Source organism: Schistocerca serialis, chromosome 1 (genome assembly GCF_023864345.2).
Source record: "Schistocerca serialis cubense isolate TAMUIC-IGC-003099 chromosome 1, iqSchSeri2.2, whole genome shotgun sequence".
NCBI classification, from domain to species: Eukaryota; Metazoa; Arthropoda; class Insecta; order Orthoptera; family Acrididae; genus Schistocerca; species Schistocerca serialis.
The window spans coordinates 216020297-216092385 of record NC_064638.1 but is presented as its reverse complement, the minus strand read 5'-3'; positions in this window follow the sequence as shown (position 1 = coordinate 216092385).

Here is a 72089-nt window from a genome sequence, read left to right as displayed (position 1 = left end):
ACATTATTAGTGGGGTACCTATTTGAAATGAGACTCAAGTTTTCTTTGAACTGTTCAGCAACTATATCTTCTGAGTCGGGGGGTCGGTAAAACGATCTAACTAATATTTTTGTCAGATAATCTCTACACACATTCTCTATCTACGTCAGTTTCAATACAAGGTAAACTACTTCTGACAGCAATAAACATTCCATCGAAAACTATATTTAATTTATCCTTCTTGAACACTGTCAGATCGTTTGAAAAAAAATCTCGGTTGAACTTATTCCCGGCTTTAGCCAGCTTTCTGTACCTACAACTATTTGAGCTTCGGAGTTTTCCGTTAGAGTTTGGAGCTCTGGTTCTTTCCCTACACAGATAGGACAATTTACAACTACAATACCGATCGTTTCTACAAGTACCTTATTGTGATGTACCTGCCCCCATTTAGACGGACTTTCTCTTGTTTCCTGGGACCCTCTACCGTAAAAACCTCCCAGTCTTTATCACACAGCCCCCGGTAACCGTGTAGTCACTTCTTGTGTATAGTGGACTCCTGATCTATTAACCCGGAAACCCACCACCCGATAGTGCAAGTCAAGTAATCTGCAGATCCGCCTGAGCCTGTGATTTAGACCCTCCACTCTGCTTTGCATCAAAGGACCACAACTAGTTCTACCGACGATGCTGCAGATTGTGAGCTCCACCTTAATCTCTCAAGCAAGACTGGCAGTCTTTACCATTTCCGCTTGCCACCCGCAACCAGAGAGAATCTCGTCCGATCCAAAGCAACACACGTCATTGGTACCAACATAAGCACCACCTTCAGCTGGCTGCAGCCTGTACTTTTCATGGTATCCGGAAGCACCTTTTTCACATCCGGCATCCTCCCACCGGTATGAACACGGAGTGCATGGTGGCTTCCTACTCCTGCAACATTTTACTAAGAAATTGCTGCATAATTTCCGATCTTGACGGAGGGTAAAAAATGTAAAAAATGTTACACCTGCTTATTAGGTTTCCTTTTCACACTCATTGAAGGATTACTTTAGCAAATGTAATTTAAATAATCAAAAGCTCTTTAAGCTATTTTTATTCTTCTGTTTATTCCTTTTGATGTATATCTTTTTATCGCCTCGAAATCGTCTAGTTTCAGTAACTTATGTACTGCTACTGTGACTTCATAGTTTCTCTACTATTTTCATTTCTAGGTAAATCCGTCTATTCTTTTATTCAATTTACGAACTACATTCAAACTTGATAAATTCTTCCCTTAGATATTTCACTGAAGTTCATTTGCGCTAGAGAAAGGCAGTAAAATAACATCAGGGTAAGGAGAAGGGTTCCTAATTGTTTTGTTAACACGAATTTATTCTAAATACTTCCCATACAGCATCCGAAAATAGGTTAATAATTGTAAACGTCTATCTATGACGCTTCTCTCAATACTGAATTTCTCAGTGTCCAGTTTAAGTCTGATGGAAGCTGTAAAATCAACATCGTTCTTAAAGTCTGTCATTCTAAAATTCGTTAAAACGGTCTGAAGCTGTCTCAAATATTAATTCTGACATTGTGTTAAGCATATTCATGAGTTCGTTCTATGATTTTGCAACCTATCGCTTGAACTTTGTCTCACTGTAGTGCATACTGCTGCCTTACCGGCTGTAAATGTCTGCAGTTCGTGTTCTAGCGGCTAGCTGGCACGATAGTCAGCGTATTCGGCCGAAGGGTTAGCTGCCCTCCGCAATAAAAAACTGAGTGAATGGATCAACGATGAACTTGAGCAAGCGTCATGCGGCATCCACCCCGAACAAATACAACGACCGATGACTAACAAAATGATATTAAAGAAAAGTGTTTATTGTTGCTGCCTCTCGATCGTGGGATGCTCTGTTCGAATCCCGGCCCGGTAAGGGATTTTCTCCGCTCCGGGACTGGGTGTTGGTGTTGTCATGATTTCATCCTTCGAGAAAATGGCGAGGCAGGACAGTAAAAAGATTGGGATTCGTATGGTCGCTGATAACCGCCTCGTTAAGCGCCCCGCAAGCCACACATCATCATCAGATTAGAATGTAAGATTTTATTTCTACGTTTGGTCTACTTCTCCTACATTTCTGATAAGAAGTCTCTGGATTTTTATATCTTGCAGTCATTCTCCCAGCATTATTCTAATTTTGGAAAGATGTCTTTTCCTTCAAGCAATCAGTACATACTGCGGCAAAATATCATATTGTAACTTTTCATCTAGCATTAATAGTATCGAATAAGATGTATTTCAGCTTGTTCCGTCAGAATCGTGTTTTAGCTTCCTTGTAGCTAGCGCCTTCTTTTTAATATGTACATCTTACAACTTGAAATTTTATTTCCTCTTGCTTTCCTGATAATTTCAGGATCATTTCATGATCACATATCTTCGTTAAATAATCGTCCCTACCGCCTATACCAGTACAGCTTTCATTTTCAAAAATAACTGACTTGTTTCTTAAATTTATTGAATCCATATTAATCTTGGTATTTCTACCTTTCACTTCCTGTTCACTTTAATCTTTTTCTACAGATACACGAAAATGTAAACTTCTGTAGGCCTCATTCAACTTAAGCCTAAAAAATTCTCTAACACTAGTTTATGGAAAAAATATTTTGTTCGTAACAGACTAGTCAGAATTATCTGTATTTGTATTCAGTTATTGTTGTGTTGAGATACCACATTATCCGTAATGAGCTTCAATTGAACCTGATCAGCGAAACTGCAATAAATTCCTATACGTCTAGAAACAAATGAGAGGTCTGGACGCTGGATGCGCACTACATGGATTGGAACCGAGATTATTGATGCTGAGATTAGCAAGCTCGACTCACATTATTTGGAGCAGCGGAATTCTGATCATTATTTGAACAACCTGATACAGATCTTCAGCTGTTCCCGAAAGCATCGGAGCAAATTGCAGGATGGTCCGTATGAAGGGACGCTGGGGATTTCCTCTCGCATCCTTGTCAGTTTCGAGCTTCTCGTACGTCACTGAGAAATCGGCGTCAACATAACGTTAAAACATTGCCAACCATTCGTTTACAGCAGCTGTGTATACACAGTCCAGTCATATTAATGCGTCTATCGCCTATGTTCTACATCAGCTTGCAACGACCCCTCACAGACGGCACTAGAATCGAAGAGTATATAAAGCGTGTCGGTGGGACACAGAAATATGTGCAGTCGTTGTCATAATGCGGAAACGGAGTGACTTATCTGGCGTCCAAAAAATGCTCTAAGCACTATGGCACTTAACATCTGAGGTCATCAGTCCGCTAGACGTAGAAGTACTTAAACCTAACTAACCTAACGACATCACACACATGCATATCCGAGGCAGGATTCGAACCTGCGACCGTAGCAGCAGGGCACTTCTGGACTAAAACGCCTAGAAACGCTAGGCCACAGCGGCCGGCATCTGGCGTCCGAAGGGCATGATGACTGGCTTTCGGTCAAATGATTGATTATCCCCGAAACGGTTAATTTGCAAACTGTTCGCGTGCCACTGCGGTTAAAATGTACACTGCATTCCAAACTGTCAACGAGGCAGCTGCAGACCATAGCAGACCCTGGACGGCTGGCTGGACAACAGCTGTGCAGATGTATACAGAGTCTTGAGGAACTGAACAGCCAGATGAACCAAGAGGTTGTCAACTGTGTCTCCTCAACGATAGTGCAGCAAACGTTGCTGCGTAGGATCTCCGCAGCAGGTGCCTTATCAATGAACGCATGCTGACTATAGTTCATCAGCCATGAAGGGTGGAATAGGCACGTCAGTGACGTGACACCAGCTACGTGGCGACGTATTGCTTTTTAAGATGAATCATATTATATGCTCCATCCGAAAGGTGGCCGTTGTCATGTACGGCTTCGAACGTCTGCAAACAAACACCGTGAAACAATTGGCGGAAGGCTCCAGGTCGTCCAAGGGATAATTGTGGCATGGTGAATGTTTTCGTGGCATTCCCTGGGTGGTCTCGTCATTACGGAATGCACAGTGGATTAACACAAGGGTGCACCTATCCTTGGGTACAGAGTCTACTCAGATATGCAGTTTATATTTCCTCGGTGTAGTGCCATCTACTAGCAGGACAATGTGACGTGTTACACAGCTCCCACTGTATGTGCGTGATTCGAAGAGCAGCGGGGTGAGTTGACTGTATTTCTCTGGCCACCAGAGTCACCGTATTGAAAACAAATTGAGAATCCACAGAACCATATCGATTAAGCTGTTTGAGCCATGGGCCATCAACCGAGAAACATAAGGAAACTGGCCACGGCACTGGACTCAGCATGGCTCCGCATCCATGGCGGTACCTTCCAGCAGCTCACTGACTGTCTACGTGCAGGTCTAGCATCGGTTCGTCTTCTCATCCTTTTGACAAGTTGTCACAGTAAAGTGGCAGGACAGTGTATTTTCATCTTACGGATTGGAGCTTCTTTTCAGTAAACAAACTTTCTGTGCTGACAATCATCGTCGTCAGTTTACATAACCAAAACCAAGATTTTTAACATCTCAGACTCGGGTCATAATTTTACATTCACTATCAGTGCTCATGTTTGTCTCCCTATTGGTTTTACCTTCCATTATGTTTACATTTCATTTTTCTATGTTAAATACTTGTTTTTAAAATTGCATATCCTCATAACAGTGGCCCAAGCACATTTTCATCTTAAGATGGTACCTAAGGTTCATAACAGAGAATAATTTCTACACATCATTTTGGTCAGTTCAACTTAATTCGTACTTAAAACGCCATTCTAATCATGTCCTAAGAAAGTTCGCTAAGACGTTTCTTCAATGTCGTAGGACCGTAGTATTAGCATTACTTCAATTTTCGCCTGTGTTATTACATCTGTAACGATCATTCCTATAGTTTGTCCGTCGTTCACCGCCGTTTCCCAAATCTTCTATTTGCAGAATGTCCCGTAAGACTTTCTACGGGTAACCTTTGTCTTTGTCTGGTCATAGTCGTACACGGTTGTTGTTATTTGCTACTGATATCAATTTATTACCTTACTTAATAACGAATTCTTGGTCATGAATCTGAACGATTGCGAAAATAGCGACAATTGCGATCAATATAATTGACTGAAGACATATAATGTGTGCACTTACAATCACGTTTTCGTCCTGAGTCTCGTGTAGTTACATCGTATTACAGTCTGGAAAGCAGTGAAACAACTCACCTATCTCTTGTTCTTATTGGAAGCAGAGTGTTTACCTTAAGGCTGAGTTATTCTTTCTGACCAGTTCCTTGAGCAGAAGAATAAGATAGTTTCCCAAAAGTAAACACTGCTTCACACTTCAGTGGCAAGGTAAATTATGTTTTTCTCTTACTTTATCAAGCAGAATCTTTCCAGAGTAGTTTATCACATCTATTTAGCAATAAAAATTTAATGCCCTGATATGTAGTCATTTCTTCCATACATCTGACCGCAAATAATAATCGAAGTCTTACGTACAGTAATTTTCTTTTTGATACGTCACAAGGAAAACTGAGAAACTTCTTAAACCATATCTCTACTAATTTCAAATTTTCGCGAGGTGCTATAAAATGTGTAAACAAGTATCTGTGGTTTCAATATTTGCTTTACAAACCTCAAATTCGGTTAAGCACAGACGAAGCTCCTTCTCTCTTTTTCACCAAAAAAATTTACCGTGTCTTTAGTATTTCCACTACTTGATCTATGAAACTCTGTTGAAAATAATGAGAAATCACAAACCTGATCACGCACTCGTTCAAAGTTCCATTTAGAACTAATGGATAACAAAACCGTTGGAGATGGTGTGAGTTCACATGCCGTGAAGGACGCTAATGCACCACAAAATGTAAACTCAGGTCTAGAGCATACGTTTTGAGCTGCCGGAGGCAGAACACATTCCACACCAAGACAACCTAACAAAGGTCACCGTTTCAAACACAAACACACCTCCGGCAGGTAAATATAGCTGATCTCGACTTCGCACAGTGCGCTTTCCGCAAAGCAATGAGAGAGGCGTTTCTGGTAGAATGAATACTTGAAGAATAGACCAGGAATCGGTTCAGTGCACAAAGTGAGTCACTGCGGGAAGTGGTAGAAGACAACTCGGAAACGCTACATTGCGTCTAACGACACAGAGTGGGAGGTACTGGTGGCGTAATGGTGTGGCATAAGAATTCTGAATAACTCCCAACACGTGCCTATACAGTATCGGGGCACATCTGCATTTTCTCTCGGTCATCATCAACTACATCTACATTATACTCCGCAAGCCACCTAACGGTGTGTGGCGGAGGGTAATTTCGGTACCACTATCTGATCACCCCCAACCCTGTTCTGCTTCCGAATAGTGCGTGGGAAGAATGATTGTCGGTAAGCCACTGTATGGGCTCTAATTTCTCGAATTCTGTCATCGTGGTCAATACGCGAGATGTATGTGGGGGGAAGTAATAAGTTGTGTGACTCCTCCTGAAGAGTGCTGTACCGAAATTTCAATAGCAAATCTCTCCGTGATGCACAACGCCTCTCTTGTAACGTCTGCCAGTGGAGTTCGTTTAGCATCTCAGTAACGCTCTCTCGCCAGCTAAACGACCCCGTGACGAAAAGCGCTGCTCTTCGTTGGATCTTCTCTATCTCCTCTATCAGTCTTTCGTCATAGGAATCCCACATAACTGAACAACACGCAAGAATCGGGTGTAAAAGCATCTAATAACCCACTTCTTTCGTGGATGAGTTACATTTCCTTAAGATTCTTCCGATAAATCTGAGTCTGGTGTCTGCTTTTCTCACTATCTGTTTTATATGGTTATTCCCCTTAAGGTCGCTCTGCAGAGTTACACCTCGATATCTTACGGCAGACGCTGTCTCCAGCTGTTTGCACGTTAGCTTATTTACGATAAAATTGTTCTTCATCTCTTAACACGTCGTGAAGTAATTTTTATGTGTCTACGATATTATTTTACATATGCACATAAGACAACGGTGCTTATGATAGATGAAGGATAATCCACGTAAAAAACCAAAATGGTAATTTTGGCTTCCTGCGCATAAATCTAAATGTCCGAATTTACAACGTCTGAAACTGTACAATACTTCACACCGTAATGATTTATAAATTATATCTCCACTGAAAAACTGTTGATAGAGATTTATTAAAATGAAATATAGAAAATGCATTAGTTTGTGGTGCATTATACTTTAGTATCAAAACGTACTTCTTTGCTATTTCTGTGTTTTCAGTACATAATTTAGACATCTCCAAACAGTTTCAAGAAAGTTTTACATTTTAGAAACAAATAAAACAATAGTTTAACTCATTTACTGCAGCACCCGTGAAAAATTAAATGCAAAAATTTAGCCCACACACATAATACTTTAGTTCACGAGACAAAATTAATTCTGATCTTTTCATTATTTACGACAGATAAATTTTCGGTGGAAACAACGTATCGTATTTGCTAGAAATGCAGTTGCAGATGTACCACTTGATTCTTTTCTAATCAAACAAGGAATTCCAAAACATTTTTCATAGATTATTTAAAGGGAGTATATTTGCTGAATAATTTGACGTGCGATTTATTAAATTTGTTTGACTGGAAGTATTTTTAAGGGAATTTAATCTAATTAGCTGCAAAGAAATTTTTTAAGATTTAGTAAACCATTGGCCAGCTAAAACCTTATATCTCAAGAACCATAAGGTTTAGAAGGCTGTGGTTTGACTTAATTTGTAGTCGAAAATTTGCTGCGTAAGATGGTAGATCTTGCATGACAGTTACGAGTCTTGTTTGCGTTATGCATGCGATATTGTTGGTGTAACATTTGTGAATGATTCATTCTTATTGATGTTGTGCTAGTGTACTCTTGATGCTGTGAGCTAATTATTAAATTTGACAATGACAAGAACAAATGGAGTTTTCAAGAAAGTATAAAGCCGAGGAAATCAGTGCTACAGAACTCATTCTCGTGTACCAGAGGTTCAAGTGAGGCTGAGAATGGCAGTTCAGTCAATACAGGTACAGCTCCACCCACTGCTACACCCTCAAGCTCCTCTTCCAAAAAGGAACATGCGAAATGTGGTGAAACGTATAAAATAAGAAAAATGTGAATGATAAAGACATCAAGATCATTATAGATTTCAGTATTCTTAATTCCGTGTTCAGTGAATTTATCACTTGTAATTTATGTGAAGGAAAAATAAACGTCACTGAAGACACCTCAAAGTGATATGGGTAAGCTTGTAGCTTGATAGTTTCATGTGAAAATTGTAATCCTCAGAATTAATTTTTTGCCCGCATCTCGTGGTCGTGCGGTAGCGTTCTCACTTCCCACGCCCGGGTTCCCGGGTTCGATTCCCGGCGGGGTCAGGGATTTTCTCTGCCTCGTGATGGCTGGGTGTTGTGTGCTGTCCTTAGGTTAGTTAGGTTTAAGTAGTTCTAAGTTCTGGGGGACTTATGACCACAGCAGTTGAGTCCCATAGTGCTCAGAGCCATTTGAACCAATTAATTTTTTACTTCAGAAAAGAGCAAATATAACGAATTATTTGAGACGAAAGTAAGATATTTTTATGGACTGACGAACATTGGAAAAGAGCTTACTGCTGGGAAAGTATTTTGAGGTATAATGAACCTGCCACGCCCCACTACAAGCATATCTACATCTACATCTACATTGATACTCCGCAATCCACCCAACGGTGTGTGGCGGAGGGCACTTTAAGTGCCACTGTCATTACCTCTCTTTCCTGTTCAGTCGCGTATGGTTCGCGGGAAGAACGACTGTCTGAAAGCCTCCGTGCGCGCTCTAATCTCTCTAATTTTACATTCGTGATCTCCTCGGGAGGTATAAGTAGGGGGAAGCAATATATTCGATACCTCATCCTGAAACGCACCCTCTCGAAACCTGGCGAGCAAGCTACACCGCGATGCAGAGCGCCTCTCTTGCAGAGTCTGCCACTTGAGTTTATTAAACATCTCCGTAACGCTATCACGGTTACCAAATAACCCGGTGACAAAACGCGCCGCTCTTCTTTGGATCTTCTCTATCTCCTCCGTCAACCCGACCTGGTACGGATCCCACACTGATGAGCAATACTCAAGTATAGGTCGAACGAGAGTTTTGTAAGCCACCTCCTTTGTTGATGTACTACGTTTTCTAAGCACTCTCCCAATGAATCTCAACCTAGTACCCGCCTTACCAACAATTAATTTTATATGATCATTCCACTTCAAATCGTTCCGTACGCACACTCCCAGATATTTTACAGAAGTAACTGCTACCAATGTTTGTCCCGCTATCATATAATCATACAATAAAGGATCCTTCTTTCCATGTATTCGCAATACATTACATTTGTCTATGTTAAGGGTCAGTTGCCACTCCCTGCACCAAGTGCCTATCCGCTGCAGATCTTCCTGTATTTCGCTACAATTTTCTAATGCAGCAACTTCTCTGTATACTACAGCATCATCCGCGAAAAGCCGCATGGAACTTCCGACACTATCTACTAGGTCATTTATATATATTGTGAAAAGCAATGGTCCCATAACACTCCCCTGTGGCACGACAGAGGTTACTTTAACGTCTGTAGACGTCTCTCCATTGATAACAACATGCTGTGTTCTGTTTGCTAAAAACTCTTCAATCCAGCCACACAGCTGGTCTGATATTCCGTAGGCTCTTACTTTGTTTATCAGGCGACAGTGCGGAACTGTATCGAACGCCTTCCGGAAGTCAAGAAAAATAGCATCTACCTGGGAGCCTGTATCTAATATTTTCTGGGTCTCATGAACAAATAAGGCGAGTTGGGTCTCACACGATCGCTGTTTCTGGAATCCATGTTGATTCCTACATAGTAGATTCTGGGTTTCCAGAAATGACATGATACGCGAGCAAAAAACATGTTCTAAAATTCTACAAGAGATCGACGTCAGAGATATAGGTCTATAGTTTTGCGCATCTGCTCGACGACCCTTCTTGAAGACTGGGACTATCTGTGCTCTTTTCCAATCATTTGGAACCCTCCGTTCCTCTAGAGACTTGCGGTACAAGGCTGTTAGAAAGGGGGCAAGTTCTTTCGCGTACTCTGTGTAGAATCGAATTGGTATCCCGTCAGGTCCAGTGGACTTTCCTCTATTGAATGATTCCAGTTGCTTTTCTATTCCTTGGACACTTATTTCGATGTCAGCCATTTTTTCGTTTGTGCGAGGATTTAGAGAAGGAACTGCAGTGCGGTCTTCCTCTGTGAAACAGCTTCGGAAAAAGGTGTTTAGTATTTCAGCTTTACGCGTGTCATCCTCTGTTTCAATGCCATCATCATCCCGTAGTGTCTGGATATGCTGTTTCGAGCCACTTACTGATTTAACGTAAGACCAGAACTTCCTAGGATTTTCTGTCAAGTCGGTACATAGAATTTTACTTTCGAATTCAATGAACGCTTCACGCATAGCCCTCCTTACGCTAACTTTGACATCGTTTAGCTTCCGTTTGTCTGAGAGGTTTTGGCTGCGTGTAAACTTGGAGTGGAGCTCTCTTTGCTTTCGCAGTAGTTTCCTAACTTTGTTGTTGTACCACGGTGGATTTTTCCCGTCCCTCACAGTTTTACTCGGCACGTACCTGTCTAAAACGCATTTTACGATTGCCTTGAACTTTTTCCATAAACACTCAACATTGTCAGTGTCGGAACAGAAATTTTCCTTTTGATCTGTTAGGTAGTCTGAAATCTGCCTTCTATTACTCTTGCTAAACAGATAAACCTTCCTCCCTTTTTTTATATTCCTATTAACTTCCATATTCAGGGATGCTGCAACGGCCTTATGATCACTGATTCCCTGTTTTGTACATACAGAGTCGAAAAGTTCGGGTCTGTTTGTTATCAGTAGGTCCAAGATGTTATCTCCACGAGTCGGTTCTCTGTTTAATTGCTCGAGGTAATTTTCGGATAGTGCACTTAGTATAATGTCACTCGATGCTCTGTCCCTACAACCCGTCCTAAACATCTGAGTGTCCCAGTCTATATCTGGTAAATTGAAATCTCCACCTAAGACTATAACATGCTGAGAAAATTTATGTGAAATGTATTCCAAATTTTCTCTCAGTTGTTCTGCCACTAATGCTGCTGAGTCGGGAGGTCGGTAAAAGGAGCCAATTATTAACCTAGTTCGGTTGTTTAGTGTAACCTCCACCCATAATAATTCACAGGAACTATCCACTTCTACTTCACTACAGGATAAACTACTACTAACAGCGACGAACACTCCACCACCGGTTGCATGCAATCTATCCTTTCTAAACACCGTCTGTACCTTTGTAAAAATTTCGGCAGAATTTATCTCTGGCTTAAGCCAGCTTTCTGTACCTATAACGATTTCAGCTTCGGTGCTTTCTATCAGCGCTTGAAGTTCCGGTACTTTGCCAACGCAGCTTCGACAGTTGACAATTACAATACCGATTGCTGCTTGGTCCCCGCATGTCCTGACTTTACCCCGCACCCGTTGAGGCTGTTGCCCTTTCTGTACTTGCCCAAGGCCATCTAACCTAAAAAACCGCCCAGCCCACGCCACACAACCCCTGCTACCCGTGTAGCCGCTTGTTGCGTGTAGTGGACTCCTGACCTATCCAGCGGAACCCGAAACCCCACCACCCTATGGCGCAAGTCGAGGAATCTGCAGCCCACACGGTCGCAGAACCGTCTCAGCCTCTGATTCAGACCCTCCACTCGGCTCTGTACCAAAGGTCCGCAGTCAGTCCTGTCGACGATGCTGCAGATGGTGAGCTCTGCTTTCATCCCGCTAGCGAGACTGGCAGTCTTCACCAAATCAGATAGCCGCCGGAAGCCAGAGAGGATTTCCTCCGATCCATAGCGACACACATCATTGGTGCCGACATGAGCGACCACCAGCAGATGGGTGCACCCTGTACCCTTCATGGCATCCGGAAGGACCCTTTCCACATCTGGAATGACTCCCCCCGGTATGCACACGGAGTGCACATTGGTTTTCTTCCCCTCTCTTGCTGCCATTTCCCTAAGGGGCCCCATTACGCGACTGACGTTGGAGCTCCCAACTACCAGTAAGCCCACCCTCTGCGACTGCCCGGATCTTGCAGACTGAGGGGCAACCTCAAAACACAGAGACATTTTACTAAACAAAGTAGAAAAAGCAGCAGAGGAATCAATGAAAACCGCATCACTGGAGGCAGTTGAGAAACATAGGGAGCGTGAGACACCTAGCATTTGATGTTACTTGGCAGAAGAGGGGCTACCAGTAGCTAAACTCCTGTCACAAGTATTGACACAAGTAAGGTCCTAGATGTAGAAATTTTTTTCAGACATAGCCATGGATGCAATATTGCTAAGTCAAATCTAGACAAAAGGAGACAGCACGAATGAAAGTGCATCAAGAATTAAACAGGCTCTAGTGGAGGAATGCAGAGTGCCTCAGCTGTAAACGTTTTTCAACACCCTGTACAAAATCGAGGGGCTCGCTATGTCCTGTTCACTGGAGATGGTGACTGTAACTCATTCTAATCTATTGCTGAGAGCAGACATTATGGCAACAAGATACGAGAAAAGTTGGAGTGTGTCAACCACGCACAGAAAAGAATGGGCTCACGACTTCGACGGAGGAAACAGCAGTTGTTGAAGACGCCGCTGTCTGATGGCAAGACTATTCGGGGTCGTCTACTAGACAAAACCATCAATCAGGTATAGGAGTACCATGGTCAAGCCATACGAAGCAACCAAAATAACCTAGATGGTATGAAAAAGGCTGTGTGGGCAACCTTTTTCCATAAAATATCAACGGATGACAATCCGATCCACAATCTTTGCTCAGGCGAGTGGTGCAAATATAAAAAAGTTGCAACTTTAGATAAGTATTGTAGTGTTGGCAGATTAGCCAACAGTGTGTGGAGAGAGGAGGCCGAAATGCACGCGTTAAACTCACGCAGGCTGGCGTGAGGTCTGAAACAGGATACGTAATGAATGCTATAAAGAAAAGTACGTAGCTGCTGGAATACTTAACTTTAATCCATAATTGGTGTACATCGCTCTTGACGGTACATGTTATAATATCACTAGAAACTGTTAATGGCGCCTTGCTAGGTCGTAGCCATTGACGAAGCTGAAGGCTATGCTAACTATCTTCTCGGCAAATGAGAGAGTCTTCGTCAGTGTAGCATCGCTCGCTAAGTCGTCTGTCCAACTGGGGCGAGTGCTAGTAAGTCTCTCGAGACCTGCCGTGTGGTGGCGCTCGGTCTGCTATCACTGACAGTGGCGACACGCGGGTCCGACGTGTACTACCGGACTGCGGCCGATTTAAAGGCTACCACCTAGCAAGTGTGGTGTCTGGCAGTGACACCACAAGTATACCCATAAGAACTCTTTACCTGAGGCTGTCATGTTGGTTATAAAGCCACTTTATAGAGATATGGCAAATCCAGATCTATTGAAGAAATGTCTAACAGGGAAAACGCAAATTGTGAATGAGTCAATCACCAATGTAGTGGATAAGAGTATCTATAAATGTATTTGTGGGGTACCATACATTGAAGCTTCGTGTGTTTCATGCTGTTACCACATTTAGTGGTGATAATGATGGTAGACTAAAATTATTAGAGGAACTGGGAGTGAAGACTGGTTGGCATGCGCAAGACATACCAGAGGAACTGGAAAAGCAGCGAGTCAAGAATGCTGAGCTGCTAGTCCAAAACGTGTCCAAGGAGGCAAGGTCTTTGAACAGGAGGAAGAGGATGCATTCTGCTTATGTAGATGAAGATAGAGACTACAGTGCTGGTACATTTTAGCTGTTGATTCTGTTTCAAAGTGAGTTCTATTTAAAAATTATTTCCAATTGCAATTTATAAAAAATAAATTTTTCTAAGACAAATGACCGTTTTTTCAGTAACTGTAAAAGATAGAATCTTTATTTTTTTTGCAGTGAATTTATAATACCCTTTTTGTACTATACCTCTATAATGTTAGAGATAACTTGCACATTTCCGGCAAAATGCACAAAAACGTACAGAAAATTGTTATAAAAGTTTGCAACAGAGAAAAAATTCTGTCTTAACTTATGTAATATATATTTCTATCAAACTGGAGGAGTGGGTACTGAAAGCATGTATAAGTTTCAAAATGTTGCATGAATTAGTTCTTCAGAAAATGGGTCAGGTAGTTAGCAAATTTAACATTAGCGGGATAGGCCATTCATACACCCTTAACATATTTCAAATGGATAAAATTTTAAATCTTTGTGAAGATTTTCTAAACTTATTGCGTCCTTGCTGGTATGTATAGAATACCGCCGATAAATGAAGAATAGTTAAAGTAGTATAGCGTGATTATAGAGTCAACGCTAGCAAAATGTTGGAGAACAAATTACCAAAGTTTACTTACTGTTTTACGTTAACTAAATTCTTTCTTTGAAATAACAAATGATGACTATATTTCAGACAGAATTTGTGGTCTCTGCAGAGCATACCCTGCAATAATTAAAATATTACAATTCATCTCTGTGTATCCGCACCATGACAAGCTAGCTCTTCATGCTGCTAATGAGAAAAACATCATAAACTAAAAATATAAATTTTCTAGTCGCAAAGTAATGGAAAAATTCTCAGATAGATCTAGACAACATTTCAAACCGCGATGCAGTTTATTGAATTTAACTTTCAGCAAAGACGATTGTGATCTTTTGTTAAATTGGCATTTCCTTTGTACATTACATGGAAAATGAGCTGTTATTGGTGATGGCAATATGCTGAGGCATAAAACGTGGCAGTGTGTGGATGATAGACCAGTTTTCCTTATTAAGTTATCGTGTTTTGTATGATATGGAAAGTCCATAACCAATGAAGATTATATAATAAGAAGTCCACAAAGGAGGTAAAAGGCCATGCGCCCTGTTACAGTAGTACTGGAGTGATTTCATATTTCTTCAGAACACTCAAGTCCGTATCGTCCGAATCAGTGAGAAATATATAATTAAAGCAGGTCTTATCTGAGGAAGCTGACACATTTATAAATTCACTCAAATTCGAGTTGCCATGATGAATAATATTCACTGTCTTTTGTTGTATGGGTTACTGTTAAATTAAAATCTTGGGAAAAGCTGTCAGCTAGGAATGTGAAAAGAAACATTTTATTCAATTTCTTGAATGGATCACAGAATAAATTTGTATGGTGAAAAAAGTATGATACTATTGAAGTCAATAAGTGAAATTAAACCTTTTAAACTAAATTTGTTCTCTGTTATCTGAATACTGATGAGTTATACGTAAATATCCCACTACACGATGATTTTAAACTTCGTTATGTATACAATTTCAGTCCTTCACCATAAGTTAAATGGATATATTAACGTCTCTTCTATTAATATGTCACATCCATACCAATTAGCTGTAACCTTTTTTTATTAGTTACTGCAAATTTATTTGATATGTCATACATTTTCATAAGTAATTTTATGGTACTTTGTGTTAATACCACAAGTGTGGGTCTGAAATAAAGAATGTCACAAATAACAGATGACCTAAAAATACACGCTCATCATCTTCCATTTTCGAAGTTATGTGTGTGCCACTACATTTTTCTTTTCGTTTTACGGCAAATGAACTGAGCTTACTTCGTGAAACATTGGCTATGTTTTGTTCATATTAAGGTCTAACAAACGAATATATCGTAGATTTTTCGTTACATTTTCATATTAGTAGTAGTTGTTGTTGTTGTGGTCTTCAGTCCTTGGACTGGTTTGATGCAGCTCTCCACGCTACTCTATCCTGTGCAAGCTTCTTCATCTCCCAGTACCTACTGCAACCTACATCCTTCTGAATCTGCTTAGTGTATTCATCTCTTGGTCTCCCTCTACGATTTTTACCCTCCACACTGCCCTCCAATGCTAAATTTGTGATCCCCTGATGCCTCAAAACATGTCCTACCAACCGATCCCTTCTTCTAGTCAAGTTGTGACACAAACTTCTCTTCTCCCCAATCCTATTCAGTACCTCCTCATTAGTTACGTGATCTACGCACCTTATCTTCAGCATTCTTCTGTAGCACCACATTTCGAAAGCTTCTATTCTCTTCCTGTCCAAACTAGTTATCGTCCATGTTTCACTTCCATACATGGCTACACTCCATACAAATACTTTCAGAAACGACTTCCTGACACTTAAATCTATACTCGATGTTAACAAATTTCTCTTCTTCAGAAACGATTTCCTTGCCATTGACAGTCTACATTTTATATCCTCTCTACTTCGACCATCATCAGTTATTTTACTCCCTAAATAACAAAACTCCTTTACTACTTTAAGTGTCTCATTTCCTAATCTAATTCCCTCAGCATCACCCGATTTAATTTAACTACATTCCATTATCCTCGTTTTGCTTTTGTTGATGTTCATCTTATATCCTCCTTTCAAGACACTGTCCATTCCGTTCAACTGCTCTTCCAAGTCCTTTGCAGTCTCTGACAGAATTACAATGTCATCGGCGAACCTCAAAGTTTTTACTTCTTCCCCATGAATTTTAATACCTACTCCGAATTTTTCTTTCGTTTCCTTTACTGCTTGCTCAATATACAGATTGAATAACATCGGGGAGAGGCCACAACCCTGTCTCACTCCTTTCCCAACCACTGCTTCCCTTTGATGCCCATCGACTCTTATAACTGCCATCTGCTTCCTGTACAAATTGTAAATAGCCTTTCGCTCCCTGTATTTTACCCCTGCCACCTTCAGAATTTGGAAGAGAGTATTCCATTTAACATTGTCAAATGATTTCTCTAAGTCTACAAATGCTAGAAACGTAGGTTTGCCTTTTCTTAATCTTTCTTCTAAGATAAGTCGTAAGGTTAGTACTGCCTCACGTGTTCCAACATTTCTATGGAATCCAAACTGATCTTCCCCGACGTCGGCTTCAACCAGTTTTTACATTCGTCTGTAAAGAATTCGCGTTAGTATTTTACAGCTGTGACTTATTAAACTGATAGTTCGGTAATTTTCACATCTGTCAACACCTGCTTTCTTTGGGATTGGAATTATTATATTCTTCTTGGAAGTCTACGGGTATTTCGCCTGTCTCATACATCTTGCTCACCAGATGGTAGAGTTTTGTCATGACTGGCTCTCCCAAGGCCATCAGTAGTTCTAATGGAATGTTGTCTACTCCCGGAGCCTTGTTTCGACTCAGGTCTTTCAGTGCTCTGTCAAACTCTTCACGCAGTATCTTATCTCCAATTTCGTCTTCATCTACATCCTCTTCCATTTCCATAATATTGTCCTCAGGTACGTCGCCCTTGTATAAACCCTCTATATACTCCTTCCACCTTTCTGCCTTCCCTTCTTTGCTTAGAACTGGGTTGCCATCTGAGCTCTTGATATTCATACAAGTGGTTCTCTTCTCTCCAAAGGTCTCTTTAATTTTCCTGTAGGCAGTATCTATCTTACCCCTAGTGAGACAGGCCTCTACATCCTTACATTTGTCCTCTAGCCATCCCTGCATAGCCATTTTGCACTTCCTGTCGATCTCATTTTGGAGACGTTTGTATTCCTTTTTGCCTGCTTCATTTACTGCATTTTTATATTTTGTCCTTTCTTCAATTAAATTCAATATTTCTTTTGTTACCCAAGGATTTCTATTAGCCCTCGTCTTTTTACCTACTTGATCGTCTGCTGCCTTCACTACTTCATCCCTCAGAGCTACCCATTCTTCTTCTACTGTATTTCTTTCCCCCATTACTGTCAATTGTTCCCTTATGCTCTCCCTGAAACTCTCTACAACCTCTGGTTCTTTCAGTTTATCCAGGTCCCATCTCCTTAAATTCCCACCTTGTTGCAGTTTCTTCAGATCCAATATGCAGTTCATAACCAATAGATTGTGGTCAGAATCCACATCTGCCCCTGGAAATGTCTTACAATTTAAAACCTGGTTCCTAAATCTCTGTCTTACCATTATATAATCTATCTGATACATCTACATCTACGTCTACATTTATACTCCGCAAGCCACCCAAAGGTGTGTGGCGCAGGGCATTTTACGTGCCACTGTCATTACCTCCCTTTCCTGTTCCAGTCGCGTACGGTTCGCGGGAAGAACGACTGTCTGAAAGCCTCCGTGCGCGCTCTAATCTCTCTGATTTTACATTCGTGATCTCCTCGGGAGGTATAAGTAGGGGGAAGCAATATATTCGATACCTCATCCAGAAACGCACCCTCTCGAAACCTGGCGAGCAATCTACACCGCGATGCAGAGCGCCTGTCTTGCAGAGTCTGCCACTTGAGTTTATTAAACATCTCCGTATCGCTATCACGGTTACCAAATAACCCTGTGACGAAACGCGCCGCTCTTCTTTGGATCTTCTCTATCTCCTCCGTCAAACCGATCTGGTACTGATCCCACACTGATGAGCAATACTCAAGTATAGGTCGAACGAGAGTTTTGTAAGCCACCTCCTTTGTTGATGGACTACATTTTCTAAGCACTCTCCCAATGAATCTCAACCTAGTACCCGCCTTACCAACAATTAATTTTATATGATCATTCCACTTCAAATCGTTCCGCATGCATACTCCCAGATATTTTACAGAAGTAACTGCTACCAGTGTTTGTTCCGCTATCATATAATCATACAGTAAAAGATCCTTCTTTCTATGTGTTCGCAATACATTACATTTGTCTATGTTAAGGGACAGTTGCCACTGCCTGCACCAAGTGCCTATCCGCTGCAGATCTTCCTGCATTTCGTTACAATTTTCTAACGCTGCAACTTCTCTGTATACTACAGCATCATCCGCGAAAAGCCGCATGGAACTTCCGACACTATCTACTAGGTCATTTATATATATTGTGAAAAGCAATGGTCCCATGACACTCCCCTGTGGCACGCCAGAGGTTACTTTAACGTCTGTAGACGTCTCTCCATTGATAACAACGTGCTGTGTTCTGTTTGCAACAAACTCTTCAATCCACCCACACAGCTGGTCTGATATTCCGTAGGCTCTTACTTTGTTTAACAGGCGACAGTGCGGAACTGTATCGAACACCTTCCGGAAGTCAAGAAAAATAGCATCTACCTGGGAGCCTGTATCTAATATTTTCTGGGTGTCATGAACAAATAAAGCGAGTTGGGTCTCACACGATCGCTGTTTCCGGAATCCATGTTGATTCCTACATAGTAGATTCTGGGTTTCCAAAAACGACATGATACTCGAGCAAAAAACATGTTCTAAAATTCTACAAGAGATCGACGTCAGAGATATAGGTCGATAGTTTTGCGCAACTGCTCGACGACCCTTCTTGAAAACTGGGACTACCTGTGCTCTTTTCCAATCATTTGGAACCCTCCGTTCCTCTAGAGACTTGCGGTACACGGCTGTTAGAAGGGGGGCAAGTTCTTTAGCGTACTCTGTGTAGAATCGAATTGGTATCCCGTCAGGTCCAGTGGACTTTCCTCTATTGAGTGATTCCAGTTGCTTTTCTATTCCTTGGACACTTATTTCGATGTCAGCCATTTTTTCGTTTGTGCGAGGATTTAGAGAAGGAATTGCAGTGCGGTCTTCCTCTGTGAAACAGCTTTGGAAAAAGTTGTTTAGTATTTCAGCTTTACACGTGTCATCCTCTGTTTCAATGCCATCATCATCCCGGAGTGTCTGGATATGCTGTTTCGAGCAACTTACTGATTTAACGTAAGACCAGAACTTCCTAGGATTTTCTGTCAAGTCGGTACATAGAATTTTACTTTCGAATTCACTGAACGCTTCACGCATAGCCCTCCTTACGCTAACTTTGACATCGTTTAGCTTCCGTTTGTCTGAGAGGTTTTGGCTGCGTTTAAACTTGGAGTGAAGCTCTCTTTGCTTTCGCAGTAGTTTCCTAACTTTGTTGTTGTACCACGGTGAGTTTTTCTCGTCCCTCACAGTTTTACTCGGCACGTACCTGTCTAAAACGCATTTTACGATTGCCTTGAACTTTTTCCATAAACACTCAACATTGTCAGTGTCGGAACAGAAATTTTCGTTTTAATCTGTTAGGTAGTCTGAAATCTGCCTTCTATTACTCTTGCTAAACAGATAAACCATCCTCCCTTTTTTTATATTCCTATTAACTTCCATATTCAGGGATGCTGCAACGGCTTTATGATCACTGATTCCCTGTTCTGCACTTAAAGAATCGAAAAGTTCGGGTCTGTTTGTTATCAGTAGGTCCAAGTTGTTATCTCCACAAGTCGGTTCTCTGTTTAATTGCTCGAGGTAATTTTCGGATAGTGCACTCAGTATAATGTCACTCGATGCTCTGTCCCTACCACCCGTCCTAAACATCTGAGTGTCCCAGTCTATATCTGGTAAATTGAAATCTCCACCTAAGACTATAACATGCTGAGAAAATTTATGTGAAATGTGTTCCAAATTTTCTCTCAGTTATTCTGCCACTAATGCTGCTGAGTCGGGAGGTCGGTAAAAGGAGCCAATTATTAACCTAGCTCGGTTATTGAGTGTAGCCTCCACCCATAATAATTCACAGGAACTATCCACTTCTACTTCACTACAGGATAAACTACTACTAACAGCGACGAACACTCCACCACCGGTTGCATGCAATCTATCCTTTCTAAACACCATCTGTACCTTTGTAAAAATTTCGGCAGAATTTATCTCTGGCTTAAGCCAGCTTTCTGTACCTATAACGATTTCAGCTTCGGTGCTTTCTATCAGCGCTTGAAGTTCTGGTACTTTACCAACGCAGCTTCGACAGTTGACAATTACAATTCCGATTGCTGCTTGGTCCCCGCATGTCCTGACTTTGCCCCGCACTCGTTGAGGCTGTTGCCCTTTCTGTACTTGCCCAAGGCCATCTAACCTAAAAAACCGCCAGCCCACGCCACACAACCCCTGCTACCCGTGTAGCCGCTTGTTGCGTGTAGTGGACTCCTGACCTATCCAGCGGAACCTGAAACCCCACCACCCTATGGCGCAAGTCGAGGAATCTGCAGCCCACACGGTCGCAGAACCGTCTCAGCCTCTGGTTCAGACCCTCCACTCGGCTCTGTACCAAAGGTCCGCAGTCAGTCCTGTGGACGATGCTGCAGATGGTGAGCTCTGCTTTCATCCCGCTAGCGAGACTGGCAGTCTTCTCCAAATCAGATAGCCGCCGGAAGCCAGAGAGGATTTCCTCCGATCCATAGCGACACACATCTTTGGTGCCGATATGAGCGACCACCTGCAGATGGGTGCACCCTGTACCCTTCATGGCATCCGGAAGGACCCTTTCCACATCTGGTATGACTCCCCCCGGTATGCACAGGGAGTGCACTTTGGTTTTCTTCCCCTCTCTTGCTGCCTTTTCCCTAAGGGGTCCCATTACGCGCCTGACGTTGGAGCTCCCAACTACCAGTAAGCCCACCCTCTGCGACCGCCCGGATCTTTCAGACTGAGGGGCAACCTCTGGAACAGGACAAGCAGCCATGTCAGGCCGAAGATCAGTATCAGCCTGAGACAGAGCCTGAAACCGGTTCGTCAGACTAACTGGAGAGGCCTTCTGTTCAGCCCTCCGGAATGTCTTTCGCCCCCTGCCACACCTTGAGACGACCTCCCACTCTACCACAGGTGAGGGATCAGCCTCAATGCGGGCTGTATTCCGGGCAACCACAGTCGTAGTCCGATCGGGGGATGCGTGGGACGAGCTGGCCGTCACCGACAAACCCCCATCCGGACCCGCACAGTGATGCTCATTGGCAACAGCCTCAAGCTGTGTGACCGAAGCCAACACTGCCTGAAGCTGGAAGCGAAGGGATGCCAACTCAGCCTGCATCCGAACACAGCAGTTGCAGTCCCTATCAATGCTAAAAACTGTTTTGCAAAGAACGTCTGAACTAATCTACAGAGAGCGCAAACAAATCGACAAAATTTGAACGGTTATTAAAATACAAGATTGCCTAGTAAATGCAGTAATGCTGCAACTTGCGCACTGCTGACACTGCTCGGCGGCGGAAGGAGACTACGCGAATTTACACTATTCAGGTACTAAAACGCGATGCTACAACTCTCTAATACTATAATACGCCAGAAATTTATGAATTAAACAATGCAAGTACCAAAAACACGCAAAGAAATTAAGAATTAAACTATGTAACAAATGAGTGCGCTAGGAGTATACGACTTGCTGCTGCAGCTGCTTATCCAACGGCGGCAGGGAGCACACTGACTGTGACCAACCGACACTGGCCGTTGAAAACAAAAACAGAAGACAAACGACTACGCGAATTTACACTATACAATCTTCTTTTATGATTCTTGAACCAAGTGTTAGCTGTGATTAAGTTATGCTCTGTGCAAAATTCTACAAGGCGGCTTCCTCTTTCATTTCTTCCCCACAATCCATATTCACCTACTATGTTTCCTTCTCTCCCTTTTCCTACACTGGAATTCCAGTCACCCATGACTATTAAATTTTCGTCTCCCTTCACTACCTGAATAATTTCTTTTATCTCGTCATACATTTCATCAATTTCTTCATCATCTGCAGAGCTCGTTGACATATAAACTTGTACTACTGTAGTAGGCATGGGCTTCGTGTCTATCTTGGCCACAATAATGCGTTCACTATGCTGTTTGTAGTAACTAACCCGTACTCCTATTTTTTTTATTCATTATTAAACCTACTCCTGCATTACCCCTATTTGATTTTGTATTTATAATCCTGTAATCACCTGACCAAAAGTTTTGTTCCTCCTGCCACCGAACTTCACTAATTCCCACTATATCTAACTTTAACCTATACATTTCCCTTTTTAAATTTTCTAATCTACCTGCCCGATTAAGGGATCTGTCATTCCACGCTCCGATCCGTAGAACGCCAGTTTTCTTTCTCCTGATAACGACGTCCTCTTGAGTAGTCCGCGCCCGGAGATCCGAATGGGGGACTATTTTAGCTCCGGAATATTTGACCCAAGAGGATGCCATCATCATTTAATCATACAGTAAAGCTGCATGTCCTCGGGAAAAAGTAAGGCTGTAGTTTCCCCTTGCTTTCAGCCGTTCGCAGTACCAGCACAGCAAGGCCGTTTTGGTTAATGTTACAAGACCAGATCAGTCAATCATCCAGACTGTTGCCCCTGCAACTACTGAAAAGGCTGCTGCCCCTCTATTAGCAGTTAACCTTAAATTATATTAATGTTGCGTCCGTAAAATAGGTATCACCTTGAGGGATTCAGTTATTTCAATAAATTTTAAGTACTCTTTACACTTGGACATCAATGTACGAAGTGAAGAGCGGTGGTATTACAGTTGTTTTGCTCCGTGCTACAAGACCAGATCAGTCAATCATCCAGACTGTTGCCCCTGCAACTACTGAAAAGGCAAGTAAATTGCATTGAGCGCCATGCCACATGCCATCAGTGACAAAATTAAAATTTCATTTAATGAAATGTAACTGACGCCCCTAAACACCTATTACGTGATTCAAATGCCTCCTTTAGTTTGCATGAAAATGCGTAGATCTCGAATTTTCCTCCGCGTATGCTCCATCAAAAAATGGTTCCATGTATTTTTGCATTAGACGGAGGAAGCAAGCGTGTGCGTCATCGAGCGACATATAGATAGATACTTGCAGAAAGAGAGAGAAGGTGGCAGGAAAAGGTAATGTTAGCGAGTGAAGTACAGGAACGTGTCGGAATGATAGCTCTACGAGTACAGATCTGAGTACAGCCTAGAACTCGTGGACGGACGGGGCTGCTGGGGAACGTGGTAAAGGCATTAGCGCCAACATAGCAAAATGAGTTTGCCGTCGAGATAACGAATAGCCTAGGGATCCAGAGAACACGTAGGTCGCTCAATGATTTCTGTCATCTCGATGTCCGTCGCTCTTTATTGCCTTTCTCGGAGCTGGCCATCGTACCATGTCATCTGCACGTGCGCCACTCGCGATATAAGACGGAAGAAGCGGCTTATTTGACAGAAGTATGAAACCCTTGTCCGAGCCATGTTTCGTGCAGGCAGCAGGTAGCAGCTGTTACTGATGCGATCGTCGATAAATAAGACTTGGCTACCGTTTAAATATATCACGGCAAAAATTTTCAAGTTAAGAACATTACACAGTTGTTCTTTCATTGTCAAGTAGAAGTTAATTCTAGGTTGTTACGAAATGAGAAGACGAGTACAATCTATAGTATTGAGAAGAGTTCGAGCAAGAAAAAGAAACGAACTCAGGGGAGACAAGTGTTCCGAATTATCCGCATAGACCAACAAACATTGTGTATGTTCGAATATTAAGTTCGCTGCCAAGAATACTGAAGCATGATGTGTCCACGCACGGGCTGAGGTGAATGTGAACGAAAAAAGTACTTCTAATGCTGATGTCTCATGTATCTCTAGGCCTATATCACGTACATAACTGACTGTGAGTGTGGATATACTAAAACAATATATAAACATACTTTACTGCGTGAAATGTAATACACTTGGCCATTAAAAAACTTATAATTAAGGGGCACGAAACAAATTACATTTGACATAAATGTGTTAAATGCTAGGATATTCAACTGATTAGCATTTAAGTGCGGCCGTCTGAGTGAGTTGTTGCAGCGCGTACCGAACGTTGTGAGACTCTGATGCGGATATGTACGAGGGTTGGAACTTAAATAGTGGCAACTATTTAGTCATAACCGATACAAAAGAGTTACACGTTCGCACCTTTCACGGTCCTTGAAAGTAGTTACCAGCGTTGTGTAGAACCCGTTTCCAGGGATATGGAAGGCGTAATATACCGTTAGCGGATCCTGTTCTGTTGATGGTGCGAACAGAGCGGTGTAAAGTTATGGTGATTCTCGTGTACGACTACGATGGTGTTATCCTAACGCATTACGTTCCTCCACGGCCGTCCGTCAATGAACAGTATTACTGTTCGTTTATGGAGCATCACCTGCGACCAGCTTTGCGAAAGAGGCGGCGATACTTTCTTCGCAACCCACACATCATTTTGGACGAGAATGCGCGGGCGCATACAGCGTAAGCTGTGGCTGCTGTGTTCGCTCGATGGGACTGGGAAGTACTTAACCATCCACCATACTTCCCGGACTTAAGTCCGTGTGACTTTCATTTGATTCCGAAGATCAAGGAACCAATTCGTGGAATCCGCTTCAGAATTGTTCCAGAGATTCGACAGGCAGTAGACCGCTCTATTCGTACCATCAACAGAACAGGCCTTGCTAACGGTATACTACACCTTCCACATAGCTCGCAACGGGTTCTACGGAACGATGGTGACTACTTTGAAGGACAGTAACAGGTGCAAACATATCTGCTGTATCGGGTTTGAATAAATAGTTGCCACTATTTAAGTTGGAACCCTCGTAGACACCGACGTGAGGGCAAGAGTTTCGTGTATTTGCGACATTTCTGTGTTAAATGTCGGAGCGTGAACTGTGGCAAAGTTATCACGAAATGCGAGCAAACCAATTACTCATTTCTTGGCTGCTGAAGGACAAACTTGTGTGGACATGTATCGAAGAATGAATAATGTATTTGGGGGCGGCATGTCTGTCGAAAGCAACCGCTGTCAAATTGTGTGAGACAAGGGGTGCTGCTGCTTCCTGGTAACGCATGTCTCCATCTCGAAAATTTCGTAAAGCAGAAGCTACAGGAACTGATGTGGGAGACACTCGAGAACCTGTCTTACGGTCCTGATATCTCTCCCTGTGGTTATCGCACCTGTGGTTCCTTAAAAAGAGGCTTTGAAGGTTCGACGATTTTTGTCGGAGTCCGATGTGAGCAGACAGTTACGGAGTTCGACACACAGCAGCACACGTTGTTTTATTGAACAGGTATCTTCAACCGGGTGCGTCGGTGAGATGATTGCCTCAATGCTCTTTGCGATTTGGCCTGACTAGTATATCAATTCATGACTGCACAACTTTTCGAAGGAAAATTTTGATCTACCATTCTAAAAGGCAGGAGTAATACCTTGTAGATAGTGAGTAGAAGAAAAGATTACATATTGGGTTTCTCTCGAAGATAGGTAGTATTTTATTATTGTTTTCCAAGAGAAGACAATGTTGCGGCCCACCTAAGAAGAAGAAACATCTACGGCAAGTGTCGTTATTCGGCAGCTGCAGGACCGTGACCTGTCGAGAATGCCGTATCTCATTCCGTGATACTGCTGTTCTCGTTGGTGTGGGTATATGTAGTAGAATGATACATAAAGGCCATACTCAGCGCCACGCTAGATCTCAGTGGTCCCGTGCTACAAGTGCCCGACTCGACAGACATATTATTCAGCCATTCGTGCAGGACCGACCAACCGTGCAACGTGCTGTGATCAATGAAATGGATGCGCTTGCAGCGAGAGATCTATCATTGGTGTGTGCTGTAACAATGCATGTCCACATGGCGACAAATAAAAGCTGCATTTTCATGTCTTATTTATTCCGGATACGACTCGTGTCGGCATTCAGTTGTGCCATTATCAGACCGTGTGTGGTAGTCTAGTGGCTCAGCTTGAATTTCCAGGCAAATTATCGAGCAAAACTGAACCAGTAACCGCACCAGCGCACGTATCACAGCTATGAACTCGGAAAAAGTCTGAGCTCTCAGATTGCCGAGCCTAAAGATGGTGTACATTAACTGGCCTTAACACGTCAGATATCTAATGAATGCAGTCTGAACTACCAGATATGAAAACCAGGGATAATCGTGTTGCGTAACCAATAGAAATCCATACTATCGGGCCGAGCAATCAGTCCATAGGACGACAAGGAACTCATTCATGGTGCAGTGTACGTAGAACCAGGGCTCTTGTATTCAAATTTTACTTAATCCATTCTTGCTAGGAGGGATGACAGGACGACAGCCGATTATACACTGAAGGACCGATGAAACTGGTATAGTCATGCGTGTTCAAATACAGAGATAAGTAAACAGGCAGAATACGGCTCTGCGGTTGGCAAAGCCTATGTAAGACAACTGTCGAGTAGTTGTTAGATAGGTTACTGCTGCTACAGCGGCAGGTCATCAAGGTGAAAGTGAGTCGGAACGTGGTGTTCTAGTCGGCGCATCAGTGATGGAAAGCAGCACCTCCGAGGTAGCGATGAACTGCGGATTTACCCGTACGACCGTTTCACGAGTGTACCGTGAATATCAGAAATCCGGTAAAACATCAGATCCCCGACTTCGTTGCGGCCGGAAAAAGATCCTGCAATAACAGGAGCAACGACGGCTGTAGAGACTCGTTCAACGTCACAAAAGTGCAACCTATCCTCAGAATGCTGCTGGTTTCACTTCTAGGCGATCAACAAGTACCAGAGTACGAACCATGCCGCGAAACATCACCGATGTGGACTTTCGGAGCCGAAGTCCCACTCGTGTAACATTGATGACTGCACGATACGAAGCTATACGCCTCGCCTGGGCGCATCAACTCTGTTGATCGTTGGTAGGCATGTTGCTTGGTCGGACGAGTCTCGTTTCAAATTGTATCGAGCGGACGGACGTGTACGGGTATGAAGACGACCTCATGAATCCATGGACCCTGTATGTCAGCAGGGGACTGTTCAAGCTTGTGGAGGATCTGTAATGGTCGAGGCGTGTGCAGCTGGAATGATATGGGACCCCTGTTGTGTACAGATAAGACTCTGACAGGTAACACATTCGTAAGCATTCTGCCTCATCACCTGCTCCATTCATGTCCATGGTGCATTTCGACGGAGTTAGGCAATTCCAGCAGAACAATGCGACACCCCACAGGGGTGTTACAGAGTGGCTCCCGGAACACTCTTCTGAGTTTAAACATTTCCCAGACACAAACACTACTGATCATATCTGGGATGCCTGGCAACATGCTGTTTAGAAGAGCTCTCCACCACCTCGTATTCTTACGGACTTCTGGACAGTCCTGTCGGATTTATGGTGTCAGTTCCCTCCAGCACTACTTCTGACATAATTTAGGTCCGTACTACGTCGTGTTGCGGCACTTCCGCATGCTCACGGAGGCCTTACACGACATTATGCAGTTCTCGTAGTTTCTTTGGCTATTCAGTGTCTATCCAGGAACAAGTAACCCAACAGCTGTGTCTTCATCTCTTAATTTTAACAGAGGCAGCCAGTTTTGGCATTCCTTTATGCTATCGTCAGGTCATCAGTCGTACCACAGGTGCTGCGAACGAGCGAGGTGGCGCAATGGTTAGCATACTGGACTCGCATTAAGGAGGACGACGGTTCAATCCCGTCTCCAGCCATCCTGATTTAGGTTTTCCGTGATTTCCCTAAATCGTTTCAGGCAAATGCCGGGATGGTTCCTTTGAAAGGGCACGGCCGATTTCCTTACCAATCCTTCCCTAACCCGAACTTGCGCTCCTTCTCTAATGACCTCGTTGTGGTTCAAAAAATGGCTCTGAGCACTATGGGACTTAACATCTATGGTCATCAGTCCCCTAGAACTTAGAACTAGTTAAACCTAACTAACCTAAGGACAGCACACAACACCCAGCCATCACGAGGCAGAGAAAATCCCTGACCCCGCCGGGAATCGAACCCGGGAACCCGGGCGTGGGAAGCGAGAACGCTACCGCACGACCACGAGATGCGGGCAATGACCTCGTTGTCGACGGGACGTTAAACACTAATTACCACCACCACCACAGGTGCTGAGTTTGCAGTGCAAGAGAAAATATCATGCAAAAGCGGACTAGTCTTCTCCCCGCCTCAGATTATTTGCGAGTATGTAGCCATCTTACACCACGCTGGTGCGACTAGTCATTTGCTTTTGCTCGATATTTTGCCTGACTGTGGAAGCTCAGCCGTTATGTTACCATCGAGGACCTGATGACGGTATAATGGATTGCCGAAACCGCTTGCCTCTGTAAAAATTCAGAGATGAAAATACAGCTATTGGTTTACTTATTGCTGGTTTTTAAACGCATGTTGGTTGTAGTATCAGTGAGCGTGCTGCCCGCATACTGTCAGTCTAAGCTTGAACGAGGGTAGATTGTGATGGCCTGGAGGTTCGGCACTAGCATTTCGCAAACTGCACCATTTGTTGGGTGTACTAGAAATGTTGTGGAAAGTGACTTCAACACGTGGCGAAACCAAGGTAAAACGTGTCCAACCCTCATTCCACCTGTAGTTCGTAGGTTGGGCATTCTGATAAAGCTGGACAGTCAGCGAACTGTGGCGGTACTAACATCAGAATTAAATGCTGGGCAGAGTATAAATGTGTCTCGACACACATTGCGCTGAACACTCCTAACGATGGGCATCCACAGCCCGGTCGATCAACCCAGTAATGGCGTAGCCTTGTCGCAACACTTCACCTGAAGATAATGGGATCGAAACCCATTGAAACGGTGAGGCAACACGACACCTCATTTGGCTGATCACCCCAGAAACCTTTATTATTAGAATACGCCCAGAAAGCCTGTAATTACATACAATATTTCATTACTTATTATTGTTACTATGGCCGTGTGCTGTTTCTGATCTACATTCAGAGGAGGCTTTCATTTACCATCTTATAAAGTCATCAGATTGCAAAATGACTAAGACAGAATACCTTTGTGATATGAAAAGTGGCTGTTGACTCTAAGTAATGAAAATTGGTGAGTCATCCACATGGGAACTAAAAGGAATCCGCTAAATTCACAAATCTAACACTCATAAATTCAACTAAATATTTAGGGATTCAGATTACTATCTGCTTAAAATGAAACGTTAGCGTGGATAATAGTGTGGAGAAAGCAAACCAAAGACTGAGATTTATTGGCAGAATACTTAGAAAATGCAAGAGCTCTGTTTAGTTGACAGCTTGTTCGCCTTCTTAGGGGTACTGCTGTGTAGTGTGGGTTCCGCACGGCATAACATTGACTGAGGACATCGAAAAATTTTAGTGATGTGCAGTTCGTTTAGTATTTCGAAACAGGGGAGATGGTGCCACGGATATGATAGACGAAATGCGATATCGTTCATTAAAACGAAGGTGTCTTTCGTTGTGGCAAGATCTTCTCATGAAAGTAAAGACACTACTGATTGTAGAAATATTTTGTTGGTGCCCATCTACGTAGGGAGAAGTGATCGTCATAATAAAATAACTGCAGTCAGAGATCGTAGACAGAGAGAGAGAGAGATTTAATTGTTCGTTTCTCCCGCACGCTATTCAAGATTGGAACCGTACAGCACCATGATTTACCAAACGTGGTTGGAATGTCAGCGATCTCATTTGTGACAATTACTCACGAAAAAACAGTCAACATCGCAAAAATGTCATTTACTTAGGGTGACCCGTTTCGGCACATACGGTAGGCAGTCTTCAGATTGATGCACGGTAAACATTATAAAAATTCATGGTAATTAGAGAAGTGAGTCTTGAGTAAAATGTACAAAGATAAAACTAAAAAGGCGTGATTTTTAACCATTTGCTGGAGCTGACAATGCGCTGAGAAGCTGTTTTTTCAAGATGATAACTGCAGTTGTCGTCTTGAAAACACGGTGCTTCTGAGCGCGCTACCAGTCCCAGAAGACGGTGAGTATCAATCTGAAGATGACCGACTGCATGTGCCAAAACCGGTCATTTTAAATCAATCACATTTTGCGTTCGTTACTGCTTCTTCATCAGTAACTATGATAGTGTATGAGGCTGAAGGTGGTTCGCTGAACCTTCTACCAATCACTGAATTCCATTGAGCGCTTGTGGGATGCGTTGGGGAGACTTATCTTAATGCGTCCACATGCACCATTGACTATGCAGCAGTTGTCAATTGTGCTGATGAGGGAATAAAAAACACGTTACCAGTCCTGTGGACAGCACGGTAGCACGTTGAAGAGCATGCATTGCTGTCCGTGGTGAGCACACGAACTATTATGAACCAGGTTCCACTTTTTGTAACGTCCTGCGGACCATCATAGGTCGCGGTGGTTTCAGTGTATTAATTGTCTTTGAATGAAAGTGTCGATTCTGTTTGTCTCATTGTCTATTTCTTTCAGTTACCGTCTACACTATACTGCAGCAGTTTTATCTACTCATGGTCATTGGTTCATCGATCTATGTTACTTCGCAATGATACTTCATCTGAAAACTAATTTAATCACTATACTGCAGCAGTTTTATCTACTCATGGTCATTGGTTCATCGATCTATGTTACTTCGCAATGATACTTCATCTGAAAACTAATTTAATCACTAAGCATTGCACACCATTCTATAAATGATCCTTTGTCAGGTAACCTGATCATGATCGCTATATCAATTCAAGATGGAGAAACTTTGACATTTTCTGAGGTTAACCAATGGTTATTTAAATTCGGAATATCAGCGACCGTCATAACAGAGCAAAGGAAATTTGTGTATCCGACTTATTGTATCAATTGTGCCAACTATCATGCACAAATTAGTTACGGAAAAGTGTAGCACACCCACAAACAAACTGCAGTACTGAAATGGTACACAAAATGATAGGACAAATTCTGAATTATTATGTAAATAACTGTTGTACCAATTTGGACGCTCTACTGGTAGCGGAGCATAGCTCGAAGGCCTATGAAAATACTGCCAAATCACTGTGTAAGATAACTTCGCCAAAAAATGCCTTCCCGTCTCGGCCTATGCACACACGCCCGAGGAGAAGATATATCCTCCATTTGAAATTTTGATAAAGCATTAAAAAGTATCTCGCACCAGGTCAGAAAACATGACTAGAAAGGCTCTAAAGAGCAGGAAAGCAGCAGCACGAGAAAAGTTTAATTGGCAGTCTTGTAATGGTAATATCATCTAACTTTTACGTGCTGTAAGGGAAAACTAAGGATATTATCAAGCAGTTGAAGTGATGTCTCTGGTTAACGTCAAGCTACAAATTCAGGAGCCGCGCGGTGTAGCCGTGCGGTTGAGGCGTCTGGTCACAGTTCTCGCGGCTCCCCCCGCCCCCTCTCTACTCAATCAACCCCTCCACCAACGTCTCTAGGCAAATAAGGCGGGAAGCACTCCAGTTGCTCTAACACATCCATATGCCTTAATGCCACGGGTAGCGTTAGAACTACTTTTTATTTCCTTATTAGACACACCTATACTTATTGCGCATATTTTTGAGTATATATTACTGCTATGCCTATCTACGGCCAACGGCCTTGCCACAGTGGTAACCGGTTCCTGTTAGATCACCGAAGTTAGGTGCTATGTCGGGCTGGGCTGGCATTTCGCTGGTTGACCATCCGGTCTGCCGCTGTGGGCCAGTGGAATGCACTCAGCCCTTGTGAGGCAAACTGAGGAGTTACTTGCCTGAGAGTTAGCGGCTCCGGTCTCGGAAACTGATATACGGCCGGGAGAGCGGTGTGCTGACCACATGCCCCTCCATATCTGCATCCAGTGACGCCTACTGGCTGAGGATGACACGGCGGCCGGTCAGTCCCGTTGGGCGTTCATGACCTGTTCGGGAGGAGATTAGTTTAGTTTATGCCTACCTACGACTGATTGTCATGAAACAGACTCACGCATGAGATAAAGGAACGTTCCTGTTTAGGAGACAGGTTACAGGAAATTTTGGGCGATGTTTTAATTTTACTGATTTAGTTTGGAAGAAAAACATCAGGATTCGTTCGTAGTGTACATATATTTTATCGATAAGTACTTGGTATGACTAGAATCAATTGAGAAGACTTGCCATAGGAAGTAACTTAGTAGTCAATGAGTGTATGTATGGGTATACTTGAGCATTTAAGGTTGAAAACTCTATATAAAGAATGTATGCAAGGTCATTGTAATCATTTAAGAAGATGGGGAAGTGGGAACGTTCTATGTCCTACACTCCACCGTGGAGTTACTGCGGTGCTGAACTTAGCAAGACAGCGTCTGCTCCGCAACATGTACACACTTCGTCCTCGAGCCAAGCGAGTATACTCTGTTTTTCCACAGGCCTACGACCGAGTTCCCCAGGGAGGTCATTACAGCTGAAATGCAATTCTTTCAAAACATAGGATCATATTGACTAGTGTAATAACAAACCCGGTAGTTGTCACTTGCAACTGCTACGAATAAGGTCATTTTGCCGGTGCACAGCAAATAGAACTACAGGAGCGACGGTTTTTGATGAAGGATACAAGAGGGAATTGCTTCACGGTAGCTCATTTCCGTACACGTACAAACCAGGACCGCTCAATATCTCATCCCGGTTGGTTCTTAATTTCTTGCTCTGATCTCTCGGCTGCGTTCTCGTTCGCCAGCCCACTTTTCTTCCACCTTGATATCAAGATATCACTCGGTCGTCACCTCTCGAGATCATATCCGGGTCAGTGGACAGGAAAATTAACTCATATGTACGTAATCTTCTCGTTCCCATCGTCAGTATGTACTTCAATATTTGAATGTAATTAAAAGATATTATTTTACATATATGTGCCAGAGAATCTCAGATTATAATTCAAAATTACCTTGCGAGATGAAAAGCTAACAAATGATATTTCTTGTTTCTCATTACTTTGAAAGAAATTGCTATCGGGATGAACGAGATATATTCAGGGGTAGTGAGGTGATTAGTTTATTAAAGACACTGCTTTCATAAAAATCTCCTCCACATTCAACACAATACCAAACTGTGAATAAGGTTGGAACTGTGAAACAAAACATCAATCCATTCTTACTCTCACAGACGTTTCTACGGCTGTATTATCATACAACGTAGAAGACGCTGCATTCGCACAGTATTTAAAAAAGAAAATATGGAACGAATTAGTCTGCAACATTCCCTCTGTAAAGTCTCATCCTTCAGCAGTGTTGACAGTGTTGTCATCAGAATACAACCCGTATAAAAATGATAAAAAACACAGTTTTGTCAATAAATGTGACATTTTTCTATTCGAGATCACCCTCCCATGGTACCGCAATTCAACCTTAATCTTCACCTACTCATAATTCATATAAATCCGTAACTATTTTCTGAGTAGGCAATCTCTGAAGCCTTTCTGAAAAATCCCTTTTATTCTTTTCACAGTCAGTCTTTGAATTTTGAAAGTAAGTTTTTTAGTACTTAGTTTCTTCATTAAAACGCATCTCGTAATGATTCTTGTTGTTCTCAACAACGTTAAGGTCACCCTCAACTTAAGAAATTCACCCTCACACTGCGACAAAATTATTTCTCAATTGTATACCCATTACATTAACCACCCTATAACCTCTTCACTAGTGGATTCTCATTTTTGAAATCATGTATCTATCTTTCTACAGTAGTAACATTAACCTCCAAGTTATCACTCAGTTCCCTTGCACTAGCTTCTCTCTCCTCATTTCTCATCAGTTCCCCTAACACTAATTTATGTTTTTTCAGTATGTCATCTCGCATGAGCTCCCAACTCTTGAACACTAGCTCCTATTTTCAGTTCAACACCTTTCAAACCAGCTTCACACATGGTGCTTGAAACATGTACAAAACATTCGTTTTACTATTAAATTGATACAAAAGAAGCATGCTTTTACTGAACTGGGACGCAGCAGCCAGCTGGATCTGTAGGTGCATTTACTGAAACATCGCAACTACTAATAAACTCATGTGGCTGTACGCCTCTCATTCACAATGAGACTTCAGGTTTCCTCAACTATTTCTAAGAATGTAAAATGATCTACATAGTCCAATATCTTGGAAAGATTGCAATAATAGCAACTGCACATATTCTGTTATCTGAGGATTGCGTAATTTAGTGTGAGAAATTATATACAGCATTCTCAGTCGGGCAACGCCTCTAGGATCCAAACTGCGATATGCGAATTAAATTTTTTCTACTGACATCTGTAACTGCTCTTTAGGACATTACTATTTCAATAAGCTGCAAAAAGAGGTTAGTACGAATTTGTAAAATAGTTATTGAAGTCTTCCTGGTCACCTCTCTTAGAATGAGGTTTAGCTAGTGCATATTTTAAACTCTCTGGAAAAATTATTTATGCCATAGATGTATTACATTTGCCACTGAAGACATTACTTGGCTAGATGGACCAACTTTTCAGAATACTGTCTGAAATTCCGTCAAAACCATATGAGCTTTTGTTACTAGGAATTTTGTACTACTTCTTGAACTGAAACGTTTGTGAAAATACATGTTTAGTAAATTCTGTTGTTTCTTCAACTCAGTAATTTAATCCTAGCTGTGTTGCAACATTTAGAAAGTGTTTGTCAAAAGTACACACTATTGACATTTAGTTTACCTGTCATGGTATCTTGTATTCTGTCTGGCTCTCCTATCTGCCATTTGACAACATCCCGTTTTTTTAAAATCACAACATCTGCTTTATTAATTTCCGTCAGGAGATGCATACATCATGATATTATTATGACTTTCATTAAACTTTACAGTATCTTCGTAGTATGCACGCAATGTTTGATCTTGACTGATCTGGCCTTTTTCTAAATGTCTAGCTACCTATTATATGAGACTTTAATTCCCTGAGTTATGCATGGCCTACTTGTATTTAACAGATTGCTGAGTGGGGTAGCTCCCTCCGTCGGAGGTTCGAGTCCTCTCTCGGCATGTGTGTGTGTGTGTGTGTGTGTGTGTGTGTGTGTGTGTGTGTGTGTGTGTGTGTGTGTGTGTGTGTGTATGTGTGTGTGTGTTGGCCTTAGCGTAAGTTAGTTTAAGTTACATTAAGTAGTGCATAAGCTTAGGAAAAGATGAACTCAGCAGTTTGGTCCCATAAGACCTTACCAGAAATTCACAAATTTTTTAAATAGATTTTTGCATGACTTTTGAGGAAAGTAATTTTAAATCTGTATTTTAAGTGTCGTTCCATTGCCTGTATATTTAAACAGTTTCATTTTTCATGTGTTGATCTTTGATCAGTTTGTTGAGTGTGTATAACTGGTAATGTGTTGTTTGTCATGATTCCAATATCTATCAGTCTACTGATAATGATTATTCACATATCTGCTGTAGCACTCGTTTTGTGTAAAGTACTCCTTCGATTTCTGTATTTAACAATGGAAATGTTGCCTTGTTGCTTTCTTGTATATACATATATTGACGACTGGTCATGAGTGTTTCCTTTATTTTATGCATACCTTTGACGTTACCAGTTTAGTTTGTTTTAAAAGATTCTTGGTTTCCTATCGTGACCATAGTATACAGCTAAGAAATATGGCTATCTGTTGCACAAGAGGCTACTGTGGCAAAACATAAGAAAATGCTTGTTACTACCCTTCCACTGCCAAAACAGTTCCAGCTCATTTCATTCTATCGAGATGTAGTGTGATGAAACTGATCAACAAGAACCTTTTCATGTACTCAAATCCCCGACGAAGTGCAATTTCAGATATCATTATCACTAGCTGACTGCATGTGACAGTAGCAATCCTGTGAAAATGGAACGAGTTGTCGTACACATCTGTTGCACTTATATTGCATATTCCATGATCACCTCCCCTGACCTTCTCCTGTGAATGGAACACAGAATACGTGATTATGTGGCTGATTTGACTGAAGGTTTTGCAGATGACGGGAACTTAAGTGTATTACAGCAACTAGCCAATTCGAGGTGATGTAAGCAAAAAAGGAGAGAGGTAGATCTACACTGAGAGGAGACACTGTTTTTGTAGTGCTCATTTACACTAAGCATTGTTTTGCCAAATGTGCAACTGAAATGTTGTAAAACTTTCCCTTGAAAAATCTCTAGGACACGTAACAACGCATCCCTCAGACTGAGCTCGTTTTCTTTTGTTATTACCTAAGGTATGAACAAATTCGCTACGTCAATTGTATGCGACTATGAGAGAGTGACTACCTGCAGTCAGCGACAATTTCCGCCCACTTATAAAAAAATGAAAACGATGCATTTACATAATTTCGTGTCTACCCATGGGTGAGGACATGTCCTCTGTGGTGAGTCTATAGTAGTCAAGTAGATGTTGCTCCTGTATTGGATTATGTCATTTTCCTTTTTTATTACAGTTAAAAACGACTTTGTAATTTATTTATTTTATGTATCCACCACATTGAGAGATGCATTTCCCAGCCATTCAATTACCATTTGATGTTGCAGGCAGTCATATAGCTCCAGATAACTTAATGGCTATTAGTTTCTGTATTATTAGTTCACTAAGACATTTTATGTGTCGGGAGCGTTATGGTGATTGTACATATCCCTTGAGCTATCAGTAATTTTCTTTACATTGTATTTATAAACACATGAGTAAAAGATTATGTTTCCCAGTACTTGTTGCTATAGCCGAATTCAAATCTAACTGCGTTATCCATTTTCTATCAGAAATGTTTCACCCAGCAATCCCAACTCACATTAATTACTAAGTAATTCACGGAGTATTTGAGTATAAGAAATGCAAGACAATAATAAAGTTTAAAAAAGAAGTACGTAGCCAACAGTTGACGAAATTTTCATTATTTTATAACTGACGCCACTGCCTATAAATGTAGCTAATTACAGTTGACGACCTAGCCTACGATAGTAGTTACCTTCTAGTTGGCGATGCCTCCTAGGATCTACTTAAAATCACTGTAACACCTGCTAAGCAGTCAAATAGACGGGAAGTATAAGCTTTAAATTTCTCTTAAAGGAATCTAAACATTCTCAGCGGCAAGTTAAATGGCTTTAATGGAACTGGCATTGAATTAATGACATTGCACTGAAATATTTCGTATGTATTGTAGTTCTGTACGATTTTGTGACTTGTTTATTTTTCTATGTTTTCTGTGTAAGAATGGAGAAAGTGTGTCACTATCAAACTATGAATGGGACAAAAGAGTTTTATGACATTATGCGGGTTTGTCTTTTGCTTAATGCGAAGTGTAGGTGACGCTTGTCTCATGTGTGTTAATCACTGGAAGAAAAGTACGTTGGGGAGCTAAAACCACATGGAAGTAAACTGCTTTTGAGGTACAACCGATAGGGCGTCGAGACGATTCTGACATGGAAACTAATCACACTGATCATATACAATTTTTCTGTCTTACTAGTAATTATTAATAATTTTGACAGTATTCTTCCGTTGGTTTGGTTCTGATTGTGTTTGTCCGTGCTAACTGTAAGTTGATTAGGACATCGTTGTGTAATCGTTCAAACGTTGTTCCAGTTGGGCAAATGTTGATGTTATAGAAGAACTTGATGCATAGTTAACATAAAACTGTGCGTGTAATACCCGATCGGAAGTGTTCGAAGATATTCCCGCCACACTTGTTGATGAAAGAGGACTGAATGTAGTTCGCTGGGGAACAGGAGCCTTTTGCTATAAATCGGGATTTTTAGTTTTCCTGCGCTTGGACTACTTTGCTGATCGGATGTTCACAAGTCGTTTCTAAGATATCTTATAGGGTTTTGCATAACGTGTCTGTTCTTTCAACCACGAATGCAATATTCAGAGGACTGGACAGGCAGTGGGGGTGTCAGCTATGCTTAGCGACGTGTTTCAGTAGTCAGTTATCTATATCGAAGAAAAATTAATACGAAGAATGGAGAAAGAGGAAGAAAAATTAATTGAATAGGTGAAGAGACAGAACGAAAATTTAATTGGCAAGATAAAAATGCAAAGTGGAAATATAAGTAAGCAACAATAAAATATAACAGGAGAGATAGAGAAGCAAATGAAAATTTACGTGAGATAGTAACTGAACTGGCTACGCAACGGGAGGCTTGTCCGAAATAATGTCAGGACACGGCTGAAAAAATTGCAAAAACTATTAATCAATGGAAAATCCAGGATGGAATGTAGCAATATTACGAAAAGGAAAGTTGCTACTCACCATATAGTGGAGATGATGAGCAAATAATATATATGAAAGAACTCACACATACAGAAACGAGTGACTGGGGCACAGAACCCATTCCCGTGACGGACATCGAACTCATGTAACAGCTTAAAATTCAAGCAAATATATGCGAAAGTAATAACCATGAGAAAACACTCATCCATGTGACACTTGAACGCAAAATCAGTTATACCATTCAAACAACTGAGGTAACAATAATGATGTTCAAGAGTGGACCCCATGTACGTTTAGTTAGAATAGCCTGAGATGGAACCGACAAGGCTATGGAAATGTAGGTCGATATGGACGAGAACGAAGGGATGCTGGTAGGGTAGTTATTCTGCTGGGTTCAGAATTTCACTCAGCCAACTCACGGAAGCATCCACCGAAGCGCGAGTGCGGTAACAGGTCTCGACGCTCACTATTCTTTTGTGAGTATATGAGTGGCAGTGCAGTAAATTCTCAGATTTCACCTACAAGTTCAAAGTAAACGTTGTCTATTAGTGTGTCAGATGTACATGATAAATTGAAGTGAAGGAAGAGGAAATCATTTGAATTAGTGTTTCATATACGTATCATCTGTAAGAGGTTGTGTCCAGAGTGTAGTTGAAGTTTAAAATATGGTTTTTGTGGTTCTTTGGTTTTACTGTGTTAATACTGTTTATATTGTGCTCGGATTTTGTACGGAGATGGAAGAGGTGGCGGTGCTTATGTCTTGTGGTTTTGTTAAGCGTGTCTGGTGATGTCTTAAGAACCACAAGGTGATGATTCGATCTCGCTAGGCGGACTATGTTGCACGGGAATCCTTTGTTATGATTATTTGGACAAACCTGGGCACTACTTCCAAACCCTACTCAGAACTCGAAATTATTGTGAAGGTCATGATGACTTAACGAGTGATAAAGTCGATGAAATAAATAAACTGCCGGAATTGAAATTAGGGAGTGACGAAATGGTAACGAGAATTTAACTGAATTTTCTATCGCTATGTGGAGAAATATAACAGCGCCCTTATTGATGATTTATTTGTATTCCGTTGATATCGCTTACTATACTTGAAAGAGGAAGCAACGACGTGCTGGTTGCTTAGTAAGGATGCATAAACTATTTGTTCCGTGTTGAGCATGATCATAATTTGACTACCTGTAATCGCAAGCATGGTAAGAGTCTAGGAAGCAAATGACAGTTATTAGAAGTGATGCAGATTAAAGGAGGAGGAGGATCAAGGAAAGGAAAGGAAATGGAGGGGATCATTGATATCAGCGTCATCATGACTTTGTGCAGCGTCAGTGGCGACGAGTGAAAATGTGCGCTGGGCGGGGCTTGGAACCCGTAACCTCCTACTTACAGGCAGTTGCCTTAAGAACTGCTCCACCCAGACAAAGTGTTTATCGAAAATGCGCAGACTATCTAGACCTCTTCCGGCCTGACCCACTTGGCCGCCTATCGCCAATTACCCTCAGTCCCTAACCGTACCTTCAGTGCTCGATCTTTGCAGATTTCCACAGGAGATCGGACGTAACTTTGCATCTGCACTTACTGCGATGGATCCATTGCTCATCGAGGTGAATCAGTAATGTGAATGCGTGGTGTCTGTTCCTGTCGGATGCGCTGACGATGGCGACATGTCTCATCGCCAAAATACTGTGCCCGCCGGGCGGGCACTGTCGACTGGCTGTACACTCGTGTGCTGTTCGATTAATGTGAAACAATTTGTTTTGTATATTCATCCCACACACTGAAGCACACATATCCCTATCTTTTACTGGCCATTTGATGTTGCAAGCAGTCGTAAGCCGATAGTTAATTTCATGTGTATAATTTCTTTGCGTTGCTGGCCAACAAAGACATTTGTATCGTAAGTCATGTCCACAATCCTTCTCATAAATATCTCCTGTGCAATCAGTAATTTTCTTTACGTTGTGTTAATAAATTCGTGAGTACTGAAGTGCTGGAAGAAGAGCCAACACTGTGTTGCTAGAGGAGGCCGAAATGCACGCGTTTAAACTCACACAGGCTGGCGTGAGGTCTGAAACAGTATACGTAATGAATGCTATAAAGAAAAGTACGTAGCTGCTGGAATACTTAACTTTAATCCATAATTGGTGTACATCTCTCTTGACGATACATGTTATAACCACAATATAAAATAATATCAAATGGTATGGCGCCTTGCTAGGTCGTAGCAAATGACTTAGCTGAAGGCTATGCTAACTATCGTCTCGGCAAATGAGAGCTTATTGGTCAGTGAACTGTTGCTAGCTACGTCGGCTGTACAACTGGGGCGAGTGCTAAGGAGTCTCTCTAGACCTGCCGTGTGGCGGCGCTCGGTCTGCTATCACTGACAGTGGCGACATGCGGGTCCGACGTATACTACCGGACCGCGACCGATTTAAAGGCTACCACCTAGCAAGTGTGGTGTCTGGCGGTGACACCACAATATTAAGAAACCCAATTCTAAATACCACAAGCCACTCGCATATCCTTATCTTCATTTAATGATTGTTAATTATTGCGTTATTTTTGTACATTAAAAACTGTTCACCTAGCAATCCCAATCAGTGTTAAGTACGAAGTAATTATGATAATAACTGAAAGTAAGGATTGTACCACCGTAATAAAGTATGGAAGAGGAGTATGCAGATTACAGCTGATGAAGTGATATTTTACAATTGACAAAGCGACCTGAAAGAGTGGCACACTTACAGTTGACGACCCAGCGTAGAATAGTAGGTATCTCATGTAGCTTTCAGCGTTTCCTATAAAGAGTAGCAAACTGGAAAACAAAACTACAAACTCAAAGAAACAATAAATCCAACATACTACTAGATAAATAAGTTGCAAATTAACTTATTAAAATGAAAAGAAATGGTAATTGTAATATGTTCAGGTACCAGCAACCATATTTCTAAGAATTCGTGTAAATGTAAACATTACAGTAACTTTTGTATGATCTAGAGAGGCATATAACTTATAATCTACAGAAAACGTCGAATGTAAAATACTTACTGACAGAAGGGCAAGCGTTTAGTCACTCAAAAACACCAGTCAATCTCAATCGTCAAACTTATCAGCAGCAGCGCATCAGAACAACAATAACATAATATTTATATTTATCTTTCCCAAAACGTTGTATGTAGGCTGAACGTAGAAATAAAAAACTTCTCATACGTCGCAATCAGTATGGTAAATTATACATTGTTAGAGAGAAAGAGTATTTTTAATTGTGGCTTTTTATACTTTATAAATGTGTCGCTTATTAAAACATTTGCAGAAAATTTATTTTTGTGTCAGGTTCCACAAGAGTCTCTCCATTTGTTTCAGTTTTTGTTAAATATTGATCAAAGGCAAATTTCTCAGAATATTTTGGCTGCTTCTGAAAAGAATTCAACAAAATGGATACTATGAGTGAGATACCATTTCACCTTTTCACGTCTGAAACAAAACAGGGTTCTTGAGATACGCGCTGAGTGAGCATCAAGATTACAGAAGATTATTTCGTCTGCTGAATGGTTATGACCACTAGTTTCGGAAAGCTCGTGAGTCTTGCAAAGGATAAATTAAATGTTCGAGAATGTAATGGAAGTATTTCGCTCTATCTGGATGGTGAAATAGCCCTTAACTGCTAAAGTAAAATTTACTGCTAAAGTAAAATTTCATGATCTTCGGAATAATATATATGTCCCCACAGGTACTTTGGTAAAGAAAATGCTGAGGGCTTTGAAGTAGCAACAGAAATCATTTCGGTCTCACGAAAAGGATATATCAGCATTAAATGGTGTTCTTAAACCTCCCGTAATCTCTCTACAAGGATGAAATTTGCTGACAGGAGAAATGTGAGTAAGAGAGCTAGTCATATAGTTTCAATTATCATCTCAACAAAATCAAAATTCAAGCATGAAACCTGCAGATAATGTAAGTCGTTCTCCACACATTCACGAACAAATGCCAGACTTTTCCCAACGATGGGCGTTTTGCTGCTGACACTGATTGAACAAGTCTGCATTTCGACTTTCCAGAAAGCCTTTCTCCTCTAAAATGAGGTGGTTCCCATTCTGAAACTTGTAAAACAATAAACTTGTAGCCAAGATGGCAGGAATTCTTTTTATTCCATGATCACCGGTTTCGGCGAAACTAAGGACGCCTACATCGGATCTTAGGACACATACAGGTTACAGCATCAAGGTGTGTGGCCTAAGATCCGATGATGGCGGCTTTAGTTTCGCCGAATCCGGTAATCATGGATGGAAAAGAATTCCTGCGATCTTGGCCACCAGTTTATTGTTTTACAAGCATCAAGATCGCTCCCACATGAGCACAGTGTGCTCCCTATATTCTGAAACTGCCTGCAATGTAATGACATCTTCGTCGAAGGAAATAGGGAAAAATTAACTTGTGCAATGTCAGAATACGGACCTGCATACACTAAGATCCTAAGAAAGCTTCTTGGGTGAGTGTCCTGTGCAACATGTGCTGCGGCATTGACGTGTAGAATAAGTACGCCCAAGGACAGGTTCAAACCAAGCTTCCTCCTCACAGCTTCCCGTAACCTCGTCAGATGATTGCGGTAGGAATCTCTTGTCACGGTTTGCTCCTGACGAGCATAATCTATTACCAGCACGGAATGACACTTCCTGAAGACACTTAGTAACAAATTTTCCGACGACGTATGACTCCCCGCCTCTTCCGACGGCGCTGGATGCGCGTGTTCCCACTGCTTGCTTTGGTCCCTTGTCTCGGCTGGTGGGGAAAAAAATTTGAGCAGTAGCCATCTTCATCGTCTGCTGACCCACGTCAAGTTAAAGGTTGAGTTGGCGATATGGAAAAACAGTCCGTTTCTGATTCCCTTTTTGTGCATTCTCACCTCGCTTGTGATACGTCTGCCCTCGAGCACCAGGTCCTCAATTTCTTGCGCGATATCCGTTTCCTTACAAAGAGTTCATATTCCTCTTTCTTCGAGTTTCACCACACTGGAAGCGTCCTCTGCAACTAATGACAGCGCCATAGGATGGCGCCTTGTTGTAGATTTCTTCCATCTAACCTTCGACTGCTTCAGCGTTGTTCCCCTCCAAAACCAGAAGATGAAGTAAAGCTCGTTAATTCACTTTCGCGATCGGATACGCCATTTTCTTGTTCCTGCTGTACAGGTGTGCTGCCCTATTGTAGCGTCGAAATTTTAGTGTGCACCATGACTATAGACCTGGGTCTGCTAACAAATGGTAGATTAATTACACAACCTTTTCCTCGAGGAGATAATCTTTCATATGACTAATGAACTAAAACAAAGTATTTTATATCCTGGGCATCCGCAGTTGTTGAAGGAAATGATGTTAAGTTGAATTCTGATGATAGGTGGTAAAATTGTTGCTTTATTGATACACACCCGCGTTCGCGGCCTAAAGCAGTATCATCTTGTGCACCCTACATGATAAAGAGTAATATATAAAGTCTCAACATTGTAGATCATTAAAATTATTATACATAATATCTGAAATATCCTCACAGCGTTAAAACGTCATAGTTGTATCCATCGCTCCTAATCGGGGTACAATATGCGGTGAATTTTGTGTACATTACACTGGCGAAGAGATTCGTTGATTTCGATAAAACTGCTGGTTGGTGGATCATGTACTTAAGCGAAGTGTAGCACAGCATCACAGTCCCTTCAAAAAATTTAGTAACACTTCTTAAAAAAGGAACGAATGCCGTATTTTGAATATATTAGAGGAAGTAGAAACTCATACGTACAGAAAAGGAAATGCAGAGTTCACGTTGAATAATCAGTTAGAATTAACGCACCACAACATTCTGGCAAAATGTGGTTGTTCATAGGACTAACTATTACAGTGTAATAAAATTCGGTATTAAAAGGGCTGATAAAGGTAGCGACAGAGCCCTCTTCGTCATTACGTCACACCGTCCACAAGTTATTTTCCGTTTCGCCAGCAAGTTGATCCGTCTTTTAAGGATCCCCTTGAGTACGAGGTTACAAAACGCCAATAATGTCTACCGCATTCAACATTCCATATGTTTTCTACCATCCTAGCACAACGTTGTCTGCTAATAGCAATAGAGGACGGGACTTGAGGTATCCAATGGTGAGCAAATCATGAGGCTACGGAGCGTAGTTGAACTGCGTAGCCGGCTACTAACTCACAATAGTGCTACGATGTTAGTGGTGTTGATGCAATGCAGAGCAGTACAACGATAAATAAAACAAACATGCATTATATCTAGAACAGTTGCCGAAGTTGACACATCGTTATAAAGGAACCAAAGGAACAAAGGAACTTGGCACAGAAGAACCAAATGAATTTCATAGAGTTAGTAAAACGTGGCAGATGAAATACTAGCGTTTCTACAAGATGATTCAGTGGAATGTTCGGCGTCGTATACTCTCAGCTGTGTGGACAACGTGCATGAGGAGTACAATGATGACGATACGTCCGTAGAAAGTGAAAGTGATATGAAACAAGCGTCGAGCCATTTAAATTATCATCCTTGTTTGCAGGGAGCCACAAATTACGTCCTCAATTACTTACATGAAAAAGAAAAACAGATATCGATTAAGTCAGCAACAATATGACCGTGTTGAGGATGAGAAAAAACTATGGATATTCAAGGGAGGACATTGCGCACTTGTAAAAATTAGGTGTTTGAGAGTTTCAAGGACCACCGATACATTTTACAGGAAGTGCATGATAGTGACCTAGTAAGCTGCATATCAAATTGCGCACAACATAGATTAAAGTGATTTCACGGCAAACAGTGGATGGTTGCATTTTAAACAGTGCTATTGCTTGAAGACGCAGGATAACGTAATTTAAAATAAAGTGTCACATTGATAATGCACAGCAAACTTCAGAATCAGCAAGAAAATTTTTAGATGAGAAAAAGGAACGTATCCCGTCTTTCAGTAAGAAGTTTGTTTCGAACTCCGACCAATTCGGATTTGAAGAAGAAAGGCCAATGAAAAGGATACTGGAAATTCGGGGTACCACAAGAGTTGCATCAAGAGCAAGTAAGATAAATATTTTAACATTTTCATATGAAATTATGCCGAATATTAAGTTAGATGCTAAACTGACTGGAAATTTATTTATTGTCCCGCGATAAACTGGAGATGCTCTGCCTCCCACGATTGTTTCTCGTGCGTATGATCATGAATGGGCAGTAGAGAATATTTACGTCACAGCAGGCAAGAGTGGGAAAATTGACGTAAGAGAGGTACAACTGTGGTGTGAGCACTACGTTTCGCCAATAGCTGGTCAAAATAACGTGCTTTAGTTTTATCCAGATCTGCGTATACATCTCTTATTCCTTTGGAGTAAACCATCCTTCCTTAAAAGTGTATGACATTTCAATTCATATCAACCGGAACAACTCAATAAATTCGGCATTTAGATACTTATGTCTCCGTGGTTATAGCACACATTATCGCACAGTCTGCAGCTACGCCTTAACAGATATCCTGCTTCAAGAAAATCTCCAGGATAGACTGTTTTGCAGTGGGTTACATGCCATCATATTCAATCAGCCCTCATCACCCCTTTATATCAAGACGATTCTACAAGCAATCTTTAAGAGTCGATACATAGTTGAACATTCTGCTCGGTTTATTACTTATGGAGTTTGCCTTCCATTTTGATGGTGCGAACCTTTGTGATCACTGTGGTGTGTCATTTGTCATTTGGTGTTCGTACTGCAAGTTAACCGTTTACTGTGAACATTTCTTGAATAGTCGACTGTGTCTACTTTGTGAAGTGCAAAACATACATCCGCTGGAAGGTTGATTCAAGCGACTCCCTGAAACTCATTTTCTGTCGACCTGCTGATGCATATGGTGAGTAATCAGCAGCTGATAGGTTTCCTATAATAACTGGTAACACAACACTTTCAAATGAGCCTTACTCTAGGTTAAGCTTGCTACCTTTCACTCTAGGGGGTCCTTGTTAGTCGCTCTATCTACCATTCCGCTCAATAATCTCATTGTGTCCCGAGTGATATCGTTAGTAGTCACTATTTTATAGCCAATCTCACTTTCTGAAAACTTTACTTCGGCCTTCTCCCAATGTGAAACATTTTTCCTCTCTTAGATTCAGGCAAAAGCTCGAACTAAGTGTCTGTTAATTAAATGGTGCATCGACCAGAATTTGTAATGAAATTAGTGTATCACCTCTTTGGCGAATGTTATGTAGACAATATTCACTGAATAATGTACATTGACTAGGAGCTATGGCTATAGCTATGACATTTTAAGACTGTAAGTATATTTTACATATTATGTTTATTAATTTCAAATTACTTTAAATTTAAATGTAATCAGTAATTTAATTATTCTTTACCATGTAACTTACTCCTGGTGATGCGACTTTGGCTTGCGAGACCGGTTCTTTGTCAATAAAATAATTTTACCAGATGTCGGCGAAATGACCTAACAAGGGTTTGAGCATGAATATAATATATTTGACACGTTTTTCTGCATCAGACTGAGAATTTATCTCTTTTCTCTCATACAGTGAAGGTACTAAACACTGCTGTACCTAGGAGATTTGTGACAATCCTTTGAAAGTTTTGCAATCTAGTCAGTTACTTCATATTCCAGAATTTTTCAAAAAAGTATTTATTGTATTTAATGAATTCATCTTCCAGATATAAATATTATAAATACACTCCTGGAAATGGAAAAAAGAACACATTGACACCGGTGTGTCAGACCCACCATACTTGCTCCGGACACTGCGAGAGGGCTGTACAAGCAATGATCACACGCACGGCACAGCGGACACACCAGGAACCGCGGTGTTGGCCGTCGAATGGCGCTAGCTGCGCAGCATTTGTGCACCGCCGCCGTCAGTGTCAGCCAGTTTGCCGTGGCATACGGAGCTCCATCGCAGTCTTTAACACTGGTAGCATGCCGCGACAGCGTGGACGTGAACCGTATGTGCAGCTGACGGACTTTGAGCGAGGGCGTATAGTGGGTATGCGGGAGGCCGGGTGGACGTACCGCCGAATTGCTCAACACGTGGGGCGTGAGGTCTCCACAGTACATCGATGTTGTCGCCAGTGGTCGACGGAAGGTGCACGTGCCCGTCGACCTGGGACCGGAGCGCAGCGACGCACGGATGCCCGCCAAGACCGTAGGATCCTACGCAGTGCCGTAGGGGACCGCACCGCCACTTCCCAGCAAATTAGGGACACTGTTGCTCCTGGGGTATCGGCGAGGACAATTCGCAACCGTCTCCGTGAAGCTGGGCTACGGTCCCGCACACCGTTAGGCCGTCTTCCGCTCACGCCCCAACATCGTGCAGCCCGCCTCCAGTGGTGTCGCGACAGGCGTGAATGGAGGGACGAATGGAGACGTGTCGTCTTCAGCGATGAGAGTCGCTTCTGCCTTGGTGCCAATGATGGTCGTATGCGTGTTTGGCGCCGTGCAGGTGAGCGCCACAATCAGGACTGCATACGACCAAGGCACATAGGGCCAACACCCGGCATCATGGTGTGGGGAGCGATCTCTTACACTGGCCGTACACCATTGGTGATCGTCGAGGGGACACTGAATAGTGCACGGTACATCCAAACCGTCATCGAACCCATCGTTCTACCATTTCTAGACCGTCAAGGGAACTTGCTGTTTCAACAGGACAATGCACGTCCGCATGTATCCCGTGCCACCTAACGTGCTCTAGAAGGTGTAAGTCAACTACCCTGGCCAGCAAGATCTCCGGATCTGTCCCCCATTGAGCATGTTTGGGACTGGATGAAGCGTCGTCTCACGCGGTCTGCACGTCCAGCACGAACGCTGGTCCAACTGAGGCTCCAGGTGGAAATGGCATGGCAAGCCGTTCCACCGGGCTACATCCAGCATCTCTACGATCGTCTCCATCGGAGAATAGCAGCCTGCATTGCTGCGAAAGGTGGATATACACTGTACTAGTGCCGACATTGTGCATGCTCTGTTGCCTGTGTCTATGTGCCTGTGGTTCTGTCAGTGTGATCATGTGATGTATCTGACCCCAGGAATGTGTCAATAAAGTTTCCCCTTCCTGGGACAATGAATTCACGGTGTTCTTATTTCAATTTCCAGGAGTGTATATATTCAGATACAAATATTACAAATTTTTGAGTCAAACTTAACCCACAAATTTAGGTCTTCGTAGTATATGTCAGTTTCCCCAGTGAGTGTCATATTCAAGTTCAGAACATAACACACACATCAACATCTCTTAAAAAACAGCAATGAACGAAATTTGCACTTTTAAATTTGTTTTTAGAGTAGGCAGAAAGGGACCCTCCGTGGCCCTTGGTAGTACAAGTTACTGAATTTTCGTTGATTCTGCTTAGAGTGTGCTGAAAGATATTTCCATGTTCAGGGCGCTACTGACACATTTGCACGTCTTTAAAATGTGTGCTGTTAATATAAAACAACAATTAAAAAATTTCTTATTTTTTTAGGGTGAGTGTGGAATAACTCCCTCCTTCCTCTCCCACACGTCCTCCTCCACCTCAAGCCACCATTTGGTGATACGAGTTATAGAAAATGCGTTGTTACTTCTGACTACCTCTTTATACTGTAGAAAGAGGTAGTCAGTACAGGTTTCAAACCTGATACTGGCGCCCGCCGAAGCCTTGCACCAAGACGACGAGTAGAGCGGCCCCTACTCTTTAGGAAGCTGGAGATGCAACCGGCAGGCGGCAGCACGAGCGACAGGCAGGCGGGTGACAGCTGTTATCATGGGCCACCTGCGCCCGATTCCGGCTCCACGCTGATGGCCTGTCACGGCGACAGCGAAATGCGGCCGCAGGTACGGGAAATGAACTACCAGCCCACATACTGCACAGCCACATCTCCCGTGCGTATGCAGATTTCTGGCGCAGGTGAAGAAATAACACGCATTTTTATCCTAAACAGTTATTTACGAGTATACAGGACGAATCTGATCTCCACTGACAGAATATCCGAGATGGTTCAGTGACATTTTCTGAATACTTTGATACAAGGACGCCTGAGCTGAAGGGGCTCACTGCAGAGTAATAACATTTCAGGTCGTTTCTTACGGCACATTTATATTTGTATTTGTACTATACCGTAAGTATCTGCTTGTGTCGACGGTATGCACGTGAAATGTAGCAGATTATTCCAAGCCTTTACCCTACAAAGAATCATAGATTTTTCTTACTATGTAGCTGGGAGGAGAGCGGCTCCACCCTCATGTAGCAGCAGCACTCATTGCACGATGTGGCAGCGTGAGCTGGCCAAACATCAGATCGGTTAGTTATGCAATACTCCCAATGAATCTAAGGAAGTCACATTAAACTGCATTCATCTTTTTCATACTCCACTTGCAAATATGAATAGATAATACATATACACTAAAAAATCTCAGTTTAGTATCTTCAGTACTCTTCGAGATATAAACTTTTACTCAAGCCCCATAGTAGCCTCTCTGGTGGTACGGAACTGAGACAGTGACTGTCATGTATTCATCTACAGGATCACTTGAAACAATAACTAAAAAGACAAGATAATAGAAGTAAATTTTCTAGACTTTTATTTGCTTGGATTTCAATAGTTGCTGGTATGATAGTAACTACTTTCAAAATTATTATTTAAGTATGGTATATTTTGAGAGTGTTGTGTAGAGACTGACAGAGTGTATCGAGGACATACTTGAAGCGGGGATCTTTTATTTTATTAAAGATCAAGAAACAGATACGCGTGGGAAACTTCTTGTGTACTAGTTTTTCTTCCATTTATTCATAACATCACGGACCGTATTGGGAAAGTTTTGGCCAAGTTTCAAGTGGAGACAATCTTTCGCCCTACCAAGAAAATTAGTGAAAGTTTATGAACGGTGAAAGACGCACGACACCCCTTAGCTACCCCAGGTGTGTATAAAATTCTGTGTAGCTGTGGCATGGTTTATACTGGAACAACTAAAAGGTGTGCTAATACCCGCCTAATGGAACACAAAAGGATTTGTAGATTGGGCCAAATTGACAAATCAGCTGTAGCGGAACACGTTTTCAAATACGGTGATCACGAAATAAAATTTCGTGTGACAAACGTGATAGCTAGGACCTCACATTATTATACCCGCATGTATAGAGAAGCTATAGAGATCTACAAGCACGAAAATAATTTTAATAAAAAATAAGAAGGATTAAAACTGGACAAGATATGCCGGTCGACTCTGTACCAACGAAGTGACTATCGATTACGAGAGAGATGTCACTAGACAGAGATAGTTTTAAAGTCGAAAGCACGTGATGAGTGGTGGCGCCATCTAATCGCTCTGTATAAGCGGGACCTCTAGAGCCTAGTAGCCAGTCGCCGACTCACCTCAGAAGATGTTGCCCGCAGTAGGCAACGAAACGTCAGGAAGGAGAAGGAGTTTTATACATGGACCACGGCAATTCAGCCCGGAAGTTTTAATTAATGAAACCGTTCTTTGTTTTGGATAAATTACATTACGTTTCGGCAACAAGGAATTTGTTTTATAGATTTCTTTGTGTGACTCTACTGGATGACGTAGAGACTGCTGCGAGTATTTGAGGGTTGGCTACCTAAATCATCAACCAAGGATGTCCCGTGCTTTGCGTAGCGATTTGTGCTACAGTCCTGTCGCTCTGGGAGTGGCTCGTGAACCGTCTTACTGTACAGACCAACGTGGAACATCTGCACGCAATATATGTTAAAATGAAAGAAATCTTACGTTTTATCGATTCTGTTAACAGAATTGCAAAGCGACTTTAGTTTTGAACGTTACTGTGAAAGACTGGAAATTTTTAGTGGGTGTGCGAGGTAGTTTTTGTGTGTGAACTTTCTGGTCGTACCTAAATTCCGAGTGCTGTGTTTCGGGAACAAATCGGAATATTCGGTGTAGCAGCCATTTCTAAATCGATCACTTAGCGACTTCATTTATGTAGTAATGAGCGAATAGCTGTACATCAGTAACTGCATGGAACGTTAAAACCATTCGGGTCGAATTGGTGAACCTCTAGCTGCTTTTGTGTGAGGAACTTTTGCTAAAACTGTCGTCAACTGGCTCCACTATTATTTGGACACAAAATGCGGAATTGATAGCCATGTAAAGCATGTTTTGGAGGCATTATACAATAATTAGTAAAAATTTTTTTAAACATTTTCAAGCAATATCTTTAGAATCAATAACGCCGTAAATTTTACGAACTTACAGATGATGCTTCCAAGCTTCAGTTATGTTGGTTTACTTGGAAAGGATTGGACTAGTGTTTCTTCAACACTTGCGTTCATCGGCTGGGTAAGTGTCTGCCAACGGAGAGTGAAGTGACAGACGACAACAAGCCTATTATTGCAGGCGGTTAAACTGTTAGGGGAATGAGAAATTATAACCCGCCTCTCCGCACACTGTTTGTCTTGTTTGGAAATAAACTCGTCCCATCAACGCACGGTAACTTGCTGCTGACAACATCGTTGCTTCTGTAATCTTGACCTCCAATGTTTATTCTTTTGCAAACAGAAACATCGATGTAAGCCATACATCTTAGGCTGCAATTTATCGTGAGGATTGTTATGGAATGCCTGTGTGTCACAGTCATTGACGTATTTAGAGAGGAGTAAGAAGGGGCAAACTGGGCGGTTGCCCAGGGCGGCAAGTTTTAGGGAGCATCAATATTTGCAGAAAACGGTACGATTAACCATGGCCCGCAAACAAATTCCTCAAATTTAATTCCCACTCTCACACGAAATAATTAATCGACGCACATTATCAGTGCTGATTAGTTTACACACCAAGCGCAGCGTCCTAAAACTTTTACCTCCAGCTCACAGGGGAATATTAATTGATCCACACGAAAAGGTGTGTTACATAATGTCGTTTAATCTCTATACTATTAGCAAAGATAAGAAATAGTCTGATGTAGTGATGTTAATTAGTTCTCTATATAACTTACGAAGTACCGTTCAATTTCGATTGGTAATTATGTTACAATGTGATTAAAATGGCGCTAACGTACCAGCAACACCGCACCGCCATGGTTTCGCTAAATTTTTCTTAACAAGCTCTTAACAAAACACAAAAAACACATAAATTTTTCCTGTTTATAAACCGAACAACGCATTTTTCAAACATTCTATGCACTTTGATAACTTTTTTTACACTACGCAAGCTTCTGTAATGGAGAGTAGCAAATGCACCTCTGTATGATTTTCAAGCGGGCTGCTGAATACAATACACTTCAGTTCGTTCAATGAACATCTTTTGTCAAGAGATTGTTAACAAAGTCAACGAAACTGTGGTACTGTGGACGTATCGGTACCTTAACGCCATTTCAACGACATTGTCACATAATTATGAATTGAAAATGAAAGACATTCGAAATCAATGGCAAGTTACCCTTTAAGACGCGATTAAGTGTAGCACCCTACCGATTTCTGGCAAAAGAAACAATAAAAAGGGAAGAAGATGCACAGCAGTTCCGCACGTTGACCTTTTTGTAACATCGTCGAAGAACTGAGGTACTGGTAGAGATTGGATTGTACAGAAATCATAAACCTGTCTACAAATTAGAGGGCAACAAAAAAATCCCTTGTATTTAAACAATTCAAACGATTCCTTTCTAAATTTAAGCTAAATGATTGTATTTTTTCTAACAAATTTCAATAAAAGCACAATTCAGGGTGGAATTTATATTTATATTTACTGTACGACGCCTTATTAAGACTTTTGTACTTGTATATTTTATAAAAGCATGAATTTAGGTTTGCAACTCATAGTATTACACAGACAAAAACAAGCCCACATGTTAGGAAAGCTTTGATAAATATCTGCATATCGAGTCGGGAATTCAGCACAGCTCTTTTTGCTGAGGGACGTCAGGAGCCCTAAGTATGGGCCTGACCACAGTGCTGCAGTTATAATGCATCGTCCTGAAGGGGCATGAGGATCAATTGAAGATGAAACTTCATCTACTGGACGACGGCATGCTGCTAACGAAAACATTACTGTAATTGGAAAAGTTACCCTTCTCAAGTTGAGCAGGATATCTCGAAAGCGGTAATGGCATAGAATAAAACTTTTTAAAATTATTTGTATCTGATTTAGTTCTTCACTAACAATCTGTAAGGGTCGCAGAGCGCAATCAGACCCTGCGTGGATTGCATTCATTACTGCTGTGTTCTGTCTGAGGTCTGCTTCCCGGCAGTACTATCAGTACAGTGATACGCAGCCGTATGGATAGGTGCACAAAGGAACGGTTTACTATTGTGCACCTCCTATATGGATTCACTGAGTGTAATGGAACAGCAGCACAATGATTCCAGCAACGGAAACCACGTGACACAGCTTTGGCATCTGAGCCTTGTTTCACCGTTATGAGTTTACTGTTTGGTGAGTGCTTATTGCAAGCTTTCTTGGTACTGTGAGAATATTTTCTCAGACATGAATGTATTTGAGGTAACAAATTGAATAAGTCGTATTTAGATAATTATCCTATACCGAACCACCAGTGTCTGTGGGTCCCTTTTATCATTATACTTAGTAAATACTCCCGTAGAACCTCCGAAATTTAGTCCATGGAGTTCGGTATCACCTAGTACACAGATCCGTGGCATATTATAAAACCTGATGTTTACAGTAAGGAGTTACTTATATTGATAACGTGAAATAAGTAGCGACATCAGCCTAAAATTACAAAACTACATTTTTTTCCTGTGGTCTTACACCGAAATTTGTGAGAAGGATAGCGCCGACAAGCGCACTTACCATTACAAACAGCACTGTACCTCAAACTGGATTTCTATCAAGACTGGAATAGGGGGGGGGGGGGGGGTTGAATACTGATTTTATTACTTACTACTGTCACCGTTGATTGGTTCATATTCCATTTTCAGTGATGTTCTGTTTCATTTGGTTCATTTATAATTTCCTTAAAGTTAGTTTTGTAAGGTTAACAAAGGTCTGTGATTCTATAACATCCAAATAATATGTGAGACACTTAGTAAGTTTTAACCAAAGTTAATTTTCGCTAGTTTAAAAAAAATCCTCAGCTTTGTAAACCAAGTATTTCACTGATAAAATTGCGTTAATGATATTATAATTAAATCATTATTATTTGTAAATCATTTATGTTATATTAATCTCTGTATCTTCTAGAAATAAGGTAATGTATCTAGTACATACGTACATGTATATATGTCGAAAATCTCCTAAGCTACTGGATCGATTTCAACCAAACTTTGTACACGTGTCACCTGCTATCTATAAAGAAGTACTATGAGGCGAGATCGACCTACCTCTCAAACAGTTGGGAGTGGGGGTGAAAAAAGAGCGTGACTCACTGCACACAAACATCAATACTATATTCAACCACTATTTGAGAATGAGAATAGTTAGCTACTTGCAGCAGACTTTTCACATGAGTTGAAATCTATATGAAAAATTTTTCCTTGAGAGCCCCTCAAAATAATAAAAAAAATGTTAATCGCTAACAACATGTTTGTTCTTAACATAGAAAAAATGCAGCGCCAGGCCTGTTGTTTTAAATCGTTATCTCTTCACTACTAACTGTATTAGCAGCCGTTTTGAAACATGTGGTCACATATGCCACTAAAAGTGCCCGAAAAATTGTTTCATTGTACGATACATACTTAAGGAGATATCCCGTCATAAGCACTCAGCTGCTTAAAGCGGAGCGAAAATCACCCACAACAGTGATCCACTGCTCGATAATGAGAACACACAGCGACTTCCAATACACTTCAAACATATTTTCAAACCTTACCTAAACCTTTTCTCACTTTCTTGGTCAATGTCAGTTAATTATCACAGTAGCTCTAAAGCGGTAGGAAACTGGTTGTGGAGTCCAAAGGTATTAAGAGCAGAAAAAAAGTACGCGTGAACGGCAGTTTATTATAGGAAACAGCTAAACTCTACATAATGATAAAGTACACAGTTTAACTGTGGTAACACTGACGAGTTATGAATGAGTCATCCAAGACGAAGTACTCCACAAGCGCTGATGAAAAATGACAAATCGCCCTACGTTGGCGGGCTAAAATAAAGTTATTCATATATGCTAAAGTACTAAACAACTGTAATTTTTTTTTAATTTCCATGATACGTTGCTCGTTAGTAGACAATTACAGGTCAAGGACGCTAACTAATCAAGCAAATAATTACATTTAATAACTGCAGAATAAACTTGAGACCGACAGCAAGACACGTCCCTCAGGTCGTCATAAAAATAGCTTGCATTTGTACAGCCTAAATAAATTCTCTGGCGACAGCCCAGTTTGATCCATTCCACTTTCAGTTCGGTGTTAGTCTTACGACTATTTTCCTGCGCACTACTTATCCTAAGCTCTGACGGATTCTTCCCTGTCGCCTCTGGCTCATCCCCACTTCCACTCAACCTCCATTACGATTTCCTCCGCTGTCTCGTAGGTTCTGAGTATCCAGCCCACTGGAATCTGAACAGTAGGTGGTTCTCTACGCAGTTCCTTGTTCCACTTCTTGTAAATGAAAACAATTGGTACGGCAATAGTCAATGTGATACACTTTTGGTACTGTTCCTCCTACTGCTCTGCGTGCTGCATTAACGTGTAAACCGGAATTCGCCTCACTCTGCCCGTATTCCGGAAAGAGTTATGAACTATCTCTACTCCCAAGGTCTATTTAGGATAGTCAATTTCGGGTCTAATGGTACGTCTATAGGCTCCTATGGTCAGTATAACTGAGGCTGAGGAACGCTCAATTGTGTCATTTCCCACTTCCATTCATGTCTACCCTTTTTGCTGACGTAAGCTTCCTCTGCTCGTAGCAACTGCTTACGTGGAGTACAACCAAAGTGTCTCAACTTGCTGGAAATCCCATCCAGGCCTGATTACTGTTTTCGTACAATGTTTCCTCCTTTATGTACCAACAATAATTTCACTGCACGTGAGTTCTGGCTTTCCATCACCACCATTTTTGGACACACTGATCTTCCCCCGGAGCCTGCATCATCACATCTCGCAAATTCTCATAAAACCCATCTATTTCTACGCATTCGCTGGAAACTTCCTTGAGCAACCCACAACTCCTTACACGCTACTGCAAACCGTCGATAGCTTCCTCCGGGCTTGTCACCTCATTCCGTTTTCCGTGCTTTCAATCATCACCCAGCGGAGACTGCTGACTTGACCTGTGAACAGCATTCTCCTCATCCATGTTCCGGTTTCGCAATTCACTTACTCTGCTGACGACCTATAGCACAGGTCACCATCTCCTCCATCTTGCCTCCTGATACACTCAGCCTGCTGACAATAATTATCCCTTCGGGCCCTCAAAGCTCCTACTGCCCTGCAGCAGTCCACCTCGCCTATACTACAACAATGCACTGTACTAGCAGTTACTCGCTTTGTTGGTCAGGAGACACCATTCTGGATGTTCAGGCACCTGACGCAAGTCCTCTGGGCGGAGAAAATACGACCCAGCTGTGAACAGAAGCCGGGACTCCGGGATGAAGGGTCACTAACGCTAACCAAAAGACAGGTAGGTGTTGAAGCCTAACACTACATTTGGCAAGATGAGTGATGGTGATGCACTAAAATAAAATGTGGACATCCTAAAATTATTAAATATCATTCAACTGACGAAGAAAGGACATAAATAACTTGTAGTTCGGTGTAGCGTAAAATTTGTAGCATATGTATGTGATTAGTGTCAGCTACCCTAGCGTTTCTGTTACCCGCAGTTGCGTTCGCATATCATAACCAAATACAGCATCACAAAACGTCTCCCGCGTTCTACCCATAAATACACAACGTTTCTCTGTTTCTCACACAGTATTTAAGAAAGTTCGTCGTTGTTGTGAGTCATCAAGCAACTCAGAAGGTATAAGAGACGCATGACACTCTGTGGCCAAACTGCAATTGGCCAGTGACTGATATTAGTATCGGAGTGTATACAGATTAAACATGTTGAGGACTGTGTAAGTTTTGAATTCGTTGTGTTGAATCGTGTTATATAGGACATGCTAAACAATAAAAGCAAAGCCAAGAACACGGTAAGATTAAGAAGTCAAAGAATAAATAGCTTGTTCCACATTTCGCGTTATATTCTTCATCTCAATAAATATTACCGACTACACGCTTTCTAAACTAATCTGTGTTCTTCTTCAGCGTTCAAGTGGTCTCCACACCAGGTTTGTTCAAAATCGGCAGAGCAGTTTAGTCGTTAAAGCATAATAGACGGAGGTACCTTCACATGTATAATATTAATAAGGATACGGATATGGATTACACTTATACTCAAGAAACAAAACACTAATAGAAAAGTAAATCCTCTCGTATCTCCTAAGTCTCAACATATACAGACACTTCGCCTCATCTCGTCCACATCTCCTTTCTCTCTCCTGTACATCTTCTCTTACACTTTCCTCTTTCGTTCCAGTAGGGGCTACACTAGCAACAGCTTCACCTAACTGAAACATTATTCTGTCAAGTTCTATTGTGTGTTCGTGAACGTCAATTTTCGTACAATGCCAATGCAGTAAATCCAACCGCAGAGTCATATCACAGCCCTTACTTACATGTATCAAAATGTTTACAAACAGACTGAACTGAACTGCACGGAAACAAAAATCAATGCCCACTGGCGTCAATGGCCTGACATCAACATCGCTCCCTCCACATAACCAGCACAATGGTTGGTTTCGTTGTTTCTGCTTCACCAGCTCCTTTCTGGCGACTGATGCAGATGTCCCTGTGTGTAATAACATACTGCAATTCACCTCTCCTACTATTCTTTCCGTCACACAGTCCACCGCTGTACACAGCTCTGTAGCACCTAATTGTACTGGGATCACCCGTAGGTGGATTTCTGGTTCCCACAAGTCTTCTCAGATCCACTATCCCTGAAACTACTGCTAAACGTTCTACTGACCTACGTCCTCATATCTATTGTTTAGTGACGGACAACATTGCACTTGCAAATGTCTCATCTGCCTACGCCCGTGATTCCCTACATTACCTGAAAATACTCCCCGTCTGCCTTGTAATATGGTCGAGATATCAGCTTCCTCGCGATCAACAGTCAGCCTGAAAGCTGTATGCAAATCAACCGGAACTCCTGTTTGCACTCTTCTTGACATTTTTGAACGCAATACCTTTAAAAAGGCGTCTAGCACATTCTTTCAACCTCATTCAATACTACTTCATTCACTAGTATGTCCTGTCCCAACTCATATATAGAACCATTTATATTTCTTAAGCTATATGCAGATTCTTCTACAGACTCTCCATGCCTCTGCACTACCATGCCTAACTGTTCTCGGAAATAACTGCACAGTTCTGACTTCAGTGCCTTCGTACCAACTGCTTCTCAAAATTCTGAAACGTTTCTGCTCCCTTAAAAGTTTGCGACAAAAGTGCTAAGCATCTAGTACTTTAGGAAAACTGTTGTTTGGAATTAGCATTTGACTTTCACATAAATAAAGATCGCGTAGTGGCACATGCTGATTGTATCCTTCATTCGTCGTAGATCCCCATAATTTTCCCCAGAGGTGTTATCCCCTAGGACTGTTGCTTCCACCAAGGAATTACCTCGCCATCTCGAAAGCTGGTATACCAGGCCCCCACACTCAGTGTTCCTTTCTCTCATGCCTAACCGCTCTGCTCAGTTCTGCTGTCGATCTGACCGCAATGATGATGCATCGTTCTTGATGACGTCATGTATAATACAACATTGTGTACGCTTTTGTCCATCTTACATTACTACCTATCTTATCACAATCCTTTCTCCCATAAGATACATTACAAGCTTTACAAACACTGAACTCCTAAGAGACTTTACAAAATTCCGTATTTAAATTGTACGTAAAATTCTCCTTATTATTTTCTTCGTAACTTTACACCTTTCATCCTCATTCTATGTGTACATTTTCTTTTCCTCTTTTTTTCACTATTAGTATAAAGGTAATGTTTTACTCATGTTCATCACGATGGATAATAAGAGGAAAATTAATAGTGATGAAAGTTAGTGTATTAGTAGGTATGTTTCTTTTCTTTAACTACAGGTACATCTTATTATAAAAACTCCGCACCTTGAGCCCGACTCCAGCGTCGTTTTCTCTGCAATCTCTTCTTTTCGGCATAAGCTGTAACAGAACTTCAAAATACAATATGTTTCTATTTCTTGTTTCCTTTTCTAAAACGTTCTCCACTGTCCAATCCCATTGTTCTAAAGCTTGTGCTTCTTAGTTGTTGTTATCCCTATCTCCTTCTTCTAAATAACAAATTTTTATATTAATATCTCGCTGTATTTTTCTCTTCCTTATTGAAATCAACGCTGTGTTAAACTACCATCCCTCTGCCTACATCCTTCCAAGAAATAACATGTTTCTCGCTTTCCTTAATAATTCCATTCTCTCTCTTAATTCTTATCTCCTAACAATCTTTTATATTTATTTCCCTAACAACTCCTTTTCATATCAAATTGTGGTAACTTCCACATATCAGAAATGCTTCTCATTTTCTTCCAAAATATCTCCTCGACAAACTGTTCACCCTCCGCAACGGAACATACCACAAATGAATATTTCCTTCTTACATAATTCTTTACACACACAATTTCTTGGCTTCCTTTCGTCCACAAAAAATCTACTTCTTTTTACTTTGCACTACATTTTTGGAGAGAATCTATTATTACTTCGTCAAACTATCCACATGCTAATCTCTACCTTTCTTCTTGATTCCTCTGTTTCCGCGTAACACGTTTCCTCTGCAGGATTATTACTTTAAGTGTTTCTTTATTGTACTTCCTTCAGAACTACGTTTTAATATGTTGATAAATTTAACCATTTTATTTTAATGACATTTTATTTTAAGGACAAATCAAGAAATTTTGTTTGTATGCAATTTCTTAGCTTCTCTAGTTTTTGATTTCTGCATTTTGCACTCATTGGCATGTGGTTATTTGGTACATCTAATTTATCTTGTGGAGTTAATATTTACTGTTCTACCCTTTATACACTTTCAAGTGACTCGCATGGTGCCAGTCCAATGATTTTAGTGTTTTTAGGTTAATCTATCCGACCGCATAATCGTGAACCACCTTACTTACTACCATAGGGCCTTTATATACCGAAAATAATTTTTCGCTTTGATATTTTGTCTTGCTAGATAGATGGTAGGTTTTCATGAGTACTTTTGGTCCTAGTGAATATACTCGTGAGGTTGCCGTTTTGTCCGCCCGGTTCTTTCTAATTAATGCTGCAGACTTCAAATTGCACATTGCTGATTTTACTAGATGTTGATGTTACACTCTGGGTATTTGTGGGAATGTAATTATTTTCCAGATAAGTCCCTGTCCTATGTACAGTCGAACACAAAAGTATCCGAATGACCTTAATGCAATTTCGCCTGATTCACATGCAACCTGCTTAACGCGGCTGTCTAGCAGGTCCTCTAATCGCTACTTGGTACAGTCGTTGGACTATTGGAAATGGTTCTAACAAGTCACCACTAGAAAACACTGCTCTGTATCGCAGTAACTCAAGATGTAAAGTAATACCACGATGTTACAAATATCAGGGAACACCATATCACAGATAAGACTGTCCTTAAGGCTTGTAATCTCACATTTATTACAATAAATGACATACTTGAAATGTTACCACTCTCATTATTACGTCAGATAGGTAATGTACGTTGTAAGTTCGTCGTATTCATGATTTCCTCTTCAAAGAAACATACAGTACTTATTATTAAACACACTATGACATTAAAAATTTAAGTTATCCACGAGCAGCTAGTTGAGAACATGTATGAACTTCAAACGACACGACGAACCGTCTCGTTCTGCATATGGATTCAAACCCAGGTCAGGCAGACTAAGCAAAGATTTCGTGACTGACGCAAACTATCAGTCATTCCTGATGAGGCATAAAGAGAGTGATATACCTCGATTTTAGACAGCATCAGTTAGCTAATATCAACTTTAAATTACGTAACGCAAACATTTTTAACGAGCGCGAATTCCTACCCAGCATCTCTTGTCCCTGTTAACGAACTACGAGAGATGTTAAATATTGCTTCTTCACAAGTAACTTAATTGAAATTCCGTGAGGTAAAGCTTCGTGTTGGACAGGGATTCGAACCCAGAACCTAATCGGACTGATATCGAAGCACACCCAACTGTGACATATCGAATTTTCTCAGCAGTAACTAGATGTTTTATCTGAAATGACGAGACGAAACATAAATTGTTTCCTCCCCAGGACTCCAAACCGGCACCTATCGCTGTTATATTCAAGAGAAAACGAACATTAAATATGGATTTGTTCCATCAGCAGCGACATGTGATCATGTTTGATCAAGAAATAATATGACGAAGAGTTCAGTGCTCACAGGGAATAGAGCCCCACACATATCGTTGTTGACTACACACAAAGAGACGTCAGCTACCGAATTTTTCTCCGCCAGCAGCTCGGAATAACATCTTGAACTTACAGTGATCTCGCAAATAGTTCTGTGTCCCACTGGGAGTCAAAAACGTCACATATCGTTAGTGTTGACAACGAATGAAAATACATTAAAAATTAAGATTATTATCCGCCAGCAGATAGATGTTCTCGTGCTAGAGCTTGATAATACATAATGAAATCTTTAGTGCCGGGCCAGGATTCGAACCCATTCACGCGTAACATGTGGAGATGTTGAGGAATCTGCAGTTTTGAACAAACAACAAATTGTAGCCGAGCTGTATTGTCACGTAGGGATCAAATTCCGCGTTAAGGGCAGTCCGAGTTGCATTCTCAGTTCAGAACCAATTTTATCTACATACGGAAGCTCAGATAAAAGATGGAATAAGTGTCCTGTGACCCTACATAGCGTTTGTTTCGTCACTAGAAATAAATAACTAGTATAAGAAAGGTTACTGGTGATAGAGTTTCTACATGTCGCCACTCCAGGGTTTATTGTGGTTCAACCTAACGTCTACTTGGCAGCGAAGGAATATCACTTTTAATGTGAATTTCAGACCACACTGCCATTATATCTTCTTCACTTGGTGTAGCCAGAAGAGAATGGAATTTTCTTTCCCTATCTATCATCATTGACGGAAGTGGGAATCGAACCCAGACCACAGGAATAAGAACCTATCATCAGTCCAACAGACCATCAAATCCTTATTTCCATGACCCATTTTTCTACCACAACACCTTTGCGCCACACTGGATCAAAATTCTAACACACAGGCTCCCTGTAGTGGTTTGCAGCATGTTCAGTAAATTCATTTACTTGGTTGACCAAATCACCATGAACTAGCTGCCTAGGTTACCCAGTGAATACATTCGACTCTATTTTGTAACCACCGAAATAAAATCCCATAACTGCCACCTACACCTAACTGCCAACAATGTAGCATGCAGAAATTTAAATACGAAGTCTTCCTTTCCAGTTGAGCTATTCTATTGCGCTATCTGTTTGTAGAAAACATCGTGCAGCGCAAAAGAAAAGCTGTAACTGTTTCTCTCAGAAGTCTTGACCCGGCCATTTGCATTGTCTCGCAGCGCTGTGGTATGCAGAAGTTCTGGAGAAATTGTTCTTCAGCTCTGGAGCTCTTGTAGGTATGTGTCAGCTAGCAGTGTAATGGTAAGTGTCTTGCACCGTAGGTAAGATGTCGCGATTTCGATTACATTTACTGCTAAATTTTTCTAAAACGCAATTTTGTTGTCTGCTGAAGTTAACAATCTAATGGAACTTTGAACATAATTCCCTTCACTTCTCAACCCAAAATAGTCGCATGTGGAAAAAGGGCTAACTTCTGTGACATTTTGTTCTTTTCTGGTTTAATAGACCGGTCGGCAGCAGACGCATCTCGAAGCTTTTGTATTATGTATGGGGAGAGCGCATCGTGCCCAAATACGTCAGAAAAGTATTTTCTACATTAGCTGTCGTGTGGTAGTGGCATTTTATTCTTCTTCAAACATTGTTTGACAGCTTTAACTCAGAATAAGTTTTCTACATGCATGTAAACAATAAACTGCATGTGCATTGCCAGACTGTTATAGATAACATCAGAGAATTCGCATACACCGTTGATGATTAATTTCGCTCTCATGTTTACTATTGTTTCAACAACACTAAAGGAAACCTCACGAAAATTGTGTACTGTATTATAAGAAATGAAATAAAACTACCCACGATAACCTTACGGCGAAAGTCTGTTTTAATAAAACTGAGTATCTGTACACAAGCGTGCCTCTATCGACACGGAGCAGTAAAATACTACTCACCTAGATTTTGATTGGGTCTGTGTTTAATTGGTACGCTGTGTGTTACTCAAGAGGTATGCAAATGTGCCATTTCATAAATATACTTATGTATTTCTAGAAACCCAAAATTTGCTTGTCAGCATCGGAAAGAGGCGTTACCTGTTGTGCAGCATTGTAAGTTTTTCATCATTGCACTATGAGCCGAAAGTATTTTCTTGCGATTTCCTTATTGATGTTTGATCTGACTGCTTGTAGCTCTTTCACAGAAGGGATAAAAACGTTGCAGTCAGTGCGACTGGAACTGCAAACCATAACAGTATCTTTTTCACAGATCAGCACATTATGACAGAGCTGGCGAGGAGGTATGTGTGTTATCTTCCTTTTACGAGGCCAATAGACGCTAGAACTCATAAACTGATATTTAAAGGACGATATTAGTTGCGATTTCCACCTGCAACGATTTACCTAGGCTGAAAACCGTGAGTTTACAATCTTTTGTTACACCTCATGCGATAATAACTCAGATTATTCTATGGAAATGACAGGTAAAATCAAGTGAACTTTGAGGCTTAATTCCGTGCACACCAGGAAGTAACTCGTCGATCACAGAGTTGCCAAACATACGTTGCCTTGTTGCCAAATCTCAGTTACAGTACCAGCAGGAAGAAGACGAACCGATGTGTTCCTACAGCAGGCTGGGAAGTGACCATAGCTGGTGTCTCCAAGTCACAGCTGCTACGGCCTGAAATACGTAATGCGTCTAATTCGCATTTCTGTAACTAGGTTTAGGCAGTGGAGCGTAGTTACTAATAATACTCGGAATTGACTGCAAACTAAGCATCATAAATCAGTAATTCTCATAGATGTTTTTATATTTCTTACATTAGTGTACTCAAAACTAAGAAACTGATTCACAGGCGTTTTCGTGCCTCACCGATAGTCGAGCACAACAAACAAATAAAAATAAAAAAAGAATGTGTGTGTGTGTGTGTGTGTGTGTGTGTGTGTGTGTGTGTGTGTGTGTGTGTCTGTGTGTGTGTTTGTGTGACGGAGACAGAGAGAGAGAGAGAGAGAGGGAGAGAGAGAGATTGCAATAAAAAAGAATGAGGGAGAGAGCGTGTGTATAAAATTACTGTAAAGAAATTGAATCATGGTATAGAAATAAATCTTTCATTTAAACTGACATGTTCCACATCATTACGAAATGTCGTATTCATGATCTATGGAACAAGAATTAATCTAATCTAATCTAATCACATCATATTGATGACTAGTCATGAAGAGTCATGAATTACCGACATTTTTGCCAATATCAGTAACCAAATCTAAACTTGAAAATAAACGACGACGATTTTTGTAATACTCTGGGACTACTATCCCTTTCGTTCCTGTTAGCTAACCACGAAAGATGTCTGATATACCTCCATTCTGAAGTAACAAAGAGTGCATGCATTTAAAGATGAAGTGCATGATGTGAATTTCTGTGACGGAGATACGAACCCAACACGTAATGCAATTGTTAACTAAGAAAAATCAAATGTTACGTATCGGTTTATCTTACGAGCTGCTAAGTGTTTGAATATAAAATAAGAATACAAACTTTTGTTCCTAAGTGACAATCGAACTGCACACCTACCGTGCATCCACGAATATAGCTTAAGTATCAGTTGCTTACTCACCAACAGTAAGATGTACGCGTGTTTGACCAGAAATAATGACACCTATTGCGATTGTTGGCAACACATGAACAGACATTAAAAATGCACGTTAATTTTCACTAGCGGATGAGTGTGCACTTGATAGGACTTGAAGTGAAATTATGAATATTTTTGTGCTGGATCCTATGGAGGAGACCTAGAGAAGATTGCAGTTTTGGGTAAAGGAACGAAATGATTGAACTATACCGTTCCGAGAGATTTAGATCCTCGAAAGAGGTGATACGAATTCGAATCACAGTCCAGCGCCAAATTTTTCAACGTCCCTAGTTCAATCAAGTACAAGTAAAATGAGGCCTTGTTCCTTTAAATGGATATCGGTTCATCAAATAAAATAAAATTTTCTAATGTAAATACGTTTAGTGTCGACTGTATTTCTGTTTGCCATGACTTCCGCTATGTCATTTCCCAACGTAAACCGGCTCTGCCCAGTTGGTAATGAAGATGTTTAATGCGGATTATGGATTATTACGTCTTTCTCTTGAGATTACCAGAGGTAAAATAAATCTGTTGTGCCTCTTAAAAGTAAATGCCTGAACCCGTGCATTGCACCTGTGATAATTCGTTCCACCAGACCATTGTGGACACATTTCCCAGCCTCAAGAATGTGCTGAAACGGATGATGTGCTTAGCTTACAAAATTAGTCACGGTGGAAAAAGTGCGAGCCTATGAAATGGTTAAGTAGAAGCAAGCTACTGACGCGGAGGTTATGCTATTCTCATGTCAGCAGGATGCAAAGACTCTTCTAGGCATCATAGGCTCGAAGTAAAGCCATTTTGAATTTTCACAAATTGAGCAAAATTCTTAGTTCGAGAAAATCCACTTTGAAGTGTGAAGTTACCGAATACTTCGATTATTACCGTCATTGTTACTATCATTTTATTCATACCGCTGCTGGAACACATGTGCTTGAAGATCATTTAATGCCTTTTGGTCACTATTGAAGTAGTTTCCCAAGAACAGGTTCTTTCCCTGTCTACGGAATCCTTTTCATGTTAATATCAAACATCAGCAATTACTCGTAGATTACATTAAAACTAAAGTAATTGATGAAGACGTTAGTTAATAACAAAAAGGCACTGCCTTTCTTCATTTACTTGCGCCTAGAAATGGCTATTGAGTACTGCCAAACCAAAAGGTAAGAGATCCTACTGTCTTCCGATATATGTCGCTTTCAGTTCTTCCATATGATTTGGTCGACATGACCTGTTTCAAACTGTGTATGACAGCCAATGTTTTAGAAAATCAATTGTTTTCCTTCGAAATAAACAGAAAGATTTTCATTCTAAGCTATCCAAGTACAAAATTTTCCATTACTATTTCATATTTAAAATTCGCTTCTTTAATGTAGGAAAGTATTTCACAATTGCAAAACTCGCATCCGACTCATTCACCTTACACTTAGTCACTGAGTATTGTTAGTAACTATGCTCCACTCCCTAAACCAAGTTACAGAAATGCGAATCAGACGCATTATGTATTTCAGGCCGTAGCAGCTGCGACTTGGAGAGACTAGCTGTGGTCACTTCCCAGCCCGCTGTAGGAACACATCGGTTCGTCTTCTTGCTGCTGGTACTGTAACTGAGATTTGGCAACAAGGCAACGTATAATTGGCAACTCTGTGATCGACGAGTTACTTCCTGGTGTGCAGCTCTGTGGTAACGAACTGATCTGTGAAAAACCTCCTGTTATGGTTCGCAGTTCCAGTCGCACTGACTGCAACGTTTTTATCCCTTCTGTGAAAGAGCTACAAGCAGTCAGATCAAACATCAATAAGGAAATTGCAAGAAAATACTTTCGGCTCATAATGCAATGATGAAAAACTTACAATGCTGCACAACAGGTAACGCCTCTTTCCGCTGCTGACAAGCAAATTTTGGGTTTCTAGAAATACATAACTATATTTATGAAATGCCACATTTGCATACCTCTTGAGTATGACACAGCATACCAATTAAACACAGACCCAATCAAAATCTAAGTGAGTAGTATTTTACTAATTCGAGTCGATAGAGGCACGCTTGTGTACAGATACTCAGTTTTATTAAAACAGACTTTCGCCGTAAGGTTATCGTGGGTAGTTTTATTTCATTTCTTATAATACAGTACACAATCTTCGTAAGGTTTCCTTTAGTGTTGTTGAAACAATAGTAAACATGAGAGCGAAATTAATCATCAACGGTGTATGCGAATTCTCTGATGTTATCTATAACAGTCTGGCAATGCACATGCAGTTTATTGTTTACATGCATGTAGAAAACTTGTTCTGAGTTAAAGCTGTCAAACAATGTTTGAAGAAGAATAAAATGCCACTACCACACGACAGCTAATGTAGAAAATACTTTTCTGACGTATTTGGGCACGATGCGCTCTCCCCATACATAATACAAAAGCTTCGAGATGCATCTGCTGCCTACCGGTCTATTAAACCTGAAAAGAACAAAATGTCACAGAAGTTAGCCCTTATTCCACATGCAACTATTTTGGGTTGAGAAGTGAAGGGAATTATGTTCAAAGTTCCATTAGATTGGTAACTTCAGCAGACAGCAAAATTACGTTTTAAAAAAATTTAGCAGTAAATGTAATCGAAGTCGCGACATCTTACCTCTGGTGCAAGACACTTACCATTACACTACTAGCTGACACATACCTACAAGAGCTCCAGAGCTGAAGAACAATTCCTCCAGAACTTCTGCATACCACAGCGCTGCGAGACTTTGCAAATGGCCGGGTCAAGAGTTCTCAGAGAAACAGTTTCAACTTTTCTTTTGCCCTGCACGATGTTTTCTACAAACAGATAGCGCAATAGAATAGCTCAACTGGAAAGGAAGACTTCCTATATAAAATTTCTGCATGCTATACTGTTGGCAGTTAGGTGTAGGTAGCAGTTACGTGATTTTACTTCGGTGATTACAAAATAGAGTCGAATGTATGCACTGGATAGCCTAGGCAGATAGTTCATGGTCATTTGGTCAACCAAGTAAATGAATTTACTGAACATGCTGCACACCACTACAGAGAGCCTGAGTATCAGAATTTTCATCCAGTGTGGCGCAAAGGTGTCGTGGTAGAAAAATGGGTCAAGGAAATGAGGATTTGCTGGTCTGTTGGACTGATGATAGGTTCTTATTCCTGTGGTCTGGGTTCGATTCCCACTTCCGTCAATGATGATAGATAGGGAGAGAAAGATTCCTTTGTCTTCTGGCTACACCAAGTGAGGAAGATATAATGGCCGTGTGGTCTGAAATTCACATTAAAGATGATATTCCTTCGCTGCCAAGTAGACGTTAGGTTGAACCACAATAAACTCTGGAGTGGCGACATGTAGAAACTCTATCACCAGTAACCTTTCTTATACTAGTTATTTATTTCTAGTGACGAAACAAACGCTATGTAGGGTCACAGGACACTTATTCCATCTTTTATCTGAGCTTCCGTATGTCGATAAAATTGGTTCTGAACTGAGAATGCAATTTAGATTGCCCTTAAGGCGGAATTTGATCCCTTGGTGACAATACAGCTCGGCTACAATTTGTTGTTTGTTCAAAACTGCAGATTCCTCAACATCTCCACATGTTACGCGTGAATGGGTTCGAATCCTGGCCCGGCACTAAAGATTTCATTATGTATTATCAAGCTCTAGCACGGGAACACCTATCTGCTGGTGGATAATAATTTTCATTTTTAATGTATTTTCATTCGTTGTTGCCGGCCGAAGTGGCCGTGCGGTTTTGGGCGCTGCAGTCCGGAACCGCGAGACCGCTACGGTCGCAGGTTCGAATCCTGCCTCGGGCATAGATGTGTGTGATGTCCTTAGGTTAGTTAGGTTTAACTAGTTCTAAGTTCTAGGGGACTAATGACCTAAGCAGTTCAGTCCCATAGTGCTCAGAGCCATTTGAACCATTTTGAAACATTCGTTGACCACACTAACGATATGTGACGTTTTTGACTCCCAGTGGGACACAGAACTATTGGCGAGATCACTTTAAGTTCAAGATGTTATTCCGAGCTGCTGGCGGAGAAAAATTCGGTAGCTGACGTCTCTTTGTGTGTAGTCAACAACGATATGTGTGGGGCTCTATTCCCTGTGAGTACTGAACTCTTCGTCATATTATTTCTATTTCAAACATGGTCACATGTCGCTGCTGGTGGAACAAATCCATATTTAACGTTCGTTTTCTCTAGAATATAACAGCGATAGGTGCCGGGTTGGAGTCCTGGGAAGGAAACAATTAATGTTTCGTCTCGTCATTTCATATAAAACATTTAATTTCTGCCAAGGAAATCCGATATGCCACAGTTGGTTGTGTTTCGATATCAGTCCTATTAAGTTCTGGGTTCGAATCCCTGTGCAACACGAAGCTTTACCTCACGGAATTTCAAGTAAGTTACTTGTGAAGAAGCAATATTTATCATCTCTCGTAGTTCGTTAACAGGGACAAGAGATGCTGGGTAGGAATTCGCGCCCGTTAAAAATGTTTGCGTTATGTAATTTAAAGTTGATATTAGCTAACTGATGCTGTCTAAAAGCGAGGTATATCACTCTCTGTATGCCTAATCAGGAATGATTGTTAGTTTGCGTCAGTCACGAAATCTTTTCTTAGTCTGCCTGACCTGGGTTTGAATCCATATGCAGAACGAGACGGTTCGTCGTGTCATTTGAAGTTCATACATGTTCTCAACTAGCTGCTCGTGGATAACTTAAATTTTTAATGTCATTTTGTGTTTAATAATAACTACTGTGTGTTACTTTGGAGAGCAAATCATGAATACGACGAACTTACTACGTGCATTACCTATCTGCGGTAATAATGAGAGTGGTAACATTTCAGGTATGTCATTTATTGTAATAAATGTGAGCTTACAAGCCTTAAGAACAGTCTTATCTGTGATAAGGTGTTCCCTGATATTTGTAACATCGTGGTATTACTTTACATCTTGAGTTACTGTGATACAGAGCAGTGCTTTCTAGTGGTGACTTTTTGGAGCCATTTTCAAAAGTCAAACGACTGTACCAAGTAGCAATCAGAGGGCCTCCTAGATAGCCGCGTTTAACCTGTTGCATGCGAATCAGGCGAAATTGCATTCAAGTCGTTCGGATATATTTGAGCATTACTGTACATCATCTGACTTGTGCATCAATACTGGTGCTGCCAATGGTGCGTTATCCTCTTGGCATACCATTTCTCTCACTGTTTAGTATAAATAAAGTACATCCTCCACAATTTGGTCATCATCAGTTTTTGTACAGCTTCGTACATTAACTGTTCACAACTCTTGTTCATCATCGTACGATTCCCAGTCAGTTGCATTCAGGCATGCTGCTATTTGTGTCTGATGACCCCTTAAGGCTACTTCAGAATCTTGTTGTACAAAGCTAAGTGCCGGCTGGAGTGGCCGAGCGGTTCTAGGCGCTATAGTCTGGATCCGCGCGACCGCTACGGTCGCAGGTTCGAATCCTTCCTCGGGCATGGATGTGTGTGATGTCCTTAGGTTAGTTAGATTTAAGTAGTTCTGAGTTCTAGGGGACTGATGACCTCAGAAGTTAAGCCCCATAGTGCTCAGAGCCATTTTTTTACAAATCTAAGTCTATTTACATACTTTATTATAAAATCAACATCATTTGGCCATTGAATCTCTTGTGACTTGTCTTCGTAACGTTCATCTCGTGAGTTCTGTTTTTTTACCAGGATTTGATGGTGTCAACACGATTTCCTGACCGGTTCATCTCGTGTGTGTTGTCCTGCTGAAGTCTGAATCCCCAACCTTTCTGCGTTCTAGGCGTTCTGAATAATTTGGGTTTTGTGGTGGAAAACATCTAAACCTTCCTACTTCGTTTGCGTGGTCACCATATAGCGAATTATACCTAACACCATAATTTCTGGAACCAAAGCCATTATTGTAATTCCGCGGCTCACCAACACCATAATTATTGTTTGACCTCTGTGAATTACCAAAACCATTGCTATTATTATCCCACGGGCGATTACTATTGTTCCCAAAACGATTATCTTTCCCAACATTACTATTGCCATTGTAAGTACTGCCAAATGCCAATCGGTTGCTATTACTTTCCCTACCATTGGTTTCTACCTCTGGACGTTGTTTCATCGCGTCATCTTCACTGAAAATGAATTCAAATTATCCTAATATCCCTTTAAATGCCTGTATATTATCTCCAGCACTTCCAACCAACAATTGCTGGTAATGCAAAGGTAACTTCATTGTGCACATACGTGTCAGTTCCCCATCACTGTATGGATTGTCTAAACACTGATTCATTTTCGTCATTTCTTAAAAAAATCTGACTGGTTTCTTTTCTCCAGAATTGCCTGATGACTTCTTCTGTAACACTTCATATTTTATCCTATTTTGTTTTTCCACGTACCAACTATCTCCCCAAGAATGCTGACATGAATTGTTAATACGA